A 72089-nucleotide genomic window follows, 5' to 3' on the forward strand; every position below is an offset into this window, starting at 1 on the left:
TTAATATAAGAATTGGATTTTGCAAATGAAAATTTATTGAACACATTTACGACTTAATAAACCAAAAGATGAGTTAGTGAACTTTTGTAAACATTGTCATTTATCGAAGACGGGTTGAACTCATTCTGCAAAAATGGTCGAATATGGTATTGATTCTGCAAAAAAGACCGAGGACGGGTTGAATTGATTCTACAAAAACGGTCGATGACGGGTTGAACTGATTCTGCAAAAACTGTTGATGATGGGATGAACTGATTCTACAAAAATGGTCGATGACAGGCTGAACTAATTTAGCAAAAATGGTCAAGGACGGGTTAAACTAATTCTGGAAAAATGGTCGAGGATGGGTTGAACTGCGTTGAGTTGATTATGCAAAAATGGTCGAGGACGGGTTAAACTAAATCAGCAAAAATGGTCGATGATAGGTTGAATTGATTTTGCAAAAATGATCGAGAACGGGTTGAATTGATTTTACAAAAATGGTTAAGGATAGGTTGAACTGCAAGAGGACGGGTTGAACAGATTCTGCAAAAATGGTCAATGACGAGTTGAACTGATTCTGCAAAAACAGTCGAAGAGGAGTTGAACTGATTATACAAAAATGGTTGACAACTGGTTGAATTGATTCTGCAAAAATGGTTAATGAAGGATTGAACTGATCCTACAAAAATGGTCGAGGATGGGTTAAACTGATTCTAGTAATAAAGGATACAAACTGATTCTGCAGATAGTTTCAAAACTGATTTTATAGTTTCAAAACTGATTTTGCAGAAATAGTCGATGATGGGTTGAGCTTATGGCACATTAATTTTGTTGGAGTTGTGAAGGCTGAATTCTATTAACAACCCTAAAACTTTAGGGGTATGACTGCTATTTTAAAACATTGTTTCCATGTTTTTAGGCTGGGATTTAGTTGTTTTTATGTTTTTGTCTCTCATTGACATGTTTAAAAACTAATAGAGTTCCTTGAAATATAATAAAAGTTTTTGTCTATATAAATAAAGCTCTCTTCGTAAAACTCTATACGTATTCAATTAAAATTTAATTTTAAAGTAGTTTAAAAGATTAAGGATTTTAGTAAATTTGGTGAAATTTTATAGTATTTTTTAGGCTTTTGGAAATTAGACCTCTCCCCTAATAATTTCACCCAAAATTCACATGTAGTTTATGAACTCAATTAAATTCCATAAATTTATAACTATTTCAAAGTTCTTTAAACTCCTAATTTAATACATCCCCCTAAGTTAATACAAATAATAAATATATTATCTATCTTGATCACAAAACAAAAATACATTATCCATCTCTACTATTATAAAGTCAAGCGTCACGAAACATGCTTTGACAAAAATAACTAGACACAAATGCTCTTGAATAAAAAAAAATGGCAATCGACAAGAAAGAAAAGATAATAATTCCTAAGGGCATTTATGTAAAACTAAAATAAAAATAATCAAATTAAAAAAGAATGTGTAAAAATAAAATTGTAAATAATTAAAGAAAAAAATTGGTGTTGCACACCGCAAAGTCGTGGACTCCCGAGGAAGATGATCCACGTTAATTCCCTCATGTGTCTGAAACACGAGACGGTACAAAATATGTCATAATATAAATGGAGACAAGTCTTTTTTAAGTGTCTCTTCACTTGTATCATAATATAAGTGGAGACACATTTTTCTTTTCAAGTAGTCCTCCACTTGTATTATGACATGTAGTGTACCGCCCAGTGTTTTGAATACATTGAAAAATTTCTCCTATTTCCACATCACTTCCTCCCTAAACTTCCTCTCTATACTATACACAAACTAGTTCCTCTATATTGTACACAGACTACTTCCGCTTTCCATAAACAAGACCATGAATTAGTTGACAAAATATTGTCTAATTGATATATTTAGCACATACAATATGCTAAATTGTAGTAAAGGTCCCTGAATTATACAACGAGTTTAGTTTTGGTCACTGATCTCTAATAATAAGTTTCCTCCTCGCTCTATTAAGAGTTCAAGGACTAAAACTAAACTCGTTGTATAGTTCAGGGACCTTTATATTGTGGTCTGCTCATCAAAATACCAAGGTCAAATAAGTTTAGGTTTACAATAGGTGTTGGGAAAGGAGAAAATGACTGTGCACAAGTGTTGAGGCCCAAAAAATGTTGCATGCAAGGCCAACCAAGTCTCGAGGTTCAATTGTCAGTGAGCCTTAAGTCAACCCCAATACATGCAAAGGTGAGGGATCAAGAAGGGAAGATATTCACAATCATGCCACACTATGGAAATTAAGCCAGATATTTATATAAATCACGCCATACCCATGCATATTCATCACGCCAAACTTTATCTTGCTAATCGCTATTCGTACTAAAATAAGCTCAAGTCACATGCTCGGGGCTTGTCAAGTGAATTGTGGTGTGGATGGTTACATGAGTTTATCGGGCCAATGCGGATTCAAGATTATGGAAGACTTTGGGTTGCTTCGGGCCCAAAGATCCAAGCCCATATTTTGAGATCCACGTAGGTAAATTTATACTCTTATGAAAAGAAATTTGTAAAAATTGGAAAGTAAATAAACACACATCGTGTTTTGAACCCAAGACCTTCCATTAATTTCAAACAACAAAAAGTACTGGTTCTAGTTAAACTTCTTGATCAAATAAACCAAATTTTGTAAATTTATATTCTTATGAAAACATACATATATATAGCACCCTAATAATTTTGGTGCCTCCAATTTTTTTGGGCCCTGGACGATCGCCTAGCTCGCACTAGGCTAGGTCCGATCCTACTATTACTACATAAATTGGTGATCGAAGATGATAAGGTCGTGGGTTGAAGACCTAGAGCGAATTTGAGTCGAATGCTCAAGACAGAAGTTCGAAAACCCAAAAATCATGGTCAAAGACCAATATAATCGTGACCGAAGACCAAAATTAGGGTTCAAGATAGTGGCCGAAGGCTAAACTCATGATGATATCTCAAGTGGAATGGATTTTTGCAAAGAAACATTTTTCTTCTACAAACCCTAAATGATATGTGCTTGTACAGAAAAAGTGCGGCAATGTGGGAGCCAAAAATTACTCATCTACTAAACAAGCCACTAGCACGCCAAACATGAGAAGTGGAGCTACAATCAAGCAACATAATAACCAATCTATGGAACATGGTGAAATATAAGGAGAGTGAAACTTGGAGCCCAATACTTAAATACCTATAAAACCTAATAATTCCACCAAAAGAAAAGGGAAAAGAGAGAAGTAGGATATCGTTATATATCTTACATGCATCTTGAACTAATGCTGACTTAAGCGTCAGAGTGTTTTCTTGTAGCTCCCCTCACTCTCATTGATGACAAGCAAAGATGGTGCCATGAGCTTCTCAACATGTTACAAGATTTACTTGTTGGAAGATTGGACGATCCAAATTTTCCCACTCTTATAGAAATCTTGCTTCCTTTGTGTTGCTTCCGACCACTGGAAACAAAATTGCAAAATATGGAAAGAGAAGAAATCAAGGCAATGACAGAGAAATCAAATACAACCAGTGTGGTTACTTGAGAGGAAAGTGATGGTGAACTCCTTGAAGTAACATAGAGCCCAACAGTGTCAAAATTTGAGTTTTGGATACGGGTTGTACGTTCCACATATGTCCTTTCAAAGAATGGTTTGATACATATAAGGAAAGAAATAGCGGAAAAGTGTCTATGGGTGATGATTCACCGTGTATAGTCCAAGGCATTGTTCAATTAAGACTAGATATTATGATAGATTCGTTAGGATATTGAAAATTTAATACCTTTGTGCACTTTAAACAAAGTCGATTAAAAGTATAATGGTGAAGATGGATTACTCAATGCTACCAAAGAATCACTTATTGTGATGAAAGGCGATATGCAACCCATCATTTTTCACAAACTTCATAGGATTACAATAATAGGTAGAGCTATAATACTAAAGTTGGTTCAGAGGACAAGACTGAGCTTTGGCACCATAGGTTAGTGCACATGAGTCAAAGAGGATTGTAAGAACTACACAAGAAAATATCCTATAAGGTGTTAGTTGTTGCAATTTGGATTTCTGCAAGCATTATACTCTTGGGAAGCATACAAAGACATCATTCAAGGTAGCAAACAGTGTGAAAAGAAGTAAGGAATTGATGTAGTATATTCATACAGATGTATGGGGTTTAGCGCAACAAGGTTCAAAATCTGAGATTTTCAATAAGTTTAAAGAGTGGAAAGCAGAAGTAGAAAATCAGATGGGTAAAGAAATTAGATATTTAAGAAGCAGAACCAGGGGTGAATATAGAGACAAGAAGTTCTTACAATTTTGCAAAAAAGAAGGCATCACAAGAGACTTTACAGTGAAGAAAACTCTTCAACAAAACGGAGCTACAGAGAGGATCATAAAACTCTATGGAAAAAGAAAGAAGCATGTGGTTTCATGCGAGATTGCCTGAATTGTTTTGGGCAGAAGCAGTTAACCATGCTTGCTACTTGGTTAGTTGACTGCCCTCAAGGGTTCTTTGTTTTAAGTTCGCATAAGAGGTATGGTCTAGTAAACCTGTTGATTATTCCAAATTATAATTTTTTGGTTATAGTGCATAAGTTCATATTATGAGCGATGAGATGACCAAACTTAAACCAAAATCACTTGAATGCATATTCATTGGTTTGATAAATGATTGAAGAGTTACAAGTTATGGGATCTTACTTACTGGACATCGACACATGACATGGCAATCCCTACACATGTGGTCGACTATCTCCTAATAAAGACCTCATTCTACACGAAATTCTAGTAAGCTTTGGCTACATAACTATGCCCAAAAACTCTCTTTTTTTCTCAAAGAATTTGACTTAGGCATCAAATATCGACTGCTAAACCCCCTCCCACTCCTTGGTCATGTGGCTTTAGTCTTTGATCAAATGTGTGTAATTGTTTTATAGATACAAATTTGTCAAGACTAAGGACCGTGGATGTTTGCTACCAAAAACTGGTGTTTTTGTCGAGAGCTTGATTCAAATCTTGAAGAAGTTCTTGCAATGTCTTTCGGAATTTCCCTTTTGAATTTTAATAATGCTTCAAATCTTTGAATTGTTAGTTTCTTGATTCGCGTGCCATAAAAAAGGAAAACATGGTTGAAAATTTCAAAACCACGATGAACTATCGTCATACATGCTTTGGTTCTCACCCACGCGGCGGACCATGGAGGGATGATGGTTGATCGTTGCCCATAACACTATAGCCTATAACTTAGCGGCATACGCCCTAAGTTTGCAGGCCCACAGAGCTACCCTAGTAGATGTTTCTGGAGCCATGCTAGCTCAGGCACAAGGAGCAAGTCCATATTGCAATAGCAGTCCAGCAGCCCAAACGACATTCCTTATAACCGACACCCAAGATGGCCCAACGTGTAAGCTTATCACGATTTAGAAGACCAGAATCTCATAAGCCTCCCACACGCGAGTGTAGTTCACCTTAGTGTCTAGCCATATAGGCTCATCCGAACCGTCCATTTCATGTGGGCCCAATGCCCAACAACCAAGCTTTCGCAAATTGACGCACTTCACCAACCCAGATCAACACCCGACGCCTGACCTGGAACCAATCTAGCCGAATTGGTCCTAAAACTGGTTTAGCCAAACCACATGAATATCTTCGTACTATATATGATTCAAGCCAGATAAGTTGGTCTACTCGACGAACCATAAATCAAATCAGTAATGATTTCGACCCCTAATATGTGGGAACCCGGGCTTCTTTTGCCAGAAGAAGCACAAAAGTGCAGTATGTTCCTTGAATTGTTGTTAGCAAAAGTCCATACAACTGCACATGTTTACTACGATAAATTATCGATTTTTGTGTCTACGCGGAACTTTATCATGTTTTGCTACTAGCTACGTAACCTACATGATCCATGACCCTAAAAGTGTAGCACATCATTTGGACTGCTGCCCATTAATTTTCACACAATTGCTTAGTTTATTGTGACCAGTTAGAGATTTTCATGAACACATTGGTCATATAATGTTATGCTACTAGCTACACAACCTATGAAATTTGTGACATATAATGCAGTGCATTCCTTAAGAAGTTGCTCATGAAATTCCTTACAACTGCACATTTTTTATGTGACTAGTCAACGATTTTTGGGTCTCATAGATCTTTATCATGTTGTGTTAGAGGTTACGCAACTCAAAGGATCGGTGACCCTGATGCGAATATTACACGCACACAAATTAAACCCTCTTTTTGACAATTGTAGTAAGTATGTAAGTAGGGATCGTTCTGGACCGGGGATTAGGAGGGATTGTTAATCACTTGGATTTGACAAAAAAAATGTAAAATAAAGTTTATAACACTAAACTAGACTCAAAGAATGCAAAATTAAACTTTAAAACACTAAGACAAACCAAAAACTCAAAATGCTTTAAAAACACAAACTAAATTGAATTCTAACTAAAATGAACATTAAAGCAAAAGGGGGATTTAGGTTTGACGAAAAATTGAAATAACGAAACAAGTTAATAAACTAGACAGAATGTAAATATGAAATTGATGAAATGGAATGAATGGATGCTAGCCAAGGGGTTCATCTCCACACATATTACACTTGCATACAAGATTGATTCTCAGTTGGTCTTTCGATAAATTATGAAACTCAACACTCCGGGTTAATTAGGTCCGCTTAAATTAACCGTCAAGTTTTCCTTAAGTTAATGAATTGGATGGGTTAGCGCAACGCAATTCACAACATTCTCCAAAAGTCCTTTACGTGAACAACACAATAAAGATACAATCAAAGATCATTAAGCATTATGAAAACTATAAGTGTTGACGAGGCATTCGTTACTATGATGAGCATGAAACTCGTGCCAAGAATTCGTTTAACGCGATTGTTTATAAGCAACCTCCACTACTTGTGAATATAAGTTCATAACGATTAGGTGAAATTCACTTATATTCTAGCGTCATATTCATGCATGAAAATTAAGCGCGCATTCTTAATAAACATATATAAATAAGTTATCAATCAAACGGTTAAACAAATTGAATCAACAACTTATGAAATTCCAACGAAAGTTAATCAATTCATAATGCAAACATAAACATAGTTTCGAATCATCCCCTAGCTAAAGGGGGATTAGTTCCTCATAACTTTGAAATCAAAGAAACACCTAAACATTCCAACAAGTCAAACTTGAATTGTATGAACGTTTAGGCACTCTTCTCTTCCATTCCTCATACGTACAAAACAAAGAGAATTGAATTTAAACTTTGAAATCAAAGAAACACCTAAACATTCGAACAACTCAAACTTGAATTGTATGAACGTTTAGGCACTCTTCTCTTCCTCGTTTTTGTAGCACAAGGTCTAAGGAGATGTTTAGGGCTTTAGGTGTATGTGGAATGGAGTGGGGAATTATGGAAATGGATGAGGAGTGGTGTTTGGATTATAAGGGAGAGATGGGAAGCCACGGCAAAGGAAGTTTGGTGGTGTGTTTGTGGTGTGTTGTGTATGAAATGAGATGTTATTGAATGAATGAATGCAAGGGTATTTATAGGAGTAATGGAGGGAACATGACAGCTAGGAGGTGGGTGGAAATGTGGCTGCAAGTTTGGTGAATGATTATGAGTGAATGCATGTGAATGTGGCTAGGTTGGAAAGCTGGAAATCTGAAAATGCAAATGGGAATGCTGAAATGCAAAGGTGGCCACGGTTTTGAGTGTGTTTTGTGTTGGAAATGCATGTGAATGCATGTGAATGTTGTTTGTGTGAAGTGTGTGTGGGTTAAAGAGTGAATGGTGGTGTAATGATGAAGTGTGATGGCTGAAAATGTCAAGGGAAATGCATGGATTGCACGGCAAAGAATTTCAGGATGCATGTGTGTTGGTGTGTTGTGTGATTGTTTTGTGGTTGAATGATTAAGTGGCTGAATTAAAGAATGGGAGTGCATGTGGCTTAGGTGGTGTAATGATGAAGTGGGAATTGAAAGAATGTGGTTGGAAAGTGGAAGGGAAGGCACGGCACAAAGGGGGAAGTGTTGGAAATGCATGTGATGCATGCCAATGTTGTCTTTTGGTGCATGTGTGTGTTGAATGGTGTCCTTTAATTATGCACGGTTTAGGGCTGTTAAGGGGAGAGAAATGGGAGTGAATGTGGCTTAATGATGAAGGGGGAAAGCTTGGAAAGCATGTGGCAAGGTTGGTTGCATGATGATGATGCATGTGAGTTGAAATGCATATGTTTAAATGGTTGAAATGTGTAGATGATTATGAGTATGATAAGTGATAAGTGAATGATGTATTAAGTGATAAATGAATGATATGTTAAGTGATAAATGAATGATATGTGGTGAGTGATAAGTGAATGGAAGTGATAAGTGATAAGTGAATGGAAGTGATAAGTGAATGGTTTGATAAGTGAATGATATGATAAGTGAATGCTTATAATAAGTGAATGATATGATAAGTGAATGATATGATAAGTGAATGCTTTAAGTGTTTAAAATAGGGAACAAAGCCCTTCCTTGCATGGCAAGGAAGGGAGACACAAGGAAACACACGACAATGTCCTAAGGTTGCAAGGAATGTTGTTTTTGTGTTCTAAAATGCGTAGGAGTCTTCAATGATGCTTAAATATGAGGTCTTTTAGGATTTAACTTTCCTACTTCAAGTCTTTAATTTCGTCCATCCTCTTGGCTCCAAGCATATGATATCCATTCTAATCTCTAATTTGCTCCAAAAGGCTCCAAAAGGCATCCTTTTGCATACCTTGCCCTTAGAACCTGAAAACACACAAAAGAAGCATAAATGACTAAAATAACTAGAGAAACATAACGTAAATGCACGAGAACAAGCCATTTAAGTCGCATGAATATGCTCCTATCAAACCCCCAAATTACAATAGCAGTCAAGTTTTCCGGCAACTTATGAGAAACTTCGTCATGTCACATGCCTCAGGCATATGAAACATGCATCGGCCTTGTGAAGTACAAGTTCTCATAAGCTCAAAGTAACCTCACCTTAATTGCACAAACATGTTCTCAAATGTATATACAGATCTTTATCATGTTGCGTTACGAGTTACACAGCTCAAAGGATCGGTTACCTCCTATTACAAATGTAGTAAATGTTGTGTTACGGGTTACACAGCTCAAAGGATTAGTGACCTCCTATTACAAATGTAGTACGCTTTCTGGTAGCTTTTAACAAACTTCGTCGTGTCATACACTTCGCTTATGAAGTACAAGATCTCATAAGCTTAAAATACATTACTCAAAAACCTCGCCTTAGTCGCATAAACAAATTCACATATCAGACGACTTTCGTTCAAGCAATAAAGTCAATGACCAGCTTGGCAGTGCCAACATCACCTGGTCATAGGCAATGACACACAATGAATTCAGCAACTTAACACCCTAGAAAGCTAAAACTCGCAACATTGACACACATGTTAGGAGTGCCTAATTTTATCAAAGCCGCACAAGTAGTTCACACTTTTATGGCTAAAGTTTTGCATGACACTTTAAGCTAGCAAAGTTTCAAGCACATTCAAGTCAACTGAATAACAAAGATGGAGTAAGCCGAATAAAGCAGTTTATTAAACTTCTAGCAATTGATAAATTGGCATGAAAGCCACCAAAATCTAATACAAGTTAAATAAAAACATACACTAATTAAAAGCTTGGATGATCTCCGACTCCTCAGCAGCCACTTCGCACATAATAACCTCTTCGCACTTAGTAGTCGCACTTGCAGCATTTCATCTTCAGCAGATCCAATCTCATCAATTTTGCCCTCAACTGCTCTATCTATAGCAGGTGAGAAATCAAACTCGAGCAGTTTCCTCCTTCTTGGCTAACAACATAAATGCGGCAGCAATAGAATAAGCAAGCTTTAACGTCTCTTGAGCAGCTGAATCCACTTTCCCAAGTGACAAACTTTCCTTCCCACTTCTCATAATGGCGAACATTTCAGAAGGCAATTTAGATTTAGCCACAAATAAATGTTTCATTTTATCTCTGAACCTGGGCTCTGGGGGCAACACAGAGCTCTTGGTTAAATGATCTTATCAACCAAGACTTTAGCTTCTTTCGGAGTGACAGAAATCACAAGTTCAGTAGTTTCCTTTTTATCCTTTGAGGGAGATAACTCGATAACAAGCTTTCCAGAAGCAGCAAAACTCCCATAAGCAATGGAGGAAATTCAGAATTTCTTCTCAATTGAAGGTTCAAGAAGCAGGCCAACCTACCAACTAGGCCCCACGCTTCTTTCACAGCTTCAGCTCGCGTTTCTCTTGCGATTCCTAGTTATGCTAGCCATCTGCTTTGCAACTCTTAGCTGCGCCAACTTCCATTATGCGGTTCCTAACCATGCCAACTTTTTCTTTGCAGCTTCCAATAGCACTGACTCCTGCTTTGAGGCCTATCCGAACCAATTCAGCCAAACGACTTCTAGCTGCGTTAACTCCAACTCTACGGCTTCCATCAACAACCCAACGCCCAATGCACTCAGCTTAAGGAGCTGCAATAGTAACCCACTTAGCAAGCCCAACTTGTGATGACGCCAATAAATCTTCCAAATAGGCCCCGCAACCCACTTACATACGTATCCCCTCAACGCCTCAACCCTGTATCGCGCTAGACCTTGTGAAATCCCGTTTCTAGATTTCACTGTTATAATCTACGTATTTGTATTAATGAGATTTTATATTATTTTTCAAGAATTTATATTAGTTTATTTGAAATTAGATTTCAATTAAACTAGTTATGAAGAGTGAAGTTTGGAAAATTATTATTTACTTGTTGACTTTTTGAGGTCACAAGTAACGTTTTTGAATAGGTCTTGAAGCCACGAGGGCATAGGTGAAAGCCGTTTGCAAGTCCGGAGTATAACGGTATAGTTACGGACGTTTGAAGTTGTGAACTATAGATTGTGGGAATTATTTAATTATCATATGTGGGTTCAAGGTTAAGTTAGTTTAATAAAAAGGGGACCAATAAGATTTTTAGAGGGTTATAAAGGACCAATTAGGGAGGAGAGAAGCTGACATTTTTTTCCCTCCCTATTTTGTGACCCGTGTGCTCCACCAACCCATTTTCAAACCGACCAATTTCAGGCCAATTCCTCCATTTCTCAGCTGATTTTCCTATCTCCTTCGCCTGTAACTCGCTCAACTATCTTCTTCCTTCCATCTCCACCAAAAATCAAGGGTTTTTAAGGTCTAATACGAGTAGAACTCCACGGGAGAAACCGGGGTTTCTTGACGAAGAATTGTCGTTCCGGAGAGTATTACCATTCACCATCACCCTTAATCAACTTCCCTTGGACCCAAGAACTTGACCCAATAGGTTGTAGGGGCGTTGGAACACCGAGGAAGTCGAATTGAAGAACACCCACCTTAGGGTTTCCGGCGGTTCGTGGCCAGTTTGAGGTGTTTTCCGGCCAAATTGGCCTTGGCCGCATGTATAAAGTTTACTCTACTTGTTGAGATCTTTATTCTTGTGAAATTTGAGAATTTTTGAAAAAAGTCGTATTTTCCGATATGTAACATTCAATTTATGAAATGTTGCTGGCTGAGTATATTTTCGATAAGGTCCGCCACTTGAATATTCTAACAATTGACGATCTTACCGTTGAATTGACACCAAATTTTAGTATGCTATTGTAGATATGGTTTACAGACCTTAGGGAATTACTAGTGAAAATCTAGTAGGCCTATATTGGTTAGATAACGACTTGAATATATGAAATATGATTATTATCTTAAATTTTTATATTAGTATCATTTGTGAATATGAATTGGTCTTATAATTATGATTTCTATTGAAATGTGAATTTTATATATTTAGCCATAGACCTATGCTAATTAACTATGATTTGGCTTATGTATTGTTGATGTTTGTGATATATATGTGTTTAATTAACTTTTTAATAATGTGAATGATAATTATGATGAATGTTATGACAATTATGGAATCTAAATATTGCTTGATAGTTATTTGGATATGCTTGCCAACTGAATACCTATTTGAACTTTGCACTATTACCTAGCATGAGATGGAGATGGAAGTCAGGAGATGAGTTAGGTACTTTATTAGATTTTTAGTAGAAATAGTAATTAAGGGAATTCCTTGTGTTGTGCTCCATTAGACTTGATGTTGGTTGATATATGGAATCAATAGCATGTATGTGTATAATTATGTTTAATGTGTGATGATGAGATTGCACCACGTAGTTGTGGTACATGGATGGTCCTGCTTGGTATATCCGCAATGGGGTGACCATATGTATTCAGGGGTGATCATGCTTGGTATATCTGCGATGGGTGATCACTGCCTGCACGATGAGTTTATGCCTATGGTCCTGCTTGGTATATCCGCAATGGGGGACCATACGCATTCTAGAGGTGATGATGATTAGTTGTACACGGTACATTTTGGGCGATCATATTTGGTTTGGTTCCGTTAAGGGGTCTGAAACCTGAGGTTGTTGAATTTCGTGGAGCGGCCTAAAATCCCATTGTTTGGAGAAGTAGGCTTGGCCTAACTGTGTCACTGCAACCTTAGTTATATATATATATGTGTGTGTGTGTGTGTGTGTGTGTGTATGTGTCAATGGTTTCGAGAGTCTTGTGAATTGAGTTAGAAAAGATGTTGGACGTCTGAGTGACTCATTCGGGATTTTCTATGATTCGATTATGATTTCAAAGGTATGAATTTAAAAGATATGGGAATGATTGTTATTACTTTGATCAAATTAATTAATTAATGCGGCTAGAGAATGATTTTGTGTTTCGTCAGCTTTTAAATGTGATGTGTGTTGTGAATTGCGATATCATGATGAGACATAATGATTTATATGTTGGATGGGAGAGGAATCATGTTTTCATGGGGATTTGTTATGTAGCTTGAGTCTAGGATTTACATGTTGTCAGGTTATATTGAATGATTGAGGAATACTATGCTTTTCTGCTTGAACTTAGTGGAATAAACGTCTGATTTTGTGATAGTGAACTACGAATGGCTTGATCCCTATTGAAGGTATGTAGGCAATCTAACGAGGAGGTTAGATGCAGTCATAAGGTAAACGAAAAATTTCTTGGCAATTTGATTCTTGAATTGTGATTTGCCATATTCCTAAGACGGGGTATGTGAGATATACGAAGAATTAAGTGACGTCACGTGTCGATTTTGGATGTATGATGGAATCGGGGCGCGACAGACCTAATCCTCTATCACCTGACAGTTAGCGCAAGGTCCAAAGACATAGCTATCACAGAAATGTTGACTCTAAGAAATGTTTTTGCACCATACACATTTGCAAATATCTCGGCCCTCTGATTTCAAATTAAAGATTGTATCAGTTGTCTCCAAGTTTAATCGATTTAAGTGTTTCACCATTTATATGATCAGAAATCGAAATATTGTGGAGTTACCGACAAGGCATTTAGTGCCAAATTTGGAAAAGATGACAAGCATGTGAATTCAACCAAATAGAGGCCCACCCAAACAACTAGGTGAAGATTGTCTTTCGCTTTCAATATTGTTGGGGTTTTGTGATGTTTTGGATTTATTGTGTGATTTTATAATCACTTTGGGTTTAGTATTGAAGTATATAACTACAATTTACCAATATTGACTTCCTTTTTTATGTCAACATACACCTACTGCAAACTATTAGCGGAAAAATCTCAAAAGCTATTATCTGCTCCCTGCCTCTCTTTTTTTTTTTTTTTTTTTTTTTTTTTTAATTAATTAATTAATTTTTTATCTACGGTCTAAGTTCCTTTTGCTTGTTTGATCGAATTCTAAAGTCTCTGTTCATACGACATTGTAGGGAAAATGAGAGGTACTAGCGAGTGGATTGACATTGACGCAATTACCCTTCGTTAAAGTGTGGCAGTACGAATTGAGTCTAGATCTTTGCCAATGATCACGATAACAAGAAGACGCCGTTTTACTAGTTTTTAATAAATTACATTTATCTTCTTGCATGTTAATTTTAATGACCCTTTAATGGATTGTGTAAAATTAGTTAATGAAAATAAACACGAAGACTAATTTGACCAGATTAAATATACAAGACCAAATTAAATGATAGGGTAAAATACATAAACCGTTTTGACGTTTGAGCGTATGTTTTTCCTTGACACTTACGTATTAGTATGAAAAAATGCTATACACGCAATAAAATCTTCACGGGCAGGGGTATGTCATCATAGCAGCGTATATTAGCCGAACCAGTATTCACACACAATCTGTTTCACCATAAGCTATACAAACCTCACTCTCAATGGCGCCTTCAGAGAAAATAACTCCGTTGACCAATAAGAGGTCGCCACGTTTCAGTACATAGTCATTCAGCACATAGGATTCCCCTCGTCCTTACCTTTATTTCCGCGTACGATAGCGGAACTTACCTAATAAGGCGCGCAACACACACTCTCTCTCTCCCCTCTTCGTATTGGACGTCGCACTCTCACTTTACCACTCTCTCTCTAATTCTCCCCTTTCTCTCTCCCCTTTCTCTCTCCTTCTCGAACTCAACATCTCTCTCTCTCGGCCCACAATACAAAGACGGAATTACAGAATTCACAGCTTGGTTGGTAAGGTTTGATCAAGTTTTATCGACGACTTTGGTTTCTGGTCGTGTTTTTTTGATTTTCCTAGGAAAGAATATGCGTGAATTTTATTTATTTTGTTTTTCGACTGTTTTAAAGTTGTTTGTTTTTCGACTTTGATTTCTGGTCGTGTTCGTTTTAAAGTTGTTTGGTCCCATTGTTTTTCGAGGGATCGTCGTTGTCGTTCAGTTGTGGAATTCTGACATGGCCTCTTCCGCTTCCGGAGAAGCCCTCAATCCCCCCGTCTCCCTGAAACTCAAGCAGAAAGAGGTATTCTTTTTTCTAATTTAATTTGATTTGTTTATTTAACTAATTCGACTTTTGGGTTGCTTTTGTTTTTCTGGGTTGCTGTTAAATTTTGGATTTATACCTTCAATTGTGATGGGTTTTTACTCGCGGGTTTGATCGATTGCCTTGCAGTTATGGGTTTATCTGGAATTTACTTGGAGGCCCTGCAATTTATTTTTTTTTTCTCTTCAATTTTGTTAAAAAAACGTATTGATATGATTTTTCTTGGTTTTCTGGGTAATTTGATGGATTAATTCTTGGGTACACTAGTGGTTTCTCCGTTTGTTTCGGTTAAAAGGTCGTTTTTTGTTGGCATTGAACTTTTAACAACTTTCGAAATGTAAATATATTCACTTGTGGTTTTAAGAAAACTACTTCCGTATAGTCTCCACCCGTTTGTCGTCTGTGGAATTGTGCTATCGGACATGTTATGATCACTGTTACTGTTAGTCGCAATGACCATCTGCAAAGTTGTAAGCTTTCAGTATGTTGTTGCGTGCTTGCTGCTATAGTCAACATTTGTATACCTCTGCGTTTTGTTCATTGGAAATGCTGGTGTTGGTTTGTCCTTTTATCGTTACCCTCACCATTCATATTATTGCAATGTACCGTATTGTTTTCAGTTTTTAGAACACCAAGTTTACATATGAAACAGAAACTGCAAAGAAAAAGAATTTCTTATATGTATGTATTATAGTATTATAGTTGCAGTAGTTACCGAACAAATCAGCTACTCGAGGTACTTATTTCTCTCCTAGGGAGCTTGTTTCTCAACAAAGATCAATTAAGAATTTTTTATGATGGTATTGAAATTGACTTGGTTGGTAAGGGAAACAGTTAAGTTTTGAAGAATGAGATGGAAGAATAAATTAAGCTGTGTTATCTGTACTAACTTTACAGCAGATGATTATTGGTTCCCTATTCTTATGTCATATGTACCATTGCATGGTTGTAAATTTATACTACTTTCTGTAGGGTGCTTTGGACAGTGATGCTAAGTACTCAGCTAGTGTAGTCGGATCAGAAGATGACACTGATCTCTTAAAGAGTTCAACATCAGGATCAACCAATGCAAATGTTGTCAAAACTTCCAATTGTTTTTCATCTAATGATGATGATATGAGCATGGACGATGAAGACAATGATGATGACGATGATGATAATGACTATGATTGTGATGACAACGATGGTTTTCTGTATGATGACGGTGATGATTGCATGACTCTGCAATCTCAGTTTGATAATGTGGACTTGCCTCCTGGTGTCGAAGCAACTCTTCCCTGGTTGAATGATCCTTCACCGAGTGAGAAGCCATCCACTAAGACGCTGGCTATTTCAGATCTACCACCATGTAGTTCAACTGTTCCTTCTGAAGCAAGTTCAACTGCTCCTTTTGAGGCAAGTTCTAGTAAGGAACCGGCAGACAGCAATGATGACAGTATCCTGCCAAAGTCTCAACAGTTTAAGAAATTTGATATGGTGGAAGATTTCTCGGATCACCACTTTAGCCGCATGGGATTTTCAGATGAGCAGGTGAGTTGAATTAGTTGAACTTGTGCTTCACACCTGCCCCCTCCCGAACAGTTATGTGTGAGCATGTGCATGTGTGCACATCTCTCTTTATGGATGTGCCCTGGTCTGGCTGTGTGACACAGGCTTGAGTGCACGCATAAACTCTGCATGCATAAAATGTGGAGCGTGTATGTCTGTCTTTGTGAATATGGACTAATCTGTGTTTGTTTCTTGATAGCCACCCAGATATTGGGCAAAGCGAATTCAGGATGAATGGAAAATTTTGGAGAAGGACTTACCAGGTGAGTTCTACCGCTGTGTATAGGGATTCACTATGCTTGATTATACCAGTGTTGAAATATTCTTGTGTTTGTAAGTTCTCTTTTAGTGCTACTGTTGTTTTCCCAGTAGAAACTTCACCTATTTTTTGAAATCGGTTCCTTTCCTTTCTGGTCATGTCTTGTCATTAGTTTAGTAGGTTGGCTCATTTCTGTTTTTTCTTGCAGACACAATATTTGTCAGGGTTTATGAAGCAAGAATGGAACTTCTGAGGGGTGTCATTATAGGACCTCCGGGCACTCCCTACCATGACGGTCTTTTTGTCTTTGATTGTCTCTTCCCAACTAACTATCCTAAATCACCACCGGTGTGTATATGGTGCTATTGCATTGGTGTTTTATTGTATATTTTATCTCATTGTAGATAATTTTGATTTTCTTTTGTCAGATGGTGTACTACTATTCAGGTGGTCTTCGATTGAATCCAAATTTGTACGAGTGTGGGAAAGTTTGTCTGAGTCTCCTAGGCACTTGGAGTGGCAAACAAAATGAAAATTGGGTCCCAGGGCAATCAACAATGCTACAAGTTTTAGTCTCTATACAAGCTCTTATTTTGAATGCAGAGCCCTTCTTCAATGAACCTGGGCATGAGTCATCGTATGTTGGAGCAGAAGGGCAAAGGCAATCCAGAAAGTACAATGAGGATACCTTTATTCTATCTCTAAAAACGATGATTTATACACTAAGGAGGCCGCCTAAGGTATGATTATAGCAACCATCTCCGTTACAGTACACTGATCTTCTATTTATAATTAACATTTTACATTGTTCCTTGCTGGAGAGTTGATTTACTAGAATGAAGTAGATTGCCAGAACAGTAGGGAGTTTTCTTTCTCACATCTGTGCTTTGTGGGGTTGAAACAAGTAGCCTTGATGTATAAACACCGGTTCCGAGTCGAGTATTATTGTAGAATTTAGTTGTGCTAGGATGGTTTTTTCTGCTTGCTGTTGCTGTTAGAAAACTATGCTGTTATCTAACCCGCCATGTTCCAGAATGAATCTTAGAAGGGACAGAAGGCGGGATGTCAATTTGTTAGGAGGCCTAGGAATCTGTTATTCATCTTTTACTACATTTTCCATTAGCTTTTGATCTTTGGGAATACATTTTCTCTCCTTTTGGGCTATAATAGGTGTTCCAAGAGTCAAATATTGCTTTACTGTCTGGTCACCAAATTTACAGATCTGGGGGTTACCTCCATTTGTAATCTTTTAGTGTGTTGATGGTTTCACTGCTTTGCTCCATGATTTTTCAACGGGGATTTGGTGATTGCTTTTGACCCATAAATTAGGGTCTGAATTACGATTTAGTAACTTTGATGAGTATGCGGGTGTATTATTTGTGCCCTAGTGATTCAAATACTCTTATAGTGGTTTTAGCAGCTTAGATATCGTGTTCTAATGATGGTTTTAGCAGCTTAGACGAAAAAAGTAAATAGGAAGTCAGTTTGTACGTTATCTTTTGTTTTGAAAGGCACTTTCTGTTTTGTATCTCAGGTTTGTAGCCTAGGTCGGTCACCTAATTAAGTGAGCTTTCTTGCAGTATTTTGAGGACTTTGTCTTGGGTCATTTTCGCGAACGTGCACAGAATATTCTGGCAGCATGTAAAGCATATAGTGAGGGCACTCTGGTGGGGTCTGATATCACATCCCAGAATGCAGAAAAAGGTGGCTCCGCACAATTCAAGGCAAGTGTAGCTAAGATGATGAATACACTTGTTACACATTTCACCAGAAATGGATCAACCGACTGTGAGAAGTTTAGAGTTGAAGCCTCACATTTGACTAGCAGCTGACTTGATGGGATTGGGAAGGTAATAAGAATTATAGATTGGCTTAGGAGAAACGAAATCTTTGGACCTGCGTATGGTATTTTCGTTTCCCATCTGCTTTCCGATACTGGTATTCTGGAATTGGTTAGTTCGTTTTTCGGTCTGTTTTATCTTTCGGGATTCTTGCTAGTACATATAAAGTATAGTAGGAAGACGTTGATGATGGATTCATGTTGAAGTGGACTTGGCTTATTGCTACATTGATCTAATTGTGAGTCACAATTTGTGACCTTGTTTATAGGCTTTTTCCAATTCTAGCCGAAACAATGTTTTATGGCAGTTGCCCACTACTGCTTGACTTGTTTTACTTTCTGATTCCTTGGTGTACACAATCTAGCGTGAATCTCTCGTAACATGATTTATCACGTGATGTGAGATATAGACAAACACGTAAATTTGGAGTAATAAACCTGGTCTATATGGTAGGTTCCTAGGCAACATAACATGATCTATTCAGTCGTTATTTTGTACACCAACGAGGCATAAGGGATCCACAGATGAGCTCATTGATAATTTGAAATGCCTACCAAAATTCGATAAAAAAAAAAAAAACAAAAAACAAAAAACAAAAAACCCTACTAGATCTTGTGGAATGGATAACTATGAACTACAACTCACTAAAACCCGAAACTATTTGACTGTTAAATTAAATGGTAGTTATATTAGTATTTTGAAAAGTTGTGTTTGTCTATTTTCTTCATTACAATTAATGTCTTAATGGTTTGGATTTTTTTATTTTGTACAAGAAATATCTATGAATAATTTACTAAGATATAGACAATTTGGATCGTTAAAAAAAGTAATGAAATGAGCAACACAAAAATTATTCGATGGATCCCTTAATGGTTCCGTCTACGGTACCTATTAGAAAAAGTATCAGGACCATTTAATTCTCTTCCCGTACCATTTGGGTTCTTAACCAGAATTTGTGTCCATGATAATTATTTGATAATTTATAAAAATAATGAGGTTAGTCATACACCTAATTCATTTAAGATGCATTAATGAATCTTTGAACCAGTAATTACATAAATTTTACACAATTTCCCAGCAAACATGCCAGGCCGTGAGAGAGAAAGAAACCTTGTGAGTGGTGGTGTCCCTCAAAGTCAGGACTTTTAAAAAATTACTTTTTCCATATAGTTTTTTTTATTAATTTTATTAATTATGATAAAAATTGAAAATTAAAAATAAGAAATTATACTACTGCAACAATGCTTAACACATGGCAAGTTATGAATGAATAGTGTGGTAGTGACACTCAACATGATTTAGTGGCAAGTCAAGTCTCACACAAGTTTTTCTCACCTCTTAGACTCAAATCCACCAAGTTGAGTGAAAATGCTCTAAATGAAGCCTGAATTTTAAATCGAACTACCCTAACCAGATGCCAAATTTTCGAGTCTGATTTAGGAATTAATTTGACTCAAATTTGAACTGCATTGACGCATGTTATGTAATCAATACCCAAAAAAAAAAAAAAAAATGGAATTGCAAAAGTCCAATAAAAAAAAGTACAAAAATAAATAACAACTTCTATTCAATGAGAAATAAAGTGTGCGGTAAAAAAAATATAAAATTGAAACTCTATTATCTAGATAATTATCCTAACCGAAAAAATGATGGTTTAGGACCCATGCCCATGCAAAATATTTCTAGCGATGAACGGCTGTATATTAACCCCTTAAAATGCCGTCATTCTCTAATCTCCACTGTATATACATCCAAAACCCAGTGCATTTGCACCAATTAGTATCTTTCCTTGACTTCCAAGTTTTAGGAAACAAAACCTAGCAGCTACTTTCCATTTATTTTGCCCCTTCTTGTTTTCATACAACCTGAACCTACAAACTGCAACAGCCGCGCTGTTCTTTCGAGCCTCGAGACGATTGAATCTTGAACCTACAAGCTTCATTACCATGGAGACTGCTAGTAGCCTGGGATTACCAGTCGGATGTCACTTCGAACCATCCGACAAAGAGCTTTTGCTTCACTTTCTTTACAATAAAGAGCACGGTCTACCGCTTTCTTGCAACGCCGTGATGGAGTGCGATCTTTATGGAAACGAAGAAACATGAAGGCAGTTGTTCGATCAAACTAGTGAAAGATGTCTCTACTTTTTCATCGTGTTAAAGAAGAAGACGGAGAAAGGTTCACGGGTAGAGAGAACCTCATCTGGAGGATGCGTTATATGGAGAATCCAAAGCGATAAGCCTATTAAGGTTTATAGAGTTTGAGATTGGAAAGGAAAAGTACGAACGCAAAAGAGCAGAGAATTGGTGAGAATAATTTGTGATTGATTTACATGATTATTGGCATTATCACAGATTGTGTGTGTGTATATATATATATATAATATTACATCAGTTGACTTTGTAAAACCGTAGAAGGCAAGTATTAGAATACAGTACAACAGTAAAGACAGAGACTGAGTGAATCGTGTAGAGTGTAGCAAATCACGTCCTAATGGCAGATTTGTCTGCTTGATTTGCTGGACCTGTAGTAATCTCGTTATCCCCCCTCAAGCGAAACGGAACAAAGTGAAGATTGAGCTTGGAAATAAGGAAGGAGAATCATTCACGAGATAGTCCTTTGGTGAAGACATCGGCAATTTGATGTTGTGAAGGAATATGCCGAGTGGCAAGGACCCCGTGAGCAGTAACTCACGAACAAAATGGTAGTCAATTTCTATGTGCTGAGTGCAAGCATGGAAGACGGGATTTGCAACCATTTGAAGAGCAGAGACATTATCGACATAAATGCATGGTGGAGTATAAGGAGGAAGACCAATCTCACGAAACAAATAGCAGAACCACCATAGTTCAGCTGCTGTGGTGGCAAGAGCGTGATATTCAGCTTCAGAGCTTGAGCGAGACACTGTGGATTGCTTTTTAGCAGTCCAAGTCAGAAGGTTCGGGCCAAGAAAAATGCACGATTCATTAGTGGATCGACAATCATCAACAGAACCAGCCCAATCAACATCGGAGAATCCACGAAGAGAGAAGTCCGTTGAGGAACGGAAGAGGAAACCATGCGCAACGGTGCCCTTGATAATATAGCGATAAATGCGCTTGACTGCTTGAAGATGAGTGGTTTATGGATTGTGCATGTATTGACAAACTTGATTGACAGCGTCAATAATATCGGGGCATGAGAGAGTAAGATATTGAAGCCCAACAACCATACTACGATATGTCTCTAGTTCAGAAATTGGATCACCATCATGTGCAGATAAGCGTGTCGAGGAGAGGAACGGAGTGGGGCTTGGCTTGCAAAGATCCATCTTAAATTTTTTTTAACAAATCAGACGCATAATGAGACTGAGAGAGAGAGAGGTGACTGCCATTGCAGATGACCTCCATGCCAAGAAAATAATTAAGATCCCCTAACTTCCAACTGGCAAAGGTGGCACATAATGTATCAATGAATTGATGAACAGCAGCAGAATTAGAGCCTGTAACAATCAGATCGTCAACATATACAAGCACATATAAAGAATATGTGGAAGAGTGATAAATAAACAAAGATGCATCGGGTCGGCTGTGGAAGAACCCTTGGCTATGCAAAAAGGAGTTTAAGCGTTGAAACCATGCACGTAGAGCTTGTTTAAGACCATAGAGTGCCTTGTGAAGACGACAACATGCTTAGGGTGTTGGGAATCGACAAAACCAGGTGATTGTTTCATATAGACCTCTTCAAGCAAAATTCCATTCAAGAAGGCATTACGAATATCGAGTTGCTGTAAAGTCCAATTTTTGCAAATAGCCAAGGCAAGGATCATACGAATAGTTCCTGGTTGGACAACGGGACTAAAAGTTTCTTCGTAATCAAGACTTGCTTGTTGGTTGTAACCCTTGGCGACAAGACGTGCTTTGTGTCGATCAAAAGAACCATCCGCTTTGCGTTTCACCCGAAAGTTCTTTGTCTGTTTGATTTGCTGGGCCTGTAGTAATCTCTTTAAGGTTAAACTTGATCCTCAAGCAGCGACTGAGACTCATATCGGGTTTAAGCGAAAGTGATCCTATGTTCCAAAAGAGGGTTCGACGTCTAAGGCAAAGGGAGATTGGGTTATGTATGAGTTTCGACTTGACGAGCTCTTTCTGGACAAGAATAACAAAGTAATTAAGTAATATTAAATACATGCTTAATTTTCAGTCTTAAATACTATATGATTTCTCGGAGTCTTACTTATTTCTTCTTTGATTTAATTCCCAGACTTATCCTTCTTGTGCATTGTCATTGTTTATCTTTTTTTTGTTTTTAAAAATCCTTGTCATGCATGTTCAACATTGAGTGATTTGGTTTTGCTGTAGCTATCTTTGATAAATTTGGGTTCCATCTTTCGTCTTAATTAGTTTCTGTTTTAACAGGGTTTATTTATTTTTAATACTACTTATGAATGCTGTACGTAACTTTTTGATCAAGGTTTTCATGAATTAGAATCACCGTTGAATAACTTTGTTCTTCTTCGCATGAATTAATATATACATATATATACACACACATATACATAGACCACTTAGCAATCTTGGTTCTTAAAACTTATTTGTTTATTACAAATCCAAGAGGCTATCCGCCTCTTAGAAAGATTTCAACTATTGCTAACGATAACTGCTAAATATCCTTAGATACAAAGTAAAAAAGAATAATTTACGATCTAAATTCTTCATATATATATTCTTAATGAATCAAGTTGTCTTTCAAAAAGTTTCTCAACTGAATATTGATTAATTTATTTGTATTTTCTCCATAACCAGTGGATTAAGAACTATTTCAATCATTCTTTGGGTGGCAATGAGGGGGATTAATTGTGGGGGATTGATTCAAATGCTTTATTATATGTTGATTAAAGTAAAAAACAGTTCCCTAATCTTGTACGTGCGTTTCATGTTTGCAGGCAAACTATGTTCTTTGTCGTGTAATAAATAAACAAAAGTTACAACCAAGGAGGCAGCCGAGACTGATCAGAGGGAATGTAAACAAGGAGATCAAATCCAATATTGTCAGCGAAGTACTATACCATGAGGAGGAGAACGATGGTGTGGATGTTGGCAGTGAAATCTTAAAGCTTTTAGACCAAGACTAGGGCACTAATGATCAGCAGAACTATGGTATTTACAATTTCAAGCGACTAAAGTTGAAAATTTTGTGAAACATAACATATCACTTTTGTTAATTATTTTTCAGCGGGTATTGGCCTAGTACCCTTGCTTGTTTTACTTTTTTTTTCTTTTAATATTATTAATTGGTGCCTCGCATACAACTGTTGACGAAGAGCTAATCTCGCTTAATCATTCTCTGAAAAAAATTAACTGAATGAGATCAGCACAATTGAATTATATATGTGAACATATTTGAAGAGTATTTTAGTCAAAGAATTTGAATTACTAGCTACCACCTATTTCTCTCGAATATTTTTAAAATTCCAGGTAGAAAAAAAAAAGAAGAAGAAAAAGATAGAGGGTAGCCGGAAACTGGGGGGATAAAACCCAATTTCTAGGACCGAAAGGTTCTTCAAAAAGTCATAAAGCGCTTGACATATGACTCTTTATGCCAACTTTTGTAACTGATACCACTATTTTTCTCTTTGATTTTAAAAGTTAATAAATCAAATTGGAAAAACATAATAATAAAAAAGGGGTTAAGGATTAAAACCATGAAACGCCACCAAAATTTACAAACTTCAATGCCAAACACAATGTTTATTTTTGTTTTCGTTACGACATTAACATTATTGGACCATCTTGTTCCCATTTGTGAAAACAAAGAAAACTAATGCAACAGAGTCTGGTGCACGCTTTGCGTCTATCTCTCTCCTCATTTGATGTGTAATATTAAGAAAGAAATAGCGACAAAGAAGCATACAACTCACTGCACCAAAGTCTTTCTCCATTTTTTTAGGCTGAAGCAAACCTATTAAACCACATGAGAAATGCTAGAGCAGCATCTCTTGCCTTCTCTGGTGGGGGGGTTGTTGGGATCAGTGTCTCGTACTCAACTTGCCATTTTGCAATGCACATCTCTTCGTCTTTTCCTTTTTCTTGGGCACGAAGGAATGAGAAGGTGACAATGTATGGATCGTACATTTTCTGCAGTTCACCTCCGATGACGCGGTAGGTCACAGACCGACCGTTGTCTACCTTCTCTATCTTCTCCACTGATTCCTTTACATAGTAGCGCACAGCTACGTGTTTAAGACATGAATATTATCGTAAGTTATTGCTGTGGTCTCACACATGAATCGTAAAAGTGTTTTACGACAACAGAAAATGTTTTTTTTATTACGTTGAACAGAAAAACTTAATAGCACTTATGGATCTTAAATTAAATTGAAAACATGTGTTGTGTTATTCTTCACATGAAGCACTTGCAAGTTCTTTCGTATGGAACGCATCCAAGTTCTTTGTCATCAAGCACTTGAATTTTTAACAAAATTTTCTACAAGTTATAATAACAGAACTTTTAGCAAAATAACTTATGAGTAGAACTGTTTCTTATAAAATCATAAACGAGCCCTAACTCGCTAATAGGTTATCAATATAATATTTACATGCTATTCAAGTTATTTACTTGAGTGAAGATAGCCAGCTCTACCGTATATCATCCATATTTTTCTCTGTTCTTATCAATAAAACAGGAGATTCAAACTTTAAACCTCTTCGAACATTGGGAAAGAAGAGAAGAGAGGCTAGAGAGTTACCAGAACCGAGTTTGAAGAGTCTGAGACTTCCCGGGTGACCGTCGCCTTCAATGTATTCAGCACTTGTAAGCATTTTAGGGTTTATTTTGCTAATGATCTCATTGTCTCTGTACATTTCCCATGCTTTCGCTGCAGGGATATTGAGTTTTACCTCTCCTTCCATGTTTCTCATCTCCTCTCTCTCTCTCTCTCTCTCTCTGAAGTGTGAAACATGCATACTCGCAACACACATCCGATACTTACATATACACACATCTATAAAATACAAATGAATTGAAGTGTAATATTCATGTCCAATATCTATAAAAGGAAAATGCTCGGGAGATCATATTTTTGCACATGCCACTTCTTTGATGTATTATCTCATTTGGCAAGTGATGTGTACTTGCCATGTCAATTAATAAATTTATCTGATTAAATGTTGATTGTATGGATTATTTGTCACATAAAATGGTACACAAATACAATATACATATGTGATCTAGCATTACTTATCTATAAAATACAAATTAGGGGGAATCCACAGGAGTTAATTCAGCCATTAAAAGTTGATGCTAATCTCTCAAAACACACATTAACATGCATATATATACTTTCAAAGGGCAAGATAATTCATAGATGAGAGGTCAACTAGGTTAGCTCCTATAAAAAGTAGACGCCAGTCTCTCCATATCTTCATATGTAATATAATATTTGATGTCATATGCTTCGTGATTTGGTATATAAAACAAGCTAGATTCGTTAAAGCGATAATATGCTCCCACACTAATGCTAATGTTCAACTAATTAATGGTTTGACGTCCTCGTTCCAGAGATTAAAATATTGTTTCGTTGTGCGGCTTGGTTATGAGAGATTTTTTCATGTGACTAGAACACGAGTCGGTACATCACATGTTAAAATGTATGTGCAGAGAATTTCTTTTTCAAGTGTTCCTCCATTTTTATTATGACACATAGTGTACTGGCCCGTATTCTTAGTACACTAAAAAACTCTTCTTGGTTAGGCCTCAAGTAGACTTGGAAATAGTGTTCTAAAAACCGGCCTAGGCGGTGCCTAGACGCTGGGCGTAGGTGTGCCGATCCGATTAGGTCCAAATCGTTAAGAAAAATCGAGGAGCTGTTAGGCATTCGCCTAGGCGCTCTTAGGCGGCTTGGGTGATCTAGGTGGCTGTCTAGGCGGTAGTCTAGGCGAAGTGAAATGGTTTCCTGGGAAGAAATTCCAAACACATACTTAGAATCGTAAAAGCTTTCTCGCCGCTTCGACTCCCTCTCTTTGTGCACCACAACCTTCTTAGCTTTTGTGCACCACAACCTTCTTAGCTTTCTCTAAAAACTTAGGGGGTGTAGTCAATTTGGATTTCAAAATTTTAATAATTTTTTTTTTAAGTGACAGATTTCAAAGGATTTTAATAGATTCAACAAGGCTATACATATTTTGGTAGATTTACATGAATTTCTATATTATAGATTTGTATGGATTTCTTAAGATTTGTGTAGACTTTTTTCATGAACTTTTATCAAAGTTAGAAGTGGCTAATACATTTCTTTCCGATTTGTTCTTCCACCATTTTAAATTATAAGTTATACATATCAACCCAAAATCTAAGCAACATCAAATTCATGTAAAAAATTGCCGCAACATTACAAATATTATACAAAAACCAATTAAAACCAACATGAACTTCATTAGACAAAAAAGAGGAGCAAAATAACCCAACTGATTCATCAGATACTTCTTTGAAGCATTTAATCAAACAACCTACGGGCCAAATTTGCATAACCCTAACTCACCAAACCAGCAAAGGGAATTCCCCAAAAACAATGTCTTTCCATTTTCTAATCAAACTAAAACAAACATAATTGGCAAATTCACGAATTGAATCAAATACAAACGAAAAACCCAATATGTTTTCAATTGCATGCGTCTAACCCACCCAAAAATTGTTATAGTTTTGGTAAATTCAAATTTTTTCTACACCCCAAAAAATTCAAATTTTCTCTCCTATTAAAGAAAAAGATTGCCTTGGTAAATAAAACAAACATATTCCAAAAGAATAATCAAAGTAGAAACTATGAAGAAAGAGTGAACTGAAAAATCAAGAGGGTAAGAACATGCCCAGGCTGTGAACATATGCAACCTTCCTCCTCTAAAAAGACTTAAAAAAAAAAAACATCCCAAAACGAACTCTGAAGAAAACAAACCCTAATTCGACGAAAGATTGACATGCAAACAGAAGAAAGAAGGAGAAGGCAAAACTAGTTGTGTCTTTGGTGGAAGATAGTACCACAAAAAGAAATCAAAGGTGTAATGGCAGGATTCTTGGTGGCATTTGGCATTTATATACTAAGGGTGGGCAAACGGGTCTTGGATCCACGGGTATGGGGTGGGTCTAGTGTTTTAAAATATGAAACGAGGCGGGCCGGATTGGGTTCATGTTAGTTGCGGGGCAAGGCGGGTCTAAATTGCTAAGAAAACGGGCCCCTTGGCCCGAACCGTATACCTCGTCCAATATTTGGAGATTTGATCTCTTAGTCATCTGCAGATGTCTTCTCAGTTTCTGGAAGACTCGTTCCTCCCCAGACTGACCTTCATCCCTCTCAACTCTCAAACATCTTGACTCTAGACTCTCATCCATCTCGATCTCTCTCTCCCAGACTGACTCTCAGTCCCGTATCCGTTAGGGGATCCAGATCCTTATATAAATGAGGGATAAAAGGGGTGGCTCAGGTTGTGTCTCTTTGCTCCTTCCTTCGTCACTATTTTCGTATTCCCAAGCCCTCATCGCATCTTTCTTTCCGATAATCTCCGTACAGTGCGTTTCAATCAATGGCTGCAAATCACTGGCTGAGGCCCGAGGTAAGCGCATATCTACCTATGATACTTGATCTTTTCATTTCGTTTTGTGCCAGATCGGCTTTGATTCTGTTGGCTCGGCTTTCAATCCGGCATCGTATTGTATGCATGTAGGTTTATCCACTGTTCGCTGCCACAAGGGTCACCGTAGGGATTTGTGGGTTGAGTCTGTATCGCCATATCACCATCAACCCTGAATGAGGTCCCTCCCACCCACCACCTGATCACCATTTCCATATATCGAGGTCCCTACCACACACCACCTGACCACCATCTTCGTCAAACAAGTTCATCGACGCCAAGAACTTGAGTTTGGTGAGCCCCTTGCTGCGATTATGCTTCCAATTTTCAAAAAAGCCAAATTGGTTTTGATTTGGGTTGCCCAATGGTTTTGTAGGGGAATTTAATTTGGGTTTTTTAGCGGTTTGGGAAAATTTTGTGATATGGGTTTTGCAGGTATTTTTTTTCTTTCCTATGTAGTTCATCGACCATGCATTAGAAATCATGTAATTTACTGGTTTTTGTTGAATTTGTAACAGAAATTTTACGTGATAGACGTAACTTGCTCTTTGGTTCTACAAGCTTCTTCCTTTTCGATTGGCAACGGAACCGCTCCTCCTTCTGCTTCAATCTTAGCATGCCCAGAACTGGAAAAAGAAAAAAAAAGTTATTGGACCCGTGGACCCTTCTGAACCGGCCCGTTTGATACGGGTCGGGTTAGGTCCGGTTCCCAAACTCAAATCCCTATACCCGGCCTGGCCCGCCCCGTTACATTTTAAAATGGGTAGGTCCAGTTCTTTCAAATTTGGGCCCGCCCCGTGCCTAGCCCTAATTTATACCACCACCCTCAAATCTATCAAAATCTCTCTCCCATTAAAATCCTAGCAAATCTTTGGAATTCTCACTACCTTCAGAATTGTGTGGACTTTTTTAAAATCTTAATCGACTACCCTTAAATTTGGATATATTCTTTAAAATCATCTTAAATCCTAATTTGATTACAACATGATTTCAAAGTCTTAAAATCCTCTTTCAAAATCATGATTGACTATCCCTAGATTTTAAAATCTATTAAAATCCTACGTAATCCTAATTTGACTACACCCTCCTTAATGGACTTGAGTTTTTCAATCCCCTTGAAAGGACTGGGAATAAAAAATAGGGAAAGAATGATAAATAAGACACTTTCTTAATCTTGGAACAAAAATAGGATTTTTCGAATATGCACATGCCATGCCCAACAATCAGACCGAAATATGATTTTTCTTTACACTTTAAAATGACTTAATTGCCCTCGTATATAAGTGGGTTATTTCCTCCCATTTTCTTATTTTTCTCTCTCTACTCTCTTTCTCCCTCCTATATTCTCTCACTTTCTCCCTCACGCACTCTCTCTTCCGCTCTCATTGTGCACACACCGTGCACAATCGTCCCGACCAACACCGTTTAAAACGAAGCCACCACCAATTTCATCTTGTCCTCACCAGTCAAAAACACCTAGCCTTGTCACGAATCTCATTCATGATCGTTGGGATCGAAACTCAAGTAGGCTGTGAGTTTTCCGACCATTTTCTGACAACGTGACAAACAATCGAGGTTCGAGAGTTTTCCGGACATTTTCCAACAACATGACAAACAATCGAGGCTCGAGACCATCACCATTGGACTCACATCGAGGGTGGGAACAAACCCCAGTCATTAAATGCTGGTGCACACAAGGTGCTTCCTGGAAACAAAGCCCTCACTCTCTCTCTCTCTCTCTCTCTCTCTCTCTCTCTCTCTCTCTCTTTCTCTCTCTACAAACATCCTGAACATGAGGGGTCAACACCACCCAAATAAGAAAACTCATTTGTCATTGACCAAAAATAAGAAAACCCATTTGTTATTGACCAAAAAATAAGAAAACTCGTTTGTTGTTTGCTCTCTTCCTTCCAATACTTGCAGATTAGTGGGATTAAAGAAGTGAGCTTTTTCATATTTGGGGAAGGGAAGAATAAACCCAAGAGTTGTATGAAGTAATAGTGAAACAAAATTTAATCAATTTCTCCCTCTTCTATATCATGGGATTCCTTACCTTGTTTGAATGTTGTGATGGTGTTTACTAAAAATTGGCAATTTGTGTTTTGTTAGATGAATTTTTCAGGATATGCTCATTGTATGTATATAACATGCACATGATATGCTTATAGATCTGAGCCGACCCAAAAATCCAGAGCTCACAGCTCTCTCTTCGAAATCAGAAAAATGACGTCATTACTAGTGACGTCACAACCATATACAATATATGCACACCACATGTACATCATATGTATATTACATGCACATGATATACACATAACTAGAGATCGAGCAACGAGCTGCTTTCCGCATTAATAAGAAACTTTAACGGCAACCTATTGGTATAGTGGATACAATTAAAACATAATTGTAGCATATATAAGATTACAATGGCAGTTTGAAAAGTCTTGTTACGTATATCAATCATTGAGAAGTCTTGTTACGTATATCAATCACCGCTTAACCGTGCACGTGGAAAACATGATACTCGTTGTTATTTCATGGACACGCATGACCCTTAACGTCCTCTAAGCTTTTTCTTAATTTTGTTTTTCACCGAGGCCAACTAGGTTGTGGTCATACTCGAAATTCCAGGCACAACATACGTGCACCATAACTAGTGAGCATTCTCGCTTCTCTTATTAAGATGTAACTATGCACACCGGATGCACACCACATGAACCAAAAATTGTTTCATCCCAGTTTTGTAGCACATTAAAACTTGGAATTTATTCCACTAACCCATAGGCCCCAACATGAAACACAAACCCTAATTTAACTTTCAAATATTAATTCATCTTACAAACAACCCATTTATTCCAAAAATCATTGATGAAGGAACACTATTTCACAAATCATTGATGAAGGAACACGAAGCTAAACACTCTACCTTGCTATGCTTGCCAAAGCTTCAATCGCCGGAAAAATGGAACTTTCCGGCCAAAACAAAAAATATGGTACAAAACCCAACTCACTCTTCTCACCTTTCTCTCGCATCCTTTTGTTCGAAATTAGAGGTATGAGGTGAACCCAAAACCCAACTAACTCTTCTCACCTCTCTTTGGACTTCCCTCTCTTCGAAATCAAAGCTAAGAGATATGAGCTCAACCTAGAAACCCAGAGCTCACAGAGCTCTCTCGACATTCCCTCTATTCCAAATAAGAAAAGTGATGCAATGGACTGATGATTTTTTATGTGAGTATTTTAGTTTTCGGTTTTGTGCATAGTGTGCATGGCCTGTGCTTGGTCGATTTGTTCTATTTCTGTTCCAAGATTAAGAAAATGTCATATTTCTGGTTATTTTCCTAAAAAATATACGTAAGTACATACAGGAGATGCCATTGTGGTTTTGTTTGTACAATCAACTAACAATACAAATACGATGAAAACGAGCGTATCATCAGTAGCAAAAACTGTAATGAAAGAACAAAATTATTTACCAGAAACAGATACATGGTAAAATCACTGATTGATCGAACCTCTACGGCCAAAATATAGTGCATGAGCAACAAACAACTATGTAATCGAATCCAGCAATGTCTCACTTCCAAAATGATTTGAATTTAAGCACAGCTGGAGAATCTGAACACAAAGGCAGCTCGCCTCTTGTTGATATTACTTTGCACCGTTTTCTTGCTCCACAAAGACAATCTGCCAAGAAGCACATAAATGTAAATGGTTAATTACCCCCTACCATCATATGCCACATTCCCTCAAATTTTCCTTCCCTAAAAGTCACATACTGGTCATTTAACGTTAATTTTTACTATAGACGGAGTGCCTGCCAGACACAACGTCCAAAAAGTGCCGAAAGACATGCATCATAAAAAATCTAACACAACTCGACCAAGGAAATTACTTTAGCAGAGGTCAAGGGTTGTAACAAGTCCTTTCAAAACTCAATAGTCTATGAAAAGCGAAAAGGGTTGTTCGTTAGATAGGCACCAAATACGGATAACAATCTCAACTCACAACAATGACTCCCATCACTGAATAGGATGGTGTTTTCCATAAAGGCGAGAAAGGGAGAAGACTATTGAAGAACAGGAGAAGAAGGGTCCTTGAGGGAAGATGAAGACTTGGTTGAACGATGTGTGAAGGAAGCTCAGCCACAATCAGAAAACCAACAAGGCATTCTGCATTAAGTTAGTTACCAGGGGACGCACAGTCGAGAAAGCAAAGGACAGGTGGTAGCATAATGGCTGGATGCATGACAAAGATGACAAGAACCAGAGGGTACACTACCTAGAACACCAGAAACAACTGAACCAGAACCAGTGATTACAGTGGGTAGAGTCTCATCTGAAGACCTATAGGTAACAACTTGAGCATCCATTCACTAAAAACAACTTCCTTGCAGCAGTGTGAATTATGAGTTGTGGCTTATGGTTTACTAGCACCCATCACACCAATGAGAGACCTTTGTGAGTTTAAAGTGGCTTAGGGTTTACTCGAGTGTTTTAGGGTGAAGAAAATGTGTGCCGATAGGGTTTAGGTATTGGTGAGGTGTATAAAGAAGAGCAAGTGAAAATGTTTTTTCTTTTTCTATAACCTTTGTTATTATTACTCATTTGTTTTATGAACCAATAAATTTGACAGTAACTCAAAGAAAAAGGGAAACAAACTTGACATTCAGAAAAGTTTTGGTGGAGTATGAATAGAAGCGCAAAATATAATTATTGATCCGGATATTGTGCATTCATATTTTAAGTTAGATACTTAAACGAAATTTTGAAGGAATTAAATATTTGCAGTTAACCAAGGTAAGAGCAAATAACAAAAATAATAACAATTATAATATAGTAATAATAGTTTTATTTTACCTTGATGAAAAGGAAGGAATCTCTATGCTGTATTGGAGGGTTGTGTCTGAGTTAGCTCTGAACTCAGCATATGGTGAAGGAGAACATCAATTCTCTGACTCTGAGTTTTGGAGCTGCACAAAACCCAAGATATGAGTTTAGGCTATCTAAACACTTTAAAAATAGGGTACCAACTTGACGCATCCACAAATTTTTAGAAATACTTACCCCAAAGATCGACGTCGATCTTTTGCTCCTCCCTCCTAAATTAATAAAAGAGGACACAACTTAATCATTCGGTAACACTGAATTGTTAGTGGTCAGATGCCTATTTTACATGACACATGATAACTATAATTTTCAGGGATGGCATGAGATAAAATATTTTAATGCTCCGAATACATTAATGAAAAACTCCGTACAAAAACCAAATCATGTAAAAAAACTCCTTTTGCTGGTACTTAATAGAGTGCATCAAAATAAATTAACCAGCTGTCAAATCATCCATTTCATGCATGAACAATATTGGGAAACATCAACATTTTAAACAACACAGTGGTGGTATAAATTGGTTTTTATTTGAAAATGTATATTTGATATGTGTGCACAAGGAGTCCCCACAGCAGGAATTAAGGATAGCCAGAATCATATGAATAATAACACCAACCCCCATAACATTTTCAAAGTACCCTTAATCCTGCTTTTGTATGCTAAAAAAAATTGATTTTCAAATTTCAGAGTTACATGAAAAAAAAGATACCACTCTCTTCCCTGTTAATTTGAATTCCTATAAAAAGTGTGAAATTTTTGCATGAATTTGTGCCGAAGTTGAAATTTTTCTTTTCAACTTCGAGAATAAATTTTCCCAAAAGATACTGACCTCCTCACATTTTTCTGATAACTCAAGATCCATTTCAGCAAAGAACGCCTCCAGGACAAAAGCCATGACCTGAAATTACATGGAAACAAAAACACGAAAACAATAACTTACCAGTTTAAATTCTGTCATTTCTTTAGGGAAACTGAGAGATGTGCATAACAATATACAAAAGACCCATGCTAAGCACAAGGAAGCCAGAGTGTTTGAGAACACTTCATTCAATTGTCCAATTAAAGTTTCGTATAAACGCCAAGATCACATCATTTCCGATGATTGATTTGGCACATAGATGATGTAAGATCTCATATTTCTTTACTAAGAACATTTGCTAATCTTCATAATTAAATAAAAAACATACCACTCCAACAATATTATATATATAGAAAGTTATTATATAACGAAAATGAATGTAGTGGGAAAAACTAGTACTCTCAGAAACATAATGCTGTTGGATGTGCACCTGTTTAAATCCTTTAGTTATAATCTAGAAAAGAAACAAAGTTATAATCTAGAAAAGAAACAAACTGAAAAAGAACTTGAAATTTCCTTTTGCTTGCTGATTGGGTTTATGTTATATAGGACTTTATCCATCGTTTGAGTTTATCCCAAACCATTTTCTTTTATGGCAGCCTTATATGAGCTTCAATTTACAGTCCTCTACTTTGCCAAGTGCTAGGGTATTAGCTGGTCTAAAAGCCCTGCTCAGTTAAATTTTGGGTTGACTCAGGTGATAGCAACCTGTTCCCCTAATCATTGTAGAAAATAACTGACTATGATGGTTGTGCTCTTCAAATAAGAAATGCAACTGGAGCAGTTTCTATAGTTGCAATTTTCTAATGTAAGATGTTAAAAAGTTATTCACAAGAGGGTTAGTGCACAATGCGAAACTTGAGGCCTACATTCATATTGATTTATGTATGATTGCATGTATACCTGCATCCATAATTCCATATGCATATAAGGAGATATTTGCATGTGTGCATGTAATACAGTATTGTGCGTCTACAATACATGAAACAGAAAACAGATGAAACATTTTAGTGGCATTTTTGGTAACTCACCAAGTTCAATAGCAGTACGACAGTTACAAGATAAAAGCTGACAAAATATGCAACGCTCCACCAAGTTCCTGTTATTTCCTGATAACCCTGAAATGGTAAAACATATGATTTGGGTCATAATAGCAAGTATTTCATCTATACTTTGGTAAAAAGATAATAAAAACTGATTTAATATTTAAGACGCTCCTTAAACCATATGGTCAACAAATGAGCTCCATCAACAATATCTACTTTGAAAAGTGGTTAGTATTGCTTAAAAGTGCTCCAATTGATACCTTACAGAGCAGGAATGTACAATAACAAATGTATGCAAGAATTATGCAAAAGTCAAAAACCTCAGAAAGCAAAAAGCAAAAAAAAAAAAAAAAAAAAAAAAAAAAAAAAAAAAAAAACCAGTGAAATATAAATGGATGAATGAGCACTACAAATTATATAGAAAAGCATCCTCAAAAGATATGCAAACAAGGGATTATTTGCATCATCAGCAACAAGAGATTATTTGCTCTTGATCTGTCACCAACAGATTTAAAGTCTTAAGTCAAGGTATTTAACAGAACCAGTCCAATCCACTATGGGTTATATAGAAAAGACTATTTGGATTTGGTTCACATGTATTATTTGTCTATGACAAATTCCCGAGATTTTCCATCTCTGTATTCAGGTCGGTCCTAAGTACCAAGTTATTAAGGGGCCCTTCCCCTTGCCCTAACCAGAGTGTGGGGAGAAGGGTTGTGCGTGTGTAAGGGGGGATATATATGCAATATTACTAATAGAAAGGAGAAAGCTGGGACATTTACATACCTCCATCCACAAATGCCAGTTTCCCATGACTAGCAAATTGAAAAGTGTTACCATCCCATTGGGGTAGTCATTGAAGTTGAAAAGTAAATAGCTGATTTTGTCAAGAAAGCCAATAAATTTAACAAGGAATTTTCCCGACAGTTAACAGTAAATTATGCCAGCTTTTATCAATATTCTACTTAAGGGAATGAAGCTAAAGAAGATAAGAGCCATCCTGTTCAATATTCTACTAAATATCGCAGGTTTAGTGTCAATAGTTCCATCAAAGACAAAGGATACTCATTCTCATAAAGCTCAGATCCTCCCAGCAAGGCATTTCCATCATTAACAATTCCACCAAATACCTACAAATTAAGAGGGAAAGAAGTCCTTAGAGACAGATATAACATTAGCATAATGGTTGAAAGTTTGATATAGTTTCAGATATGTAAGCATATCACAATGGGCTCGGATTTCTGATGCATTCATTAACCACTGTCTGCCTCAGAAAGGTGTCCCTCAAATAAGCATGGGGTCAAGTGATACTTTAGTGATGGTTTAGGGGGAATTTTGATAATTAAACCTGTGCGCGTGTGTACTAGTAATCAAACAATAACATAAGAAATGGACGAACACAATGTTCCTTTTAAAAGAAAAAAAAGGCTAATGATGACAATCAAATGGTCAAATGATTTTTTATTCAGGTGAAGTTTTTAACGGTTGATTCTTGATTTTTTTTTATTTCAATGAAGGTTTTCAAGGATGATTCTTGATGGGGATCTAAATACTAGACTGCATGGATTATTGAACCTCATTGCAAGGTGCCCCGAACCATGAAACGCTCCAGAGGAATCCCTAAGGGGTCCTATATATTTGTGTGTGTGTGTGTGTACAATAAAGTCATTAACACTTCTCCTAAGACCCACCATAGGACATAAATGCTAATGAAGAGCAAGATATTATCATGTGGCTTACCTTTTAAGCCAGTTACTTGGCCTTATTTTGGTCCCATTGGCAGAGTCAGGTTTTTATTTGCTAATCAAGACTCTTTGTTTTTGTCCTCTAAGGATTCCAATTCCTTAACTCTATGCTAGGATGAGGAACCTTAGACTACAAGTGAACTACTCAAACACTACAAAGCTAGTACTGAAACACTAGAATTGCACTACAACAATATTAAACAAAGAACGTTCAATATGACACCTTGAAAGGTGTCTGTTGAAAGTTCTCTCAAAAGAAATGCATCTAGTCATTTTCAAGCCCCTCCATCTAATTTTTTAGTGCATACCTAACAAATTAATCCTCAAGAGTATTACATAATAAGCACATAGGTTTCTCTTCTTTTTTTTCCAGAGTCCGTTCTTTGCTCTTTTGGGTTTGGATTTTTGTACTCTCCCTTTGATTTTAGTTGAATTTGCTAGCTGTTTCTGCCTGTGGACGTAGGCCTACAAGCCGAAGCACGTTAATCCTTTTGTGCTTTTTGTGGGATCCTAGTTTTACATATTTTGCCCTAAATTTTGTTCTCTTTGTTTTGGACAATTCCACACAAGACAAGACACCATGAGGGCCTATTTGGAATTGCGCCCATATGAAGCATATTTGTTCGTTGTACACATATTATACAAGTAAAAACAAAAAATTACTTATACAGTTATACTTTTTAGTTTTTGTACAACTAAATAAACAATGGTCTAACTGGAAATCTGGAGTGCCTTAGATTAATGTTGTGGTAGTCAGTGAGTTTATTCATTGAGTTTTGGTGCCTTAGATTAAGTTCTGTTTTTGTTCACCTTTTTCTTTTAATGAAGGTATTTTTCATAAAAATAAATAAAAATTTTAAAAAAAAAAAGTTTCAAACTCAAGTTTAGAGTATTACCTGTACACCGAGTGTACAATAGATACACATGACACAAAATATGGTTCCAAGGTACGGCATCAAACTCGGTATGAGAGTTAAAAAGGTAGCAACAAATGCCCGGTAGCGCTGGACATACATCAGGAGCCTAATCAATCTTAACATTCTTGCAATTATAAGGTAGCGAATCCTGTTGACAAGAAAACGAGAAATTCAATTATCATATATTTTTACAAAGTGTTTACATAAGATGATTGGATATCTTTCGAACCAAATATGAATCTCAAATGCTCATAAACTACAAATACATCTTGCATTAATGCCTTGCTTTTCATGGAGAAGAAACCAAGTATATCAAAAGCAAAACCAATGTAGAATGTACAATAATGTTGATGACAAATGTATACTTGGAGAGGTCTAAAGTAGAAGATATTCATTGAAAAACATTAGGACCAGTCCACAGTAGAAATATAAGAAAGCTAACAGCACAGAGTATAAGAATTCATCCCTTACCATTCTCCATTTGAAAGAAAAGTTTGTCCTTCAGGAGCCACATAAGTTATAGTTTCCCCAATAACTGCAGAAGTATCATTCGCTACTCAAATACTGTATCTGATAATGCTAAGAAAGATACATATCAAATCCAAATTCAATTCCAACTAGAAATAGCACAACATAGCCTAAAGTGAATCGCATTAATGCATAAGTGATCTATTACAGTCAATAAACTAATCAATCCTAGAATTAAGTAAATTGCACTAATCATAACAGCAGTGAGGTATATGCAAAATAATTGCAAGGAAACAGAGTCAAACTGTATATTGACCATTACTTAGAAGAGCTTTATATGATTAGAATTATTTTAAAGAACAATATCATTAGAAAACATAATAATGAACATTTTCTTCAAAAACATATTTGATGATAGGAACAGAAGTTTAATATCAGATCAGAAGATTGTGAACTTAGACTGACCAGTCCTTTATTCCCAAATATAAAACGGAGGATATGAAGATTCAGGTAGTAGTTTAAATTATCAAGTTACACAAAAGCAAGTTGATGAAACCATTGCAAGTGAATGTGTGTATATCTGTACAGAGATTGTGGTGTCAGAGAAGGCCTGCTTGGCAAGCTATATGCCCATGGACATGCAGTTGTAACAAGTGAGACACTTGACTGTGCTTCTCATGATCGTCTGCTTCCAAGAGCCTCATTGGGTCAAATATTGAGTAACAATAACCTTCTTTTCTTCCATTTTTTTAATATTTGTTTTTACTGAAATGGTTAAAAAACTTCAGCAACGGCCACATACATGAATTACCAGGAGGGCACACGTGCAAAGGACTATTGTGGTTCACAATTGAGTAACTTCATCCACCATTGAAGTTTTGAATTAAGTGGACAGAAAAAAAAAAATACGAATGTTTCATGAGTTAAAGAAAAAAATGAAGTACAATACAGAAGAAACAGGGATGTGACTGTCTGTACTGGTTACCTATTATCCATGTCACCAGAAAATCAAAGCGATTTTGACCATCCCTCCAATAGTTCTCAAATCCAAAAGAATAGACCTTCAGAGCCATTTCCAGTACATATACCCACCCTGTGAGGCACAAAGCAAACCATTTGAACAAGTTAAAGCTAAGGCCCTCATAAATAGCTCTCAATAACTGACTTCACCCATTGGCTGAGAGAACCAAAAGAAAATGCACCTGATCATCAACAATGACAAGATAATTTACACATTCTGTAGATTAGCAACCAGAAACTGGAAATTGAAGTACTTTATTGGTTGAAAATATGAATTTGCTTAACTTTAGATGTAAGTGACCTCCAGCCACAAGTTCTAGAACATCCTAGAATTTAGCTGGCTATAAACATCTTCCAAACCAAAAGTAGATTTTGTGTGGCAGACATACAGATCATTATTCAACTACCATTCCAATAAAGACAGTACAAGAAGAGAATGTTGTAGCAAGCCCTTACCAAAAACAAACTCTGCCACTTGCCACAACGCTTGAGCAGTACTGTTTTCTATATCAAGCTGAACGCACCAAATTCAAATTAGCATGCATCATAATAATCGACTTAAAAGTAATCAGATAACATTCCTATTGAACCCCTTGTAGATAATGAAGCATGGTGCAGATCACACACAAACGTAAATGAGATAGTTTCTGAATTATCAACACATAAGGAACAAATGCAGGCATGTCATTTGGGTTCTCTCAATATCCTTTTCAATACCAGAGAGCAACTACACAAGCATCAATGTTTCTCTCGAGCTTAACACCAGAAACTGTTCATTATCTTTTCATGTATGTCAGTCAGCGCAAAGTTGCTGTAAATAAAAAATAGTCAAGTCCTTCTTACATAGTGTATAGAATATTGATGATACTCCAATCATTATCAGAACCGATAATCTAAAGGGAAATCTGACAAAGACATGGTATACTACAACATTATTTAAAAGGAAAAACTGAAAACCAAATAACAAAAAATAAAATTGAAGGAACAAATAAAAAAGTTGAACATTAAAAAAAGGTTCTCCAGCCACAATTAGGTTGGGGGAGATAGGGGTTCCAACATCCCCTGAGATGGGGCATCCAAATGCCGACCAATAGTATTGCCCAAAGCACAAATCATTAATGAGCTTCTTCCTTCTTATATACACAAGTACATAGCGGATGTGGGACTCAACATATGAGCGCAAGATACACATAAACATCGGCCATCAGAAAGCCCATTGAGATGGAGGCCTTGAGCCCGTTGAGATGGGGCCTTGAACCCCTAAAGAAAAGTGGCTCTCAAGGTGTGGCCAGTTTTTATATGACAGAATAACACGACTCCAACACAAGTAGTTATCAGATTAGTAATGAGTATTACCGTGTTCCATTAAACCAGTTCAAGACTTTAATAAACAGTCTATGTATTGGGTTAACCACCTAACTTGAATACAAGACGAATTGGCACGCTTAGTAATCATGTAACATTGACATGAACGTGAGATAATCGTATCCTGTTGACACGAATATAACCTATAGTCTATTATAACTGGACAATTTAAATTTATTATAGTACTCATGTATACTATGATTTCTGTAGAACATTAATGCAAGTTATGTTGGATTTCAAGCCATACCGTTGTTTCAACAATAACAGCAGCCAGATTAACTATGAGCATGAAGGATATTATGTATCCAAATTTGGGACTCCGAACAAAGGCCTTCAACTTTTCAGAGAACAATGAATGGTAGATTGAAGGGAACTTTTCAAGCAAAGAGGGCTGCACCAAAAATTTAAACCATCAAAAGTGCAGTATAAGAGCACTTCACCATCATATATTAGATAATAACAAGCAAATTTCTTGTGCTTTGGATTCGAAGAAATTCAACTTACAGAATCCTCCTTCTGGAATCTTAGGGCAATGGCATTGCAAAGATCAAAGAACTCTTCTAAGTTTATCTACCAGTGAAACAAATAAATGTCCACCAAATAAATCAGGGAGATGTAGAGTCCACAAATGATAATAACCACATGAAACTTAGCAAATAATGGAGTTGCAAGACATACAAGATGCCAACATAAGCTTGTATCAAAGAACGGCAGTACAATGAAAAATAATAATAACAAATCAGAAAGAGGCCATCAAAGCTATTTTAAACCCACTCATATCAAAAACTCAAATTTATCCTGCAGAAAAGATACTAAAAAAATAGTCTAATTAAAGGCTTACAAGCAATTCAATCTACCTTGAAGTCTCCACTGTCATCCAGCTCTTCAAATATCAGCTCAAATTCTTCTCTTGTTATGTTTGGCAAAGTCCTAAAAAAATTTAAACAAAGGCATAGTTCAACATCACAAAATATTAAAAAAAAAAAGAAAAAAACACACACACACACACACACAATACGATTCACTCATGGAAACATTTGCATTAGAATGAAACACTGACAGTGTAATAAGAAACTAGTCGGTATCTGAAGCAAACACAAAAGAGGCACAGGACCAAACTATTGCGACTGTTTAAAAATTGTTGTGTAACGGACCTGGGTGAGCCCACAACTAAAACTGATCCGACACAGATTTTGTAGAGCAGCTCAAAATATGGCGAGCAGATAATTTAAAGTAATTAAAAAAGTGCAAATGCATGTTAAAACTCAATGACAGATCCCCAGGTTAGAAATAACCTTCAAGCCTTGTTTGGTGTCTAGGATTGGCTTGAATCGGATAGCTCCCTAGATTCAATGAATGTTGAATGAATAAATGGATGTTAACTTGCATATGTTGTCGAAGTTGAAGATAGAAGATGGACTGTCATTAAGAAAACTTGTCCCTTCAAATCCCCACAGAAATGGTAGGACTGGGTGGGCTAATTTTTCTTCATGACAAATGCATATTCTACTTTTTACTTGGACAAACTATGCCAGTTGACATCATTTCTTCGTTCAACTTCATGGAATCTAGGAGTTATCCAATTGAAGCCAATTCTAGACACTAAATGAGGGATCAAAGTAATATTTTCACTCAACTACTTCTCAATGTACCTGTTCTACTTAAAGCATCCGCTTTCACATTCGACCAAAATGACCTCAAGATTATACATGGAACATTGACAGTATATAGATGAGATTGGACAGCAAATACCTGTAATTATTTAGTTCCTCAAATAGTTGAATACACTGATCCTTATTGAGATATCCTACATTCTGTCAAGGACAAATTGATGGAAGACTTAGACCACTTATCACATGGAAAACATAAAAATAGAAGTTATGTCAAACTCAAACATAACAACAACCACACTCAAACACAGAAAAAACTTCCATGTAAGTGTACTGTAATTGTGATGATTATATTTTACCTTCAATTCAAAGTAAAAGACTAAAAGTCAACTAAGTTGTCATAAATGAAATAAACACTGTTTTCTGAGGGGGCGAAAAAGAGAGAGACAAAACTGATAACAAAGATGGCACTTAACAGAGTTAAAGGGAAGATAACCCAGAGAATAAGGATCATCACCAATTATTAAGCTTTCATTAGCATTCACAAATAGGGATCATCTTTTCAATCCCATTCATAGTCCCATATTATCGGGAATCATTTATCATTCTGGCTGGTGACTAATTTCAAAAACCCACAAGCAGGAGCCCTACAAGTACACAGGAGAAACACCTAAAGCAGAAGTACAACCTAAAGCTCAACAGATCTAAAACTCATGTTGTTGTGGGGGGTGGGGTTAGAAATAAGAGAAAAGAAAAAAGAATCATCAACTCAAAGAAAATCAAAAGAACAATTTCTGGAATGTTGAAAGATCAACAGCTGAGCGGTCACTAAGTAATAGTATACAGATGAGAAAGAGAAGAATAAATGTGCAAACTTACTCCTATCTCTTATTTTTCTGTAAGATCTAATCAATGAGGGGAAACAATTACTTACATCCTTGTCTAATAAATTGAAGGCTTTCTTTAGTATAGCTTTCCTCGTCTGGTCCATCCCAGAAACTTGTTTCACAAGCTACAAAAAAATTACAAATAAGCACGTACATTCATATTCTTCTTGAAAATTACAAAAAATAATCACATCAAAACTGTTAAGTGTAGTAAACTCAAGCAGCGGCTAAACGAGTGGATACTAGATATAACTAAATACAAAAGTCATCCCATGTGATTGTTAAGAGCAGACAGTAAATACATGAAATACACCTGATTTTTGAAGCTATCGTACACAACAGCAAGAATCAAGTTCGTGACAAAGTAAACTCCCAACAGCACATAGATAACGAAAAACAAGGAAAACCAACGTGAAGCCCTGAATAAGAAGAAAATAGAATTTCATTAAATAATAGAACCAATGATCACATGTGAAGAATAAAAGCTCAAATCCTGTAATATGAAACTTTAAAAAGCTAGCATTGTTCTAATGCCAACTTTAAGAGGACGAACAATGTTCGCAAGCTAAAACAAAAGGAAAGCAAAATTCAAATGTTAAACTTGTAGAAATCCTAATATGAAAATTCCATGCCAAAAACAATAAAACTACATTTCTTCAGCTGATTTATGGTGCATTCCTTTCTTGACATGCTTTTTATAATTTCTCATTTTAATTTTTGCTCCTTTGTTATTCTGCTCATTGGTTCCCTGCATAAGGATTCTTTGAATATTTCTTGCCAGTATATTTTTCTCTATCCCCAAAGAGTGACATACCAGTCAAATAAAGTCAAATTAAAATCCCTACTGGAATCCCCAAATTATGGGGAAAATGTGAAAAGTCCGTAAAAAAATTCAGTTCGACAGTAGAAAAAAAAGGAACCAGACTTTACTAGATGAAATTAAAAACCGAAAGGAAAAAAAAAAAACAAAAAAAAGAGCGCTCTAATTCATTTTCATGGTCAAACTTACTTGTAGGCAGGTATCCAGACATCTGGATTGTTTGATGTGGTGAATAAAATAAACATCTGATACAATGTGATACCATACGAAGTAAATACTATTTTCCCCTGCTGGGTATCTTCAAACATGACATAGGCCAACCAACTGGCAAACATAAGAAATAAGAGCCCTAGAGCCTGCAATGGAAAAACAAAAACAAAATTAACAATGAAAACAGGAAAAGTTTAAATGTTTTTATTCAATGAAACTGAACAAAGTGGAAGTGTGCCATCACAGAAGCCTTACCAACGGACTTTTTCTTTTTTGATAAAAGAACAGAAGAATTGAATTTTAAACCAAAAAAAAAAAAAAAGCTGAACAAAAATATAACGTTAACCAACAAAAACTAGAATATATGAACAAAATCTTTCAGCAAGTAAAAAACCAGAAGCAGCAAACAAAACATTTGAAGCAACAGTTTCCACAAAATACACTAACTCCAACACTCCTCCCCCATCAAGAAAGATTTCACAATGGGAACGGCCTTTAAAATGTTTGGACAAAGAATGCCACAAAGAAACAAAAAATATAAATTCTATCCCGATTTGACCTCCAAACCATCCTCCTTGTCTTAAAAGATATTCTTGTCCCATGCCATTCCTAAACCCTTAACCCCTTCAGGCCTTCACCCATGAAAACCCCTGACAAACACAGCAGTTTCTAGATAAAACTCAGACCAAACAGAACACCTGCGGCAATCGGAGACAAATCTGACTAATGAACATGTAGTGCAGAAAAATATGGTCTGCATTCTCCTCATCCAGTTTACACCACACACCAATGTGGAGATAAACACGCAAAGGATCTTCTCTAGAACATGTCACAGGTATTTAGAGCTTTCCAAATCAACCAGCCAAGAGAATTTGCACCTAATTTGCACATAATCTGGCACACCGGCCATCCAGATTATCTTAATTCGGTCAGAGGCGGGTCCAGTTGTTCTGTAACCAATTGAAAGGAGAAGCTGACTGGACTATGGTCCTTGGTCAACTAGACACAAGCCCAAGGAGACATTACTTATAAGAAAGGACAAGTCTGCAATTATTTTGAGCTCCCTAGCTTTGAGGTTTATAGGAATTTGTAAGTTCCATGAAATAACTACAAGTGCAGAGAACTGCCACTGAAGGGATAGAAGCATTCAATTCAAAGAAGATCGATACAAGGTAGGAAATAATTGTTGGAAAGAGGACTTAACCAACCAAATACCTTCCCCAAATCTGACTCTCTTCCCATAATCAACCACAATAAGATTCAAAAGAGGAACCAACCAAATACCTTCCCCAAATCTGACTCTCTTCCCATAATCAACCACAATAAGATTCAAAAGAGGGAAGAATAAAATAAATAAAGCTGATAAGACAATCATAAACTAACAAAAGAAATAAGAGTGCAAAAATAGATAGTTAACAAACCACGATGTTTATGTACGTGCCAAGCATTCCAGCCACGATGAGCATGCACGACCGCAATTCCCTTAAATGGAACCAAGCAAGCTTAGTTATTACAGGGAAAAGAACAACACAATACATGCATAAAAAAATAATTAACATAATGAGTTTTGCTTCAACAAACTATTACCCATATGGCATCATCAATGATTTAAAAGAACCAATTGTCACTATGTAGGAATTTATGCCTGTAAACCTTAATTAAAAAAGTAGAAAATTTGTCTCCAGTTCTATATTATACGGAAGGGTAAAAATTGAAGGAAATGGACGTAGTTTCCCATGTGAACAGAATCAGAAGATGCATATGACACTGTACAAGCAGCACTCCTCAGCATCTGTGTTTTGACTTTTTGTGAGCAGGACAAGAGTCCATATGAGGATCACATATGAAATATTTAAGAAAAATGACATAATTAAATACATAAATAAATGTCATTTGCATCTTATGTGGCCCTTAAAATCTTTAGATATGCAAATTCATGTGCATAAAAAAAAGGAAAAATGTTAGCAATACCACAGGAACTTTAACCCTGTGACACTTGACCACCTGAACTAAACTTTTATGACAAAATACCGCCTACCGTCAAAACTGATAGGATTTCCATTTAAAAACAAAAAGTCACGTGCGAGTCACATCACCACCATTTTGTGACGGATTGCCACTGGAATTAATTTTTTCTGCAATATTGCATCCTGATTTTTTTGTTCTGGCCATATTATCACCCGGAACCTTACAAATTATCCCCCAACTGTATTCAAGCAATCATTTTATAATTTATTTTATTTTAGTTTTGTTCAAAATAATATCAGGCATTTGGAATAGCATCTTATGGGCCTCAAAAAATAATTTTGAAAGGCCATACAATGTCAAAACCCCGAGATATTTTTTTTGTCAAAACTAAGAAAATACGTAAAATGGGTTTTTAAACCTTTTTTTTTTTTTTCCCCAAAAGCTTGAATAAGATTGAAAGGGTAATTTGGAAGCAAAAGAATCGTTTCACGTGTCAATATGGCACATATAAGAAGTTCAGGTGGAAAACCTTCATAAAAAAGTTCAGGTGGCAGTTTGTCACATGATTCACATGTGATAATTTTTAAACAGAGTGCCTAATGGTCTTCACGATAGGTGTATCTTGTAACAAAAGTTTAGTTAGATGGTAAATGTCGCAAAAGAAAGTCCCAGTGGTCAAGTGCCACGTGAATTGGGTTTTACACACAATACCTGAAATTCAAGATGAAAAAGATAACTCTGATGTATGGTGCAATCCTGAAAGGAAGGGAATCAAAGGCCACTGAAGACAAATAGAGAGCATAAACCAGCATATCAGCAACCAAAATCAGTAGGCAAGTGACCTGAAAAAAAAAATACAAAATTGAAAAAAAAAATAATAATTCCTAGAAAGAAGACAACAAGAGCATTTGGCATTCATGGTCGGTGGACAAATCAAATATTAATTTCAACCTTGATTTTATTCATTTTTAAATCAAAAAATGCTTTTTTTTTTTTCTAAGCTGTTTATAATGCTCAAGATATCAATAGTTATGTAAGTCCAAAAGCACAGAACACATATTATAATCTACACATGTAGAAAGGATTTAGCAGTTCACATTGTTGTATAGCACCAGAAAAAAAAAAAAAAAATATATATATATATATATATACCAGAAAGGAACTAAAGCCCCAAATCAACTACTCAAAGGATTTTTGGGTGGAAGGTCATTTGCTAGTTTCTTTTAGTTCGAAGATAACTGATTTCTATCTATACAAAATCCAGAACCCTAGACTATATTTTTATTCCTTATAGACAGAATTTGAATATTAAATATGAAAGGCATGTCGAAGATATTGTACGTGATAAAAATGAAAATACTCTTCTGATTTTTAAGTAAATTTCTGTATGGATTACATTGGATTCCCTATGAAGCATCAAGCAGCCATCAGGAGAAGCAATAAAATTTCACAAGACTGCCTAAGGCCAGTGATGCTGAGACAATACACAAGAAACAATGATGCTGAAATTGTTGATGCTAATACAATAAGGACTGCATAACAGTTACATCTACAAGGTTGAAGGTAGCACCAACCGTAGCCAGATTTGATCACCCCCTCCCCCAAGAAACAAAAAAGAAATCATGCAGATTATTTGGATTTCTGCAACAACAAATCCACTGCACTTTGATTCACATAAGGAGTGCTAGAAGACCAAGATGAATATGATTTATTGATATTACGGAGGGCGGGCAATGGAAGGAACCTTTCGTATTACAGTCAATAATAAGGCCAAAACCAAGCACCTACCTTAAATAGGGTAAGAGGATTTTTCCAATAGAGATGGAACCCTTCATACGAAATTGGAAAAAAAATGTGCACTATGAGTACAACGAGTGTTATGCCCTGCACAGAAAAGGGTAAAATTTAAAATTCCAAACATTAAAATGGAAAGTAGATGTCTAATGCATTAACAACAGAAATTAGGCCAAAAAAATGAAACCTCAAAAATGCATCTTATAAGCTCAAGTGAACCCCACGAATGTTCTAACAACGTCTTTCTAGTAAACAACAAAAACACAATACCGCTATGCGTGTGTGCATGCATCTCTATCAGATACAATTTAATTACACTAAGCGTGGGTAATGTGTCTAATTTACACACTACCCACACACTGATTAATTTACTGAAAACCTTATTTACAAAAGCAGAAGTGTGTGTATGTGTGCATAGGCACAGCATTGTGTGAGTGGTGGGCAAGTTTTTGCAAACTAACGGACACAATGACATAAAATTTTGCAGAACTCCGCCGGCCACATATAAATTGCTCATCTCAGAAGTTAGTGGAGTACTACAATGGTAACCTAGAAGCAACTAATTGAAATCGTTAAAACAAGTATCGAAACGGCATCGAACATATATGATGAACTTGATCAGAATGTTGAGTGTGAAACAGAAATGAGACTAAAAAAACAAAAAAAAAATACCTCAAAAAGAAGAGACTCCAGAGTATTCAAGTATGGCAATTGGCCAAGATAGAAGTAGTCTCTGTCACTACATGTATAGACAGCGCCAGTATACCTAGCGCACCACAGAGGTTTCTGCACACAATTCACCAAACACCAAGCACCATATCATAAAATTGGGCCCAAAAAAACCCAAAATTAAAATTTTGAAAAAATTTCAGAGACGAACCTCGAGGAAATTGAGCAGGATGAGGGCGAAATAGAGGAGAGCCCAAAGGAAGCTGAATCGAACGAAAAGGAAGTAGTACTTTGCGGCACTGTGAAAGCTTGATTGATCCAGTATCTGCTCGGGTAAGCCAACGCCATCTTCCGCCTGCAGATCATTGCAATTTCAAACAACATGCATAACTGCTGTTATAGAGTAACAGCAAGATGAACGATGAGGATTTAGGGAAATGCGAGAGAAAGACCAAATCGACAAGTGCGGCAGCTTTCTGGTAATGAGAGCCGAAGGTGATGGCATCGGAGCGGCGTTTGAAGGCGGGCGGTGGATCGCCGCGTCGCGGGACGCCGCTGCCTTCACCGTTGAGCAGAGGCTTGTTCATGTTCTCCGGAGATGAGACGAGACGCGGAGACTGTTAACACGGCAGTTGCCACTGGTGGTGGCTAAGAATATGAATGGCGGTTTGTTTTAGTTGCTTTTTGAGGAGGAAATGCATTAATAAAGCATTCATTACGTGTAACGTAGTGGATGGACTTGTGGAGTGAATGCTTGATGGGAAATTTCGCAGGTCCGACGTAACCTTTTTTTAGCAGGAGAACGCGGCGAAGCATAAATTGACAGGGAGGCACGTGGTGGTCGTCTAGGTGGTGCCGTCATGTCTGGTGGGTACGCGTTTCAGCGGTTGGGTTGAAAACGGGTGTCGAAGGGACATTTGGATAAGGATATAATGGCAATATAAAAATAATACTTTTTATTAATGGTCTACAAAGAAGTTAGCGGACTAAAAGGGAATTTTTGGGTCTAAATAACAGTAATATTCTCTTCCTTTCTAGTTTTTTTTTTTTTTTTTTTTTTTTTATTTAAACGGTTACAATTAAGTTATATTTTTATGTTAATATTTTAATAGTAAAAAATAAAAATAATTTGTAAAAAATAAAAAAAGAGAGAAGAAAATGAGAACAGAATGAGAGCAAATCCCACTTCTTAAATAAAACTGAATGCTTGATCGTTACTGCAAGCACATCAATGATTTGGGTGTCGAAGTATTTATTAATTTATTAATTTGTTTTTAGTACGTCGGCAAGGCAGGATTATATTGATTGGTCCAGAACTCGAGGACAAACCACTCGATGTCGGCAAGGCAATGGCCCATAGTATTTTTGCTTTTTAATTTTTTGTTTCTAGAACAAAAATAAGTTGTGATTTGCGTAACTCAATACCGAATTTGTCATCTCTGAAAATAAAGCAAATTGCCGGTTTGTTCTCGAATTATTACTTAATTTTCGATTTCTTCTTTGAATTTTTTAATTAGAAAATTAAGAATTTAAACTAATTATTTTTTGTCGATTTCCCTTTATTGTTAGTTTTTCATATATTTAATCTAAATTAACGTTAACTCTTATCACATGCACACCCACATAATTCTCCTTTGAGGACCAAAACATCACTTTGCTAGCCCTTCAAACACATATTTGCATAGGTTTACATTTTAAAAATTTAAGATTTTCAATTATTTTAAAAATTGAATCGACCGAACTACCCTTACATGTTGTGCACATGCTTCCATTTAACATAAATTTGGATAGAATGAATGAAAAATTAATTGTATGGGCAAATCAACCAAAAAAGCAAGGAACACTGGCAACTCCTTCTAAGTTCAAAGAGAAATTGACAAATACCTCTATAATATTAAGGGTAATTTACTATTCGGCTTTTTAGCCAAAATGGTCCTTAAGATTTGTATAACTTCTCACTTGGACCTTGAGATTTGAAATCAACATAATTGGTCCCTGAGATTGTCCATCATCAATCATTTTGTTCCTTTCATGAAAAATCTCCATTAAATAAGATCAAATGACAAAAATACCCTCAATTTTTTGTCAAATCATTTTAGCCTATTGTTTGTTAAATTGAAGGTATTTTTGTCATTTTGATTCTTATTTAACATAATTTTTCGCAGAATGACCAAAATGATTGATGATGGACAATCTCAATGACAACTTTTATTAATTTCAAATATTATAAACCAAAATAAGGAGTTAAGCAAATCTCAAATATCATTTTAACTAAAAAGCCTTTACTATTCATATTCAAAACTAACAAAATCCTTACCCATGAAAGGTCAACTTCAACTCTTTCTTTTACAATTCATTAAATCATGCTAAAAGCTTACTGTGCAAATTGCCGCGTCTACCGGATGGGGGGCTCATGTCCAACGTTACTTTACTGAATTACTATTAAACGGATATGATTTTGCCTTCGTGAAGAAGGTCACTTCTTTGCAACCGTTGATGTATGTGCCTTGTGACCCTTTTGTTGATCTAATTTGATCCATTGTATATGTATAGGAAACCGTTCTTTTGCTATTGAACGAAAAAAAAAAATCTTACAGTTAAAAAATCCGGAGAATTCTATACTCTAAACACTACAGATTTCTTGTTCAAAAAAACAAACAGAAGGCAATATGATTCTATGAGATTTTACAACTCATGAAGTGTTATGCATAAAAATATTTTATCGAAAGTACAAACAATAAAGTCTACAAAATGTGCCATGTGTAAGGAGGAATGACTTATTTTAGACACGAGTCCGAGGACTTTTCAAGCAAACATGTCAAGCAGAACCAACCGATTAAAATGATACGTCAAGCATAACGCAGGGTGATGTATTGCCACGAAAAAAGCGCCCAAATGCTATAACAAATGCTATAACAAATCTCACAAGCTGCTAAGACAATATGCAGTTTATATCTATGAGCAGTTCAACAGATGACATTACTCACCCGTAACAGAAAATCGCAAGCCAATTCACGTACCTCGCTTATTCAGCAGCCAGCTTACCAGACACATTTGCTTTTCTTTATAGCTAGAGGAAGCCCCGTGCTGGAGAATTTATGCACATATCAAGAGCATAGCATGTTAACATTGAACTGTAAATCATCGCAACAGTCAATGCAGTTTCAACGTTTTCATGCGCTTTAGTATGCCCCGATGCTAAAAGGAAACTTAGAAGAGCGAGCACGTTGTACATCAAGATTCAAGACCAAAAGTAGAGCAGGTGGGAGAAAATGAGAGAGGGTAAATCAAAAGAATAAAAAAATGTTGTAACAATCTGGAAAAGCTGCCACGGTAAGCAAACTATACTCAATATATACACAATGCAAAAAGTTGCACCCTCTGAGATGTCGGGAGGGTAACTACATATCATACTAAAAGCAAAAGCTCCCCAGTTAGAGGTTAATGGTACCTATGAGATCATTTACTAATTACACAAGTAAATTGGGAAGATGAAGCCAGCGTCAAAGAACACTCCTCCGTGAATGTGAAAAACATCATACCTCCTTGAAACACTTAAGAGATCAAAACTACAACGTAACCCCTCAACTTCTCGAGATTTTCTACATCTCGTGCTAACATCAAATCTGCAAACAAACAAAAAATGCAATCCTGTTAGTAACGTGGAAAACTGAAACATACGAACTCAGAAATCTGGCATCACAAATAAAGAAGGTTTAAGTAAATGACAAGTTCACCATTTATGCATAAATAGGGGCATCCCAAATTAATACAGTAGATATAACTTCTAAGACATTGTAACAGCATCAGAACTCCAAGCAAGTAGGTGAAACTGCTCAACCGATTTGCAGAGCTCAATGTCAAAAGAGTAAATGTAACAACAGCTCGAAATCACATATCACAAGCTAGACAAGTTAATTAGTGCATCAAATATTCAAAAGCAAACCAATTCACTCTGACAAAACAGAACTAATTATGTGGGTAAAGTGAGACAGCACACGCAGAAACTAGGAGGAAATATGCAAATTACAAAGGTTTGAAACAGTTGCTGACTGTAAATGCTACTCAGAAAACATGCAATCAAAATCAACGGTTGAAAGTGACCTACATTAAAAGACATGTTAAAAATAGAATTTGGATTCATCAGATAAACTGAACACATATTTAACATAATTTTATATAGTTAAGCCCTGTGCCATATTAAACAAAACAACAGTAGTTATTGTTTATTGTTGAACCGCATAATGTATTGAGCCTGACACAATCATAGGTTTGGACAGTCACAGAGAGTAAATTAGTGAACTCGCATAAATAGAAGATAGGAGATGGTAATACACTCCACAGGTTTCCCTAAAAGATCAATGATTAAATATTTACCTTATCTGATTTGGAATTTTTTCCCATAACAATCTGGAATATACGAAGGCCTCGGCTGAATGCTTCATTAAACAATATCCTAGTCTGCATAGACTGAAAACCAGGAAACCATGATAATACTGCCACAGGTGTCATTACAATCACCCCAAACAATATATCATATAGTCGAGCCACAGAAACAATCACCGCCCACAGTATAGTGCGCTGTAGACAGGGCCGAAATACTTGTGCTATCAATAACAATCCCCACCCAGTTGGAATGAATGCCAGAAGACTAGTGAAAATATCTATTAACTTGAACTCGGTGAATTCCAACAAGGCAATAATAACAAGTAATGCAAGTTTAATGACAAGAAATTGCACCATCCGATAGTAAATGTGATCTTTTGCGGCATATCTGTCCCGAGCATATGCTATCACCACAAAAATGGCAAAAGCCACAAACACATAGATCCAAGACAACAAGTAAACAGCAATACTAGTACTTCCGGCAGCAATACCAAGCTGGTATACAACCCCATATTGGAAAAAGAAGAAGCGGAGGTCTAAAATTATCTCTACAAACTTTCCCCAAAGGCCAGTAGTTCTTAGATGATCCTGCTCCTCATACCACCATCTTTCCCAACTCTGTTCAGCTTTTGCGAAGACACTGCCACGATACCAAATCCAGTTCATGAAGTCATCAAAGTCATCTACAGTCTTCAACCAATCAAAGCCAGAAGGATTGAAAACGAAAGGGGCCATAAACCATGACATGACCAGAAACCAACTCGTGATGGTCATGGCAATGTAAATAAAAGTGTCCTTAGCTACAGGACTATGTGATGCATAAACAATAAGTATCAACCCAAGTTCAATTGCTTTCACAAAATGACTACGAGCATAGAGCCTATAATTCTCTGCAAAACTCTTGTGCTGCACAACAAAGCCACGTCCAGTTGCACGATACTTTGCACCACCATGAAGAATAGTTCGCCCAAAAAAGTGGGTACGAGTTCCCATTGAGAATGTGTAGAAAACTGATGAAAGCTGGAGCTGCATTGTCAAGAAATCCCAAATAGCATTAAGGAATCCATGCTCAAGGGAATTCTCCACTATCATTGGAAGGGCAGTAAACACACCAAGTTGGATAATGAACTGCTGATTCAAGACTGTAGCGAGCGCTCTGTTACTAGAATCATTTTCTAAAATAGAACCTTCAAGACCACTAAGAGCCAGATAAAGCCGGCCCCATAGAAATGCATACACAGTAAGAACAACAACCATTGTATTAAAAAAGAATCCAACTGTAGTATAAAAGAATGATAGCATCCGCAAGAAATCTAGCCTGTGACCCAACCTATAGACATCTCTGCTGAGAACTTGCTCCCCATTCCCACTAGCAACTTTGGCCTCAAACATGGAAACTTGATTGAATCCAACATCCCTTCCCTTGCCGACTTGAATGTATTCATGGTGTGTGACGTTTCCACCCCGCAACGTGCAATTAAAGCCAGCAAAAATGTCTTCGCTGATGTTAATGACCCTGGAAGCTTTACTGAGGCCACCTCGAGTCATAAACCAAAATCGGTCAAACACATCTGGATGACCATAATGCATTCTAATTTTCAAAGGGTTTGCGAGCACCCGTTGTCCCAAGGTGACAAAGCTTGTTTCCTGAGCTGACATAAACCAAGCAAGTGATGAGACAGAACCAGTAAAAATATGCTCCCTGACTCCCAAGATAGTAGGCTTCCGGATGCCATAATAGCGCCTGTATTCTTCTAATAGATTCCGCATTTTGAGCGCCTCCTCAAAATAATTGTCTTGGTTCATATCAATCGTCTGAACTGCATCACCACGAGTGAAGATAATGGCATGATTTTGATTCTCTGGTTTTCCCTCTCCGAGCTTCAATGGACCAGGCAACTTTATGCGGTATATTTCCACCTCTTTCTCTAATTTCTGATCATACTTCACAAGAACAGAATAGTACTCCTTCTCCTCCCTGCCAATTGAAACCTCATCAACATAGGCAACTCGAAGTGCTTCATTGGTTTTCATCAAATATAAAATTTCATCAGCATGGGGATCTTTTTTCGCTTTTTGTGTTCCGTATATCTGGCATGCAACCACATATGTAAATTTCATCAAAGCAGTTCCATACTCATGACCTTTGTACAACGAGTTCACACAACTATTTGTTCTACTTAAACTCCGGGAAGAAGGTGACCTCCCAGAAGTCAAGCCATCCAAGCCAATGTCTCGCATCATGGAACCAAGTTCTTGTGATCCTTCCCGAATGTCCATCTCTGATGCAGAATCCAGAAAAGCCAACATCTTAAGAGCCCGATAATAATACATCATTCCCCTTACGGTCTTCGTAAGTGTTTGGCCCCTGTAAGATGCCCAGAGCCTGAGTTCTCTCAACTTAGTTGACCAAATTTCATCATCACTGCCCATTCCTTCTCTGCGCATCCTCTCCATAAAGTTTTTCCACTCGTCAACATAAATTGTCTGTAAATAATACAGGATAGAAATCCCGTCTTCATTCTCTGTACGTAGTTGTTCTTTATTGTACAATACTTCTTCACTGTAGTACGGGGTCAGCACACTGAAGGACATCATTTTCTCAACTTGAGGGGCATGGGGCATGTTCATAAATAAGGAGTTACTGAAGAAGGCAATTCTGCGTCTTGCCTCAAGGTTAACTGGGATATTCTGCATCGAGTCCCGAGAGGTGAGTATTGTGTGCAAGCGCCTAACCTGCCTATAGAACAATACATTATTAGGATCGGGCAACTCAACAGCATTTTCAAAAAGCAGCCCTGCAGAAGAGCCTTGATTATGAGGAGACAAACCATCCTCCATCAGCTGTTCAGTACTTCTTTTCTCCTTGAAAAAATCTCGAATGGCAATCTCATAAAGGGCCTGCAGAGTATTTACTACACGGTTCGTATCTTGCTTGGGGTTTTTCAGAAGCTCAACAAGTTTGATCAACTTTGCATGGAGCTGTGGAAGCGCCGTCGTTTTAAATGTTTTGGTGAACTTCTCAATCTGAATAGAGTGATCAATTTCCTGAAAAAAGGCTGTCATAATGGAATGTTCTTCTGTGTTGCATTTGACAATTTCAAATAGCAAGTGCTTGATGCAATCATAAGCTTCTATAACAGCACAGCGCCTATACTCGTTCTTGCATATTTTATACCAAAGCCACTTATCGGGAGCATCTACTAACTCTTTGGCCTGACTAAGTGCCAGCAGTAGTTCATTGCAAAGAAGAAAACAAGGCCAGCGAATAACCCTGACATTCCAAGAATTATGTGGCAGCTCTAACAGCTCGAGTTCGCCGTCAGAAACTATATCTTCTTCCCTGAAGATCAAAATGATCTCATTCCATATCAACGCAAACTTGGTTGCCTCAACGTGGTTGGATTCAAGCTTCTTATAAGGACGCCCAAGCCCATACCTCAGTTTCAACCGGTGGATGGCATCATTAAACTTACTCCTCAGAGTCCCCCTTGCATTTAACAGTTGCTCTTCTGGCATGAGATTAAACTGAATTGCACTAGCGAAGAACTGGAATCTCAGCCTCAGTTGCCCGATATTTCGTATCTCACCCAAATGTGCAAACAAGCCCACTCCTGCCCCCACAAGAGAGGAGTAAATCGAATAAAACAACTGCAAATCCATGAGATATATCAAAACGACTGGAAGCCACAGCAATACCACTGCCAATTTGTTGTTGTTGCCGAAAAACTGGTACATTTCATAGTTTACATTCTTAAGTTTTATGAGTTCTTTTGACGGGCGAATCAGGGGTTTAATCTGCATAAAGTAACTGAAAGAAAACTTCGTAGCAAGCAAGAAAATCCAGAACAAAGTGTACTTAAAATTGTCCACGAGGCCTTCTCTCAAACCACGGCCAACAAAAGTTTTGCTCTGAAACCACCAAGATAATATGTAAAATATCTTCCAGTTTGAGTTCTCAAGAAAATTCCGAACCCAAGGAAGAATAAAGAGGACCAAAGCCAAAAGCTCAGGTAGGAGGAAAACTGCCGCCACCGCAAGAAAATTCACCACCCGATTATTTGCCTGGGTGGACCAATTCCCATCCTGAATTCTCTGCGTCCATATCCTCCCATAGAACACCCCAAAAACCACAATCCACCCGGCAGCAACTATGCTCTTCAACACCATCCTCATGCCGAGCCCCAAAGTCTCCCTTGAAACCAGACTATACTGCATCCCCACATCAAGCAACGACTGCAAAAACCTCAAACCAGCCCAAGTGAAAAACACAGTCAAAACCTTGACCTGCACTTCCTTCTCCTCCAACGCCTGCCACGGATACTCCCTCTCCTCCCAAGCAACAATAATAGCAGCCTGGAGGAACATAATCAACATGATCCAGAGCTTGTCGAAGCTCCGAAACAAGTTCCAAAAGGACCTCTGCTCCACAAACCCAGTCTTTCCCACATGCCTACTCTTACTAGAAGTAACAAAAAAGTTACTCCCAACATCAACAGGCCACCTGAGCTTGTCAAAACACCTCTTACTCCAGAAATACTCATTGATATCATCATAGTTTCTCCAAGCACTATGAGGGGCAGTCCCATTCTTGCTGCTCTCGACCTCGGCTCGAATCGTCTCGTAAATGGGTTTCACAACACCATTCAAGAACGCATTCTCCCCCGAAGTCGAAGGCATCACAGGCTGACCCGTCTGCTCATCAATATAATCATTCAAGATCTTATTCAATTCCAAGGCCATGTTATGAAAAATAAAGCACAGGCACTCAGGGACAAACCTCAGATTCGCCGCCTCGCCCCAGATAAGCAGGTACAGCGACACGTACAGCAGCTCCCGGCGCTGGTCGGCGGCGGCCTCGCGCGGCAGGTCAGATATCCAAATGCTAGACTTTTTCCCCAAATATGAGCACCAGCTGGTGTAATTCTTAAGCAGCTTCTTTCGGAATTTCCTCACAACGGCGCCGTCGAGGGTGTCGATGTTGTCCGGGGGAGGATTGAGGCGCATTTGAGCGTTGGCGAGGTGGAGGACGATGTGCTCGCGCTGGTTGCGGACGTTGTCGTATTGGAAGCCGAAGAAAAGGGCGAGCCAGTCGAGGAGGTCCATATGGGGCTGCCATTGGGCGTAAGGAGGACGACGGAGGTTGCCGACGGCGTGTAGGGAGACGGCGGCAGCGCGCACCTCGGGGAAGCGAAGGGAGGGGTGGTCGGCTAGGAGGTTGTGGACGGGGATGATGTTGTAAGGCTCCGAGCCGGGGTCGGAGGCGGAGGATTGAGTACCCTGCCGGATACTCATGACATGGAGGATTACTAGCACGGAGGGTGTGTGCGACGGAGGGTGTTTTTAGGTGTAGTTCTTTTTTCTGGATTCTGATGACGGGAGAGGGAAGACGGGGACAACTGGGGGAGATGGATGTAGAGAAAGAAGGGGCGGGATAAGGGCCGAAGAGGAAGAAGGCGGGAGGGAGCGCGTTAACGTCGTTGCATTTTCCTTTTCTAGTCGTTGCTTCGACAGTTAGTTACCATCCATTTCAAATTTCTTGCTCTTTCAGTTTGCTTCGCGCTTTTTCCTTTAAGGAAAATTTATTTGAATATGGTAATCTCTAACATTAGAAAGCTAGAAGTCCAGTTTAGTGTCTCAAGACTTCACCAAAACTTTTTGGACTAAAAAGCCCCCCAAACAAAAAAAATTACAACTACCAACATAAAAAAAAAGGTTATAATCTGCAAGGGCATTTTGGGACAAAAAAGTATCAGATAATTAAAGGAAAAAAAAATAAAATAAATAGATAAAAAGATCTCTAACATTAGAAAGCTAGAAGTCAAGTTTGGTGTCTCAAGGCTTCATCAAAAATTTTTGGACTAAAAAGCCCCCCAAACAAAAAAAATTACAACTACCAACATAAAAAAAAGGTTATAATCTGCAAGGGCATTTTGGGACAAAAAAGTATCAGATAATTAAAGGAAAAAAAATAAAATAAATAGATAAAAGACCCAGGTAAACTCTATCTCTTTTTCATTTATTTATTTTAAATTGCAAATGCAAGTGATTGTTTATGTAGAAAATATGAAGACCCAGTTTTATTAAAAAAGTGATTGTTTGAGCAATTGCAACTGAGAAACTTAAACTTGATTAATTCACATGATTTAAGGAAATTCCAGGGCGAGGGTTCTATGCGTTGTTCTGGCGGATGAGGATGCCTTCTGAAAATTCCAGTGCGAGGTTTCTATGTGCTGTTCCCATGGATAAGCAGGCGATGCAAAGGTACGATATAATTTTGACGATGGAGTTCGTTTCTTTTTTCTATTTAACTCATTTATGTTTGACTGGATTTTGATAATTTGATGGTCTGTCTTTCGATTCTATGTGTATGCTTCGCCTCCATGACTTAGGTTTGGGGGATATTTGTCTTTTGGTAGAGAAGAACATAGCTCTTCGAGGCTTCAATCACCATCTAAATTTTCTGAAGGTCCATTTTTGAATTGGTGAGTACTTCAATCACCATCCTCATTTTCTTCTTTCTTTGCAGAATTACGAACAATGATGGGGCCTCTAGAGAGTAACTGCAGGCTCTGCAAAAGTTTGAATCGCTTTGTTGGTGATTCCATTACGTGCACACACTCTTATTCCAACAAACACTGCAAAGGACAAAAGAAACAGAAAAATATGCCCCTTCAGTAATGCAAAAAAAAAAAAAAAAAAATGACAAGGTAGACTATTTGACTGAAAGTTCAAAATTTTTTTAACCTATTTGACTATTTGTCAAAATTTTTACTTTCTGGAGTCTGTTTCATGTTTATGAGTGTTAACCGAAATGGTTTTTGCATCCATGATGATGGCTCCAGGCTCTGGAACTTGTTTACTTTCATTTGCATCTATAATGTTGGCATCAAATGAAAGTAAAAATGGTTTTTGCATCCATGATGATGTCCTAGTTTTTTGATCAATATCATTTGATGCCAACATTATAGTTCCTCTACCCTAACATCTTTCCAAATGTTATTGATCTTTTTTACAACCTCAATCCCATATGCCCCTTTTCCGATTGGAACCACCATCGGCCGTGCCTCTCGAATTACAAATCCCACTACAACCTCAATCCCAACAAACCGATTCAATGTCGCCCTCATTCACTTACGGTGAAAAGTAGCATTCGCTTCGTCGCGGAAACCTCAAGGACACACTGCAAAACAGGGTCAATACTGTCTGTCGGTGATGCCCAACTGCTTCTCCGGCAAATATCGTCATCCAGTATTGTCGCAAGCGGTATTGTCGCAAGCGGATGAACCTTCTCCAGTAGCTGGGAAGAGGGAAAACGAGTCTTGGCGAAGAGGACGAGAATGAGGAGAGGAGAACGAAGAGAACGATCAGGTTCACCGGAAGCAATGGTAGATTCAGGAAAAATTATTCGGAGGTCACATGTAAAGTTCACAAACATTTCTTAAACATATAATAGTCTTAAAAGTTAACTATAGTTCTATCATTCAAAATTTATAGAACAAATGACAATATAAATTATAATTGTCCACAAGGCATTGTTCATATTTTGAAGATGCATTAATTTATAGTTTCATTATCAATGGAAGAAAAAATATTGCTTTCAATATAAACCATCATGCTCCATTCAGTTATGCAATTGACTTTTAACAATATTCATAACGAAAAATGTTTTCCTCACTAATGCTGTAGCAATTGGTAGAATCAAAGTCAATGTGATTAGCAAATACATATAATTATATACTATATTCCTTCCCGTCTCCGCCATTTTTTTTGCAAGACTATTAATTCTTTTCAATTGAGGAAATTCATTACTTGAACGCATATCTAAAATCTAATGCCCAAGTTAATTTTTTTTTTTTTTAAATAATAAGAACGGCAACTACTCATTTTGTCAAACAATTGAATGACATGTATGAATAACAATTCTTTCAAGGGGGTAGAACTCAAGTTATCCATAGATATTCACTGCAATTCCGAGAATCAGCTTCCCTTTGCCCCTTAATCGATTCACCTGTGGGAGGAAGAGAGTGAGATTCAAGAGGATGGCGCTGTGCGAGGTGGTCTTTTTATTTTTATTTTTATTTTTTTAAAGTTTATTTAAATGAATTATTCTTTAAAATTTGTTTAAATTATGTGGAATTTGGTAAGCCAAAGTTACACCGGTTCACCAATTAATGGAGTAGGGTTTTTTTTTTTGGTCGAACAATTAATGTACGTATGGTGACCTTAAAATCAAACTATAGGTATGAGCGGGAGATGAGAAAAGTAAAAATAATAAAATGCAATTTTTGTAAGACTTGAGTGTGGGTATTGAAACTTACCTTTTTCAATAACTTAATATAAGTTATAAAATCTAGTTGACTGAATCACAGAGTTAGATCAAGACATCATCTTTCTTTTTTTTTTTTTTTTTTTTTTTTTTTTTTTTTTTAACAAACGATAGTTCTATACTAAGAAAAGATGATGGCTTTAGTCTCACAATGTGTTAACAATAATGCGATTTAAATTCGTCTTTAGCAAGAATGAAACCTAAAACCTCTCATTTACAAATGAAGAGAAATAACACTATATCATAGTACTAAATAGCAAGACATAACTTATTAAGTTTTTTTTTTTTTTTTTGAAAAAAAAAGAATAACTGATGTTAAGTTACAGTTATCTATCTTTTCTGAAAACCGAAACAATCCACGTAACTTATTAAGCTTGAATAAAAAAGAATAACTGATGTTAAGTTACAGTTATCTATCTTTTCTGAAAACCGAAACAATCCACGTAACTTATTAAGCTTGAATATTATAATAAATATCTATTTGGCGACTAATCCCAGTTATTAAAGAAAGAAGTGTACAATCCCATAAGTGCTGAAAGAATATTTCATAGAGTGACAAGGACCTAAGTATCTATTTGACCAAATAAAATCTTCTAGAGCGGGGCCCTTATATTTTATTGAGAAAAATACAAAATTTGGCGTTTTGGGAATCTCCGTCTTTAGGAGGGTTGGCACGTACCTGTCGCCTTCAAGGAAATCAGAAAGAAGAGAATAGAAGAGAAGCAAAGGAGCAACAAAAGACAAAGATATCGGTTAGAATTATATGAGATTTGTAAGTGCAGCACTACGACTTAGTTTATATTATCCCTGGTTCGATTTGTATTTATTTCTTTGAACTAGCAAAATCCCAGTTACGAGCAACATCCGTAATTCGATTGAGGACATTTCCACAGATCCAAATTATTAGCCCTGGTTCAATGACATCCTAAATTAGGGGATTGGTATGATTCGGTTTCACACAAAAAATTGGATTGGTCCAGTTTTGACCAATACTAACATTAAAATTAAACCAAACCAAATCATAGTTAATTGGTTTGATTCGGTTTAGTTTGGTCAGTTTAAACCTATTCAACACATAAATAAAAAAAGATTCAACATTTCAAGAGTTTTAACCTTCTAAACACCACACATCGCATGCATTCTAATTCTACTGAAAAATTAAGCTTTTTAGAATATAAAAGGTTCGTCAAGTGGATAGAAAGAAGTTCCAATTAAATAAAGTCTCATGCCAGAAAACGATTTTTTAATTATAACCTCACATAAAGTTCTTTTAAATCAACTAATTTGATAGTTCATTACAACTTATAATATGTTGAGTTGAGTCAATCAATCACGAAAGTATTTATGTTCAATTCACGTTAAATCCAAACTTTTATCCAAATGAATTAAAAAAAGAAAAAGAAATAAAAAGTGTCTAAAAGATAAAACGGAATATGTGGATAACACCACCACCTTATTTTAATGGGGTTGTGCGCAGGGAACAGACTCTTCTTTTTTAGACACAAGTCTTCTTGGGCATGCACTTTGATTACAAATTCCCAAGTTCTCTATCTTCCTCGCGAGCTTAGCCCGATATACGGCGGACAACCGGGCGGAGGCTGGTGAGGGCAGTGTCATCGTAGGTTGCACCCAAGAGAGGGAGAGATGGCAGCGGGAGGTAGGAGATTTGTCGGAGTCGGAAAAGATTGCATAGAGCGATTGTGGGAGCAAAGCTCGCAATCAACACAGTAAAGAACAAGCATGGCAATAAAGATATAACAACTCTATCACAAGCAATCAAAGTCAAAAGCCATAAGATACTATCTATACTTCGGCGCAGACACCGAACGCTGCCGGCCACAAACCTGCAGATCCAGATTCCACCATCTTATGGCATTTCTAAGAAATTATCACTGTTTGCTCCAAACCAGTGCATTTGATATGAAGGAGTTTCACAAATCATAACAATCTAATCTCAAAGTTCAGCCTCATGAAAACATCAACCAAACGAACGGGATACTGAAGGGTGTTCATCGCTACAATTAACAATCCAATCAAACCACGTATCTAACAGCAACATAACATGCTAGATTCAGTAAAGATGCATAAGTAAGAATGCACGAGTATAATATGCTTACGCTCCAAACGCAGAGAAACATTTAGATTTCACATTACCTACTACCTCCCAACATTTGTTCATCATACACGCACAGAATAATAAGTAGAAAGCACTACAAAGACGAAAATTTTGAACAAAGAAGAGTAAAGGAAATTAATTTTGTTAGACATCAGAGCATGACATAAAACAACCCCTAAAGTCTTGGACGAGAGCGGAGAGAGAGATCTAACTCAAAGTGTTTCTGTTGCTAGACAGCCAAGTATGGCATAAAAGAACCATTAGTCTAGGAATTAGGTTTACAAATATACAGAAACCTTAGCATCTCTCAAACCATATATATGAGGACACCATACACATCATATAAGCCTTTATTCAATGCGTAATAATAAAACACACGCATAACGGTCACCCAATTCGAAGGTAGATAGTTAAGTAACTCTTTTACCCTGACCATCCTCTGTGAGGACCCCCAGATGGATGTGCATTCAACCTGTCAATCACTGCATTAAAATCAACGGGTTGACCACTTTCTTCCATCCTCTGAATCACACTCGCAACGTGATCACTCCTGAACCCCATGGGAACCAATTTCTCAATCAACTCATTGTAAGGGTGGTTGTGCGGGAATTGTGGATTCCGAGCCATAAGATTTGGAGCTGTTGTTGGCTGTGGCGTATGGTGAGAGATACTCGTAGGAGGATATCCATAATGGGCAGAATATTGAGTTCTACCCCCTTCACTGTCATAGACCATATATGTACTCCCAGGAGGAAGTGCAGGGTGAGGGCCAGCAGCACCATATCCCTCACCAGATTGAGCTCCAAAAGCCCCCTTGATTTGCTGAGGTGGAGGCTGCTGTTGCATTGTTCGACCAGCTCCACCATATCCAAAAGGCATGGGATCAGAACGACCAGATCCTGGTTGAGGAATGTTGGAATATGGCACTTGCATCGGCATGCTGTTTGGTGCAGACTCTGGAGGAGATGGGTTTGTTTGTTGACCAGGCGGATAGGGGTAGACATTTGTTGGTGGTGGCCTCATCTGGGGTTGCATAGAGGGCTGTTGTGGAAATTGCACCTGCTGACTCTGTGGTAATTGCTGCTGATACTGAGGGAACGACTGGACTTGTGTCTGATTCAATTGCGATTGTGTTGGCTGTGGTGTCACCCGTTGCATTTCTTGCACTTGGGGGTTTCGATACTGAGAATCAGGAGGCAAATATTGATTCTGCGGATGTGCTTGAGGTGGTGGATTTTGTAGCTGGGTTGGTAAATAATATGATTGTTGCTGAGTCACATTCTGAGGTGGGGGCTGCGTGGAAGCTGCCACAGGCTGCTGCTGTGGTGCCACTTGATGGGGCAGGGCTAGAGCTAATTGCTGGTTATGTGTTTCAGACGGGTTGTCAGCCTTTTGAGCATCAGAGGTATGTGGTGAAGCTCTCTCCTCATTGGATTGGGAATGGATTGATGATCCAGAGCCTTTCTGTGCAAGCTGAAGCTTAGCTAATTCTTTCTGAGTCTCCGCAAGTTCTTGCTTGTCCCTTAGGATCTGGACAGACCTATGGACCTGAAGTCGGCATCAGAAAAAGTTCAATGACTGCTAAAATCATCTCTAAAAAGCCAAACTGATAAACAGTGGGTGGAAAGATGCACTACATGTTAAGATGTGAACAGCCTGGCCCAGTTACTAACAACATAATAGAGTGTGAGAGCAGTAAAATATGCAAAATCCTTGGGTACAGAAGAGAAAAATCAAGATAAGATATACTGGGCAGGAAGAAAAAGACTAGTACTCATAAATTGACTTTGAACATCTCACATTCAGATTTCATCCGAACTCTTATTCCTAAAAGACCTATAAAATCACATTCCAAGCCAAACAAATTGACCATAATACCATCTGAAATGCTTAATTTAGAATTATAACTCACTTCTTGAAGATGTTTCTCAAGAGACTTGAGCTTTGAATCTGCTTCTTCATGATCACGACCTAAATCAGATCGCATCTCACCAATTGACTTATCAAGATTGTAGCAATACAATTCCAGCTGTGAAAGCCGTGAACTAATTCCTTCAAGAAAGCGCATGAGATTGTCGGCATACTTTTTCATGCTCTTTTCGACAGTAGCAATTACATCTTGGTGAAGAGATTCTTCCGGCTGGCTATAGGCAGGAGAAGAGAACATTGATTGTCTCGACATTCTACTTTTATGAAAATCCTGCCATTGGTATAGTGCAACAGCCACTAGTTAGCAAATCGAATAGGTTCAAACCATTTTAAGACTCGATAAACAGCGCGTATTAGGGTCCAAAGTAATGGCTCAAGATTTATGATTACAATATATCAACACGGAACTTCGAATTTAAGGCGTCGTCGAACAAGAAGTTTGTTAATAACGAATGGTTTCCCAATGTGCAAAAATTAATCTTTTGAAGGGAAATCAAATAATTTTCAAAAATCTTAAATTCCTTTCCTTCCCTGGTATTGAGTTGCAACTTCAAAATTCAGAGCCTTACCAATCCAATTCATACCCATTTAATAAAGTTCAAAAAATTAAAAAGTAGAAACAAGAACCATCTAAAAAGATAAAACAAAACCCAGAATTTACCCAACTCCGCATACGATTCGAAACCCTAAATTAACAAAAATATAAACCTTAAAATCCCACAAAATTACTGCTCAGTCAGCTAATCTCTAGATCCATCCAAAAGGTAAGGGCAGTAACAGTACCTTCCCGGGATTATTCCCCATGACTGGTTCGCTGTGGTTGCCATTGGAGGAGTCCTGGTTGCCGTAGTCCTCGTAGGAGCAGAGAATGTCGTCCGACCCGAAATCGAATCCCTGTGACACCGGGTTGCCCCGACCCGATGATCCAGTCGCCATATTGGAAATGATCGCAAGTGTAGAGAGAGAAAGTAAGGGTTTTCGTAGAGAGAGAAAATTCGAGATGGAGAAGAAGATAGGAATGAAAAAAGAGATAGAGACTTCGGCGTTTGGTTTTGGTTTAGCCTGCAGAAGCAAGTTTCGTAGAAATAATCCAAATAATAAATATGATTTAATAAAAAATTATCCATTACTTTTATTTTATTGATATTTTAATTTTATTTTAATTTAAAATAAGAAACACGAGGGGGATGGCGTTGGAGCTTACGGTAAGATAAGGATGAGCTGAACCGACCATGCTTTTTGATTTTGCAGATATGGGTTTATATAAATTCCACTTTACAATATGGTCCTTTTATTTTCTAGAAATCCCACTCGAGTTTCTAGACTTCCATAGTTTCGGCCCACAAAGCACGAAACTCGGCAGGCTTTAGACAAACTATTAATTCAGCCCAATTTCATCCAAATGGGCCGTTGAACTAAGGGTAGGCCAGCATTCAGCCTATTTCCGTTGGGCTTCCCACCGTTTTTATTCGGAAAATTTCTAATTCTTGTCGCTGGACATCCTGAATTTTTTAATAACCATTTTATCCCATGTTAAAGGGGAATTTAATAGATTATAATTCATGGATTTTTATGAAGTTTAATTGATTTGTAGAGATTCCATATAAAGTTTTGATTCAATTCCCTTGAAATCTCATAGGAAGAGATGAGATTTGTGGATGCTTAAAATACACAATGAAATATCTACAGTTCCCTCAAATTCCTCAACTTTTTCAAATTATCTGAAATTACTTTCTAATTGAATACATCTGAAATGTTATAAACTTTTTTAAAATTCTTATTGAATACACCCGGATTTCTAAAGATTTTAATAAACTATTTCAAAATCTTGATTGAATGCACTTTGAATATCAGAGAATCACTTAAAATTCTGATTGAATACCCTTAGATTCATTAAAATAATTGAAATCCCTCAAATTCACAATTGAATACACCACTCTTAATATTTCTTAGTATTTAACAAAATAGAAAATGTAAAATTAAAAAATGAAAAGAAAAGAAAGAGGGAGGAAGTTGGTGTCCAGCAACCTAAACCCAACCTTCCCCTCCCACGTTCTCTCTCTCAAATTTAGGTTTTTCTTAGGCATATTTTACTCGTGACATTCAAGCTAGAACGTATCTCTAACATCCAGATCAAATAGAAATATGCAAGACTGATTAAGCTTTGCGAAAACCTTATGAAAAACCACGCAACCGTTGAGAGCGTGACATTCGCCTTAAGTGAACTTACAATTCTGAACCACATGTAGCACTACTCAATTTCAGAGTGACATTACAACATAAATTACATCCAGTTAATTGTCTAAACATCCTAATGATGATCAAGCACTAAGATATAAAGATAGTTTAAAATAGTGAATGACAATTTAAGGTAAGCATGCATAACAACATAAGTAAATTGAAAAAAAAAAAAAAAAAAAAAAAAAAACCTACATATTCATGCTAAGGCTCTTAGCCTCGTCTTAGAGAGAATTAGTTAGAAATAATTATAAGGGTAAATTACCGTTTGACCCCCTGAACTATTGGTGCAGTCCAAATTGACCCCCTAAACTATTTTTTTGGTATATTAGCCACCAGAACTATTTGAAATAAGTCTATTGACCCATTGTCATTAGATTTTGTCCACTATTATGTAAAATTCAAGGGCAAATTAGTCCACTTATCATCAATTCTTACATGTCACTTATAACCACCAATAAATTCTGACATGTGGACACATAGTAATGTGTAATGACAATGTGAAATGGTACGTTATGCAAAGATTTGGTTTCTTTATGTTTCTTATTATGATATAAGTTTTTGAATTATTCCGTGTCAACGTGTCATTATTTTATTGGTGGTTATAACTGATAAGTAAGAATGGGTGATAAAAAATTAATTTGCCTTTGAATTTGACGGAACATTGGACGAAATCTAACGACAAGGGGTTAATTGGCTTATTTTAAATAGTTCAGGGGTCAATTTATCAAAAAAAAAAAAAAAATAGTTCAGGGGATTAATTTATCAAAAAAAATAGTTCAGGGGAACAATTTCAACTAGGATAATAGTTTAGAAGGTCAAACCGCGGTTTACCCTAATTATAATGGAATATCAAAATTGTTATTAAGATGAAAAGAGGGAAAAACCCCTAGTGGTACAAAGTTGCAAATCATCAAAGCTCTCCTATTCCTAAGCCAAATTCCAAAGTAAATTTGTCTCTGGTTTACAAACTTCTGTAATATATGGTAGACTAGAAAATTTAACTCTTACTTAAATTAGGTTCCCCACAAAATTTTGAAAAACTAGTACAATAATGTAACATAATAATAAATCCTAATTCAAAGCATACTCAAACTATGAAGATTCTTTCCTTTTGACTAACCAAATCTCCATAGATTCGGTCCCATGAAGTGTCATTGGAAATCTTAAGATGTCCTATTCAAAGTTGTAGAAGGAAATTTCCCCAACAAAAGGCATCTTTAATAAATTTTCACCCAAACAAGTATGAAAGGTCAATTTGTCCATTACTTCACACATGCACTCTTTTAATCACTACGACCAAACGACTTGGATTTACAGCTGAGATTTTGACACAATCAACTTCAATGCTTTGAGAATTTGCTCTAATTTGAATTACTCAAAACCTCCATTTTTCATTGCTTTCCCATCATAATAGATTCTACTACACCTGTAATAAAAAAAATACAAAAGGAATATATCAAAACTCTCCAAAAGTATATACAAAATCCACTTACGAATAGGGTAATATATAATATAAAAATGACTCGTCAATAAGCATCAAATCTTCTTCCTCTATGTCCAATTTTAGATAGAGTTTTCATGTTCATCGTCTCAAACCTATGAAGCCCCGATTCTTCACATCAGTGTCGATTCACACTCTTAGATTGGGAGTGGGAGTGAGAACGACGAATGTCCTCAAAAAGCAGTGGGTTTGAGCTGAGGAATGTGTTACGATTGTGATTGCCTTGATCACAATTAGAAGCTTATGATTACTTTAATTAGTAGTTAATCAAGTTGTTTAGTTATATGGCCAGCTGGCACCTTGTGATAGTGGAAGCATACATGTAACCAATTGGGCGTGTTAGTTCCTAACAGTCATCTGAAAAATAAAATACAATATTACAAAAACATTTCAGCTTTCTCTCTCTATCTCTCCCTAATTCCTTCCTTTTCTCAATTGTTAGCTGGTTAACTTGTGAGTTGAGAAAAGGTCACAAAGTCTTGATTCAATCATTGGTATCATCCTCTTGACCTTGGACTCCCCCTTGTATGACCCGCCATACCATAAACTCTTGCTTAATCACCATGGATGCTCGTTTGGAAGCCATTAAAGCTATCTTGGTTACCATCCCTCAAGTCATTTAAACCTCAATTGTTGCCAACAACACTTCTTTGACTATGCTCATGGACTCTAAACTCATTATGGGTTTCGAACAATTTCGTCGAGAGCAAGTTTATGTCGACAAGGGCATTTCATCATCCGATTAGGCAGCTCTTGGCCTAAATTTTGTCAATCCACCACATGTCACTACTGAGGCGGGTGATTTTCATTACATCAAAACATCGCGACAGCTTAGAAGTGACAATTCTAATGCAGGAAGCTTTGCACCCAAGCCTTAGTAGTAACATCGCCTCGATTTCCCATGATTCACCAATGGTGAGGATCTCTTAGCTTGGATCTACAAATCTAAGCAATATTACACCTATTACCATGTCCTGGAGTAGCAGAAGGTAGTCATCGCCTATTTCCACCTGGAAAACGAGGCATTGCAATGGTTTAAATGGTGCGACTGTATCCGCTCCACACCTACATGGGCTGAATTTACTCGAGCTTTTTGCCAAGAGTTTGGTCCTTCAGAATTCGAAGATTACACTAAAGCACTATTTAAACTCAAGAAAATAAGTATTCTTAAGGATTACATACTTGAATTTCGTAGGCTTGTTAATCGCACTACTGATGTTGGCCCTATTCTATTGAAAAACTGCTTTATTTGTGGGTTAAAAAGAGAATTGAAATATGATGTTAAGCCGTTGAAACCCAATTCTATGCATGATGCAATAGCAATAGCTGTCTAATTAGATGCTAAGCTTATAGATCTTAAACCAGTGCCTCCTAAACATGTTCCTCTGGTTAAGCCTTCACCCTTACCTAATCATATTCTGGTGAGAACCTGATACCCTGCCTTGCCTTACAAGAAATTAATCCCTGAGGAAGTCCACACAAAAAAAGGAAAAAAAAAAAAAAAAAAAAAGGGTGAGTGTTGGTTTTGTGATGACAAGTGGGTTAGGGGACACAAATGTGCTCATAAACAACTTCTCATGTTAGATATATTGTCTGATGATGAGTTAGGGGAAGAAGAAATAGATGCCATTCTTGTGGAATTGCAAAACATGACACTTAGCGAGTGTGCTTTCTATGATACTAGTGCCCATCACTCAGTTCAAACAATGAAAGTTGAGGGTTTGGCTAATAATCACACTGTCAGGATGTTGTTAGACTCTTGGAACACCCATAATTTCATAGACTCTAAACTAGTCAAGAAATTGGGGTGATCATTACAACCAACAAAACTTTTTGAGGTGATGATTGCTTATGGAGGCAGAGTGAAAAGCCAAAGCTGTTGTAGGCATGCTCCCTTGGTGGTGGGGAATTACAGTTGCCAAATTGATTTGTTTGCTTTACCCTTATGGGGTTGTGATGTAGTCTTAGGGGTCCAATGGTTGTCCACAGTAAGCCCAATACTATGGGATTTTCAACATTTGACTACGGAGTTTAAGGTGGGACACCAGCAGTTCAAATTGTCTCATTGTGCAGCTTCACAGTCATAAATACAAGACATTTCAGTGCATCAGATGGACAAAAAGTTCTCCACTTCCAATTTAGGACTAATATTGTATTTTATGGATGTTGGTAATGTTAAACCTCTGAGCTTACTTCTTCACAATCCACTGAATTACAGGCAATTTTGGGAAAATTTGAGGAGGTCTTTGCCATTCTTTCTACATTACCTCTTTCCAGGTCCCAGGACCACAAGATTCCATTGATTCTAGGAGCAAGACCCCCTAATATAAGGCCTTACCATTATGGTCCTTTACAAAAATCAGAAATTGAAAAGGCAGTTCAGGAGTTGTTGCAATTTGGATTTATAAGACCAAGCCATAGTCCATTTTCCTTTCCAGATTTGCTAGTTAAGAAGAAAGAATGAACTTGGAGACTATGTATGGATTATAGGGAGTTAAACAGCATGACCATCAATGATAAATATCCAATACCACTTATAAATGACCTATTAGATGAGCTATTTGGGGCTAGGTTCTTTTCCAAGTTGGATCTAAGGTCTGGTTACCACCATATTCAAATGCATAAACAGGATGTGGAAAAAAATGCCTTCAGGTCACATGAAAGATACTATGAATTCTTAGTAATGCCATTTGGGCTTACTAATGCTCCTGCAAGCTTTCAGAGTTTGATGAATGATATCTTTAAACCCCATCTCAAGAAAGTTTATATTGGTATTTTTTGATGACATACTAGTCTATAGCAAAACTTGGAAGGATCATCTCTCTGATTTGCACCAGACTTTGGAGTTATTATTGCAGCACCAATTGTATGTGAAGAAGTCTAAATGTTCTTTTGATCAGCAACATGTTGAATACTTGGGCTACATAGTATCTAGTGCTGGAGTTGCTGCTGATCCAACCAAGATACAAGCTATTCTAGATTGGCCATTCCCTAGGAATGTGAAGGAACTAAGGGGATTTCTGGGGTTGACAAGTTATTACATAAAGTTTTGTACAAGGCTATGGCAAAATATGTTAGCCTTTGTGTCATCTCACTAAAAAAAATGGCTTCATGTGGTTTGAGTCAGCTAAATTAGCCTTCCAATAGTTAAAAAG

The 72089-nt window shown here is 37.1% G+C and overlaps 5 protein-coding genes and 1 non-coding gene across 7 annotated transcripts; 1 reads left to right on the top strand and 5 right to left on the bottom strand.

The window, feature by feature from the left end:
• Nucleotides 1-14590: 14590 nt before the first annotated feature.
• LOC137739434 (putative ubiquitin-conjugating enzyme E2 38) lies at nucleotides 14591-18864 on the top strand. Its single transcript, XM_068478999.1, has 7 exons — nucleotides 14591-14609; nucleotides 14769-14894; nucleotides 15888-16445; nucleotides 16663-16726; nucleotides 16931-17070; nucleotides 17151-17462; nucleotides 18303-18864. Exons 2-7 carry the CDS (start codon nucleotides 14829-14831, stop codon nucleotides 18552-18554), a joined length of 1392 nt encoding a protein of 463 aa, XP_068335100.1. The 5' UTR covers nucleotides 14591-14609; nucleotides 14769-14828; the 3' UTR covers nucleotides 18555-18864.
• A 5623-nt stretch (nucleotides 18865-24487) lies between these two features.
• Nucleotides 24488-25453, bottom strand: LOC137740720 (major pollen allergen Cor a 1 isoforms 5, 6, 11 and 16-like). Its single transcript, XM_068480543.1, has 2 exons — nucleotides 25291-25453; nucleotides 24488-24774 (listed from the first exon to the last, which is right to left on the bottom strand). The coding sequence occupies exons 1-2, from the start codon at nucleotides 25451-25453 to the stop codon at nucleotides 24488-24490; spliced, it is 450 nt and encodes a 149-aa protein (XP_068336644.1).
• Nucleotides 25454-31498: 6045 nt separating this feature from the next.
• LOC137739822 (two pore calcium channel protein 1-like) lies at nucleotides 31499-49352 on the bottom strand. 2 transcript variants are annotated; one of them, XM_068479540.1, is made up of 24 exons: nucleotides 48885-49352; nucleotides 48644-48787; nucleotides 48436-48549; nucleotides 47758-47853; nucleotides 46681-46811; nucleotides 45423-45483; nucleotides 43981-44147; nucleotides 43285-43390; nucleotides 43019-43096; nucleotides 42227-42288; nucleotides 41332-41404; nucleotides 40979-41044; nucleotides 40722-40865; nucleotides 39566-39623; nucleotides 39075-39182; nucleotides 38093-38156; nucleotides 37601-37769; nucleotides 36025-36089; nucleotides 35746-35836; nucleotides 34945-35031; nucleotides 33884-33952; nucleotides 33232-33266; nucleotides 33024-33137; nucleotides 31499-31855 (listed from the first exon to the last, which is right to left on the bottom strand). In XM_068479540.1, exons 1-23 carry the CDS (start codon nucleotides 49017-49019, stop codon nucleotides 33047-33049), a joined length of 2214 nt encoding a protein of 737 aa, XP_068335641.1. In that variant the 5' UTR covers nucleotides 49020-49352; the 3' UTR covers nucleotides 31499-31855; nucleotides 33024-33046. The 2 variants fall into 2 exon arrangements, with proteins under 2 accessions (XP_068335641.1, XP_068335640.1); XM_068479539.1 differs by having other exon boundaries at nucleotides 31499-31852; nucleotides 33025-33137; nucleotides 48885-49351.
• A 3445-nt stretch (nucleotides 49353-52797) lies between these two features.
• LOC137740721 (callose synthase 12-like) lies at nucleotides 52798-58259 on the bottom strand. The gene has a single exon (XM_068480545.1). It carries the CDS (start codon nucleotides 58111-58113, stop codon nucleotides 52798-52800), a length of 5316 nt encoding a protein of 1771 aa, XP_068336646.1. The 5' UTR covers nucleotides 58114-58259.
• Nucleotides 55087-55166, bottom strand: LOC137741230 (small nucleolar RNA J33). The gene has a single exon (XR_011069258.1). It is a non-coding gene; the product is annotated as a small nucleolar RNA J33 (small nucleolar RNA).
• A 4998-nt stretch (nucleotides 58260-63257) lies between the features above and the next one.
• Nucleotides 63258-66272, bottom strand: LOC137740034 (uncharacterized). Its single transcript, XM_068479822.1, has 3 exons — nucleotides 65976-66272; nucleotides 65176-65463; nucleotides 63258-64811 (listed from the first exon to the last, which is right to left on the bottom strand). The coding sequence occupies exons 1-3, from the start codon at nucleotides 66126-66128 to the stop codon at nucleotides 63687-63689; spliced, it is 1566 nt and encodes a 521-aa protein (XP_068335923.1). The 5' UTR covers nucleotides 66129-66272; the 3' UTR covers nucleotides 63258-63686.
• Nucleotides 66273-72089: the final 5817 nt, after the last annotated feature.

Source organism: Pyrus communis, chromosome 7, assembly GCF_963583255.1.
Source record: "Pyrus communis chromosome 7, drPyrComm1.1, whole genome shotgun sequence".
Lineage (NCBI taxonomy): Eukaryota > Viridiplantae > Streptophyta > Magnoliopsida > Rosales > Rosaceae > Pyrus > Pyrus communis.

Bases quoted from the DNA above. Each gene is read 5' to 3' on its own strand.
- LOC137739434 (XM_068478999.1), top strand. From the start codon at position 14,829: ATGGCCTCTTCCGCTTCCGGAGAAGCCCTCAATCCCCCCGTCTCCCTG. The intron at 14,895-15,887 runs GTATTCTTTTTT...TACTTTCTGTAG, and splicing joins TGAAACTCAAGCAGAAAGAG to GGTGCTTTGGACAGTGATGC. The intron at 16,446-16,662 runs GTGAGTTGAATT...GTTTCTTGATAG, and splicing joins TGGGATTTTCAGATGAGCAG to CCACCCAGATATTGGGCAAA.
- LOC137740720 (XM_068480543.1), bottom strand. From the start codon at position 25,453: ATGGAAGGAGAGGTAAAACTCAATATCCCTGCAGCGAAAGCATGGGAA. The intron at 24,775-25,290 runs GTAACTCTCTAG...TTAAACACGTAG, and splicing joins ACTCTTCAAACTCGGTTCTG to CTGTGCGCTACTATGTAAAG.
- LOC137739822 (XM_068479540.1), bottom strand. From the start codon at position 49,019: ATGAACAAGCCTCTGCTCAACGGTGAAGGCAGCGGCGTCCCGCGACGC. The intron at 45,484-46,680 runs GTATTGTGTGTA...GTTCCATTTAAG, and splicing joins TTTTTCATCTTGAATTTCAG to GGAATTGCGGTCGTGCATGC. The intron at 40,866-40,978 runs GTAAGTTGAATT...TTTTTGGTGCAG, and splicing joins GATTCCAGAAGGAGGATTCT to CCCTCTTTGCTTGAAAAGTT.
- LOC137740721 (XM_068480545.1), bottom strand. From the start codon at position 58,113: ATGAGTATCCGGCAGGGTACTCAATCCTCCGCCTCCGACCCCGGCTCG.
- LOC137740034 (XM_068479822.1), bottom strand. From the start codon at position 66,128: ATGGCGACTGGATCATCGGGTCGGGGCAACCCGGTGTCACAGGGATTC. The intron at 65,464-65,975 runs GTACTGTTACTG...TACCAATGGCAG, and splicing joins TGGGGAATAATCCCGGGAAG to GATTTTCATAAAAGTAGAAT. The intron at 64,812-65,175 runs GTGAGTTATAAT...TGCCGACTTCAG, and splicing joins TTGAGAAACATCTTCAAGAA to GTCCATAGGTCTGTCCAGAT.